This window comes from Psammomys obesus, unplaced genomic scaffold, assembly GCF_907164565.1.
Source record: "Psammomys obesus unplaced genomic scaffold, mPsaObe1.curated_primary_1811, whole genome shotgun sequence".
Lineage (NCBI taxonomy): Eukaryota > Metazoa > Chordata > Mammalia > Rodentia > Muridae > Psammomys > Psammomys obesus.
This window is the reverse complement of record NW_026586662.1, coordinates 732,781-794,104: the sequence shown is the minus strand read 5'-3', so window position 1 is coordinate 794,104 and position 61,324 is coordinate 732,781. Positions and strand designations below refer to the sequence as shown.

Here is a 61,324-nt window from a genome sequence, read left to right as displayed (position 1 = left end):
CTTCTTCTTCTTCTTCTTCTTCTTCTTCTTCTTCTTCTTCTTCTTCTTCTTCTTCTTCTTCTTCTTCTTCTCCTCCTCATATGCCCCTTCCCCAGTCCACTGATAGGGGAGGTCTTCCTCCCCTTCCATCTGACCCTAGTCTATCAGGTCTCATCAGGACTGGCTTCTTTGTCTTCCTCAGTGGACTTGTAAGGCTGCTCCCAACTCTGGTGGAGGTGATCAGAGAGCCAGGCCATGAGTTCATGTTAGAGACAGTCCCTGTTAGAAGGGGGAGATTGAAAGACCTGGAGGGAACAGCAGCTCCACAAGGAGAGCAACAGAACCAAAAAATCTGGGCACAGGGGTCTTTTTTGAGACTGATACTCCAAACAAGGACCATGCATGGAGATAACTTAGAACCCCTGCACAGTAGCAGCCCATGGCAGCTCCAAGAGCGTTCCCCACTAATAGATGTACATTCTTAATCTCTACCTACATGGGGCTTAGTATTAGGTGTTGAGGCAAAAATACATGTCCATTACCCTTGTATTCCAATTATAGGTGGGCTGGTAAACCTACATGAAAAGAACACATTAAAGTATTTAAAGAGAGTGAAGGGAGCAGAGGCTGTCTCTCACATGGACTCTGCTGCCCCCTCTTTGATCACTTCCCGCTGGTGGGGCAACCTTGCCATGCCACAGAGGAAGAGGATACAGGCAGTCCTGATGAGACTTGTTAGGCTGGAGTCAGATGGTAGGGGAGGAGGGCTGCCCCTTTTTGTGGTCTAGGGTTGGGGGATAAGGAGGAAAAGGGAGGGAGGGTGGGAGGGAGGACTGAGATGAGGGAGGGGGCTACAATTGGGATAAAAAGTGAATAAATTATAAAAAAAATTTAAAAGTTAAGACAGACAGATAGACTAATGTATTTAAAGAGAAGTACGCAGGACAAGCAGGTGAGGGTGTTTGCCCCTAAGCCGACAGCTTGAGCTCAATCCCTGAAGCCTACCTGTGGAAGGAGAAAGGTATGACCCACTCCTTCAAGACATTTTCTAACTTTCACACAAGCACACTTACACAGAAGAAGGAAATAATCATGAAAGAGGCAAGTAGGCAGAGTGCTGTTTCAACATTTTACAGAAAGAGTTTATGTCTCTTGGGGAAGTTTTGTGTCTCTTGTTGGGAGGAACGGAAGTTGGGAATAATTCACTGAGGAGATAAGTCTCTCAGTAAGTCCTTTAAACGAGAAGGCAGATGTGGAAGGACATTCACGACAGAGAGGATGGCATGGAAAGACAAGGAAGACCAGAAATGCTGATGGAAGCTACCAAGAAGACTCACTGAATTTGTTCAACAGCTTTCCAGTATTTGTAGCAGCTGCCCTCTCTGCCTCTCTCCTATCGGTTCTCTAAGAGTCTTCCAAGCAAAAACTTTAGTTTTTCCTGCCCTCTCAGTGACCTCAAGGTAAATCTGAGTAGGCAGCCAACATGCAGACATAAACAACATCACAGCTCCGTATACCAAGGTTATCAAACTTAGGAAGTCAAGTGGGCAAACGCTTAAGAGGGCTCCAATACGCGTTCGTTCATTGCGAGGCCTCCTGGTGCTTTGCATTTCTCCATGGCAGCCTCTTTAAAGAGTTCCTTTCCTGTTGCACAGTGAGAGCTTCTATTTCGTATGAAAGGCATATGGTTCAACTCATTTTGCCTTGAAACTCAATTAGGCAAATTAAAAAGAAAGGAATTTGTAAATCGCTGCAATCCGTTTCACCAAATACCTTTAAGAAAAATGTGCCGTTTTCCAAAACCCTAAATAAGCACGGTTTTTCCTTTCCTTCTAATAATGGAGAAATATCTTATTACTGTTCTGTAAATAAAGTTTATTGGAAAAATGAATTCTAAATGATGCTAGGATTTCTAGAGAAAACCACAAAACAAACTCAGAGTTAAGGCGATAATGCATCCCGCTTGTACCTTGGCACATGAGTAAGTAGTTTGCAGTGACCATCTGGGATATGTAACGTCATAATAAGGATGATGGCATCAATTCATAAAAAAGTCAAGCGACAATACATTTTTTTTCTTGCCAACTGTGATATATTGCATTCTAAAGAGAGGTTTTTTGTTTTTTTTTTTTTTCTGTCTTCAGAAACCACTTTTACAAGGCACTGAAGGCACCAATGGTGTCATTCACTGCTACCCATGTCTAAAGACATGCCAGGCAAACAACTAAGGCTTAATAAATAGTCATTGATTAAATACATACTGAAAGTGTTGACCGCTTTCTAAGGTAATAAAAAGTTCATGATACTTTAGGATCCTTTTATCAAGATACTTTGAAGGGACAATTTATTTTCTCAAGAACATTTCAGATCTGTTGGGAGGAGAGGTAATTTATCAAGTACTATTAAATTTACGTACTCTAAAAGCACTTTAAAATGTGTATCAGCTATCACTACTACTAATATTAAGGATGGTGATAGCACTAATAATAATAGTAACACTAATATAAAACATCATATTAAAAGAGTTCATCCAAATATCTTGCTCTTAACATCAAAAGCACTATCAAGAGAAGAAAAATAAACAAGACCTCTCCAAAACTAAGGTTTTTGTGCCACAAAGGACACCATTAGGAAAGCTGAAAGACAAAATACAGAATGAAAGAAAATATTTGCAGATCATATCTTATAAAGGGAATGGATCTAGTTTACATGCAAAGAAAAGTTATACCACAATAAAAAGAAAGAAAGAAAGAAAGAAAGAAAGAAAGAAAGAAAGAAAGAAAGAAAGAAAGAAAGAAAGAAAGAAAGACAACCCAATTAAGAAGTGGGCAAGAAATCTGTATGGATAGTTCTCAAAAGAAGCTACCCAAATGGCCAATAAAGCAGAAGAAAAGATGCTCAGTATCATCCTTATCATGAAAGAAATGCAAATCGAACCACAGGAAAATAGCACTGCATGCACACTGAGCAGACCATCATTAGAAAGACTGATAATAACAAGGTCAGTAAGAATATGGGTATGTCTCAGCACCACATTGCTGGCAAGCATGAGAAACAGGGCTTTTGAGGATGGCAAGAAAGTGTTTCAGTACCTCATAGCTCCACTCCCAGGTTGATACCCAAGAAAAATGACGGTGTGGTCCTCACTATAATATCTACACTGTTTACAACAGCATTATTCATGATAGTTAAAAGTAAAAATAGGTTGAATGTGTTAGCTCATACCTGCAATTTTAGCCCTTTCAAGGCAGAGGTAGAAAGGAGATTATTCCAAGTTTAAGGCTAGCCTGGTGTAAATAATGAGTTCCAGAGCCCAGCTAAGGCTGCACAGTAAAACTTTGTCTCACAAACAAACAAATAATTGAAGAAGAAGAGGAGGAAGAAGAAGAGGAGATCCCAAACAATGAATGCACTGTGGTTCATTCCATTTAATAATGATGTGGTTCATCATCAAAAATAGATGAACCTTTAAATGCTACACTAAGTGAAAGAAACCAGTCACAAAGGACCGCACACTATATGAATCCATTCCTGCGACATGGCTAGAATTAGTAGATTGACAGTTGCCTAGGCCTCGGTAGTAAGAAGGGCATGGAGGAAAGAGGGAATTATTTTTAAGGGGCAAAATGTTATAAAAATGTTCTAGAATTAATGATGGTGATAATTTTATAGTTCTATGGATGTACTAAAAGCCTTAAATTGTTTGCTTCGGTGACTTATATGATGTGTGAACTATATCTCAATAAAATTGATATACAGAAAAATGTTTTGGTATTAATAGTCTTTCTAGTGACCATAACAATAGGATTAATTGTGTAGATCCATCTAGTCTTGCACAAACTAATTCAATAGTACAGTTAATAAATTGCATGATATTATTGCATCTGAGTCTCGACATGAATTAAACCACAGAAAGACAAGTTTAAGTGTCTTCTTGAGGATTTGAATGGGCTTAGAAAGGTGTCTAGAGACTTTACAAGATTTCTATGCTTGTTCCATGTGCTGACGTATGCCATGCAAATTAAGAGAAATATGGAAAAGAAATTTCATTAATATATTTTATGTACACTATGCAGTATAAATACATTACCAAATATAGTTTCATTAAAATATGCCCTATTTGTTGTGACTGAGTAAAGGTCCATGTCATTTAAAAGCCATCTTTAATTAAACCAGTACATTAAAAATAATCCTAATCCTGCTATGTTCTTTGTAAATATATATAAAGATAGATAGATACACACACATATATCTGTGTACATAAAGCTCAAAATAAAGATACACATATATATGTATATACTCCAATGCATGTAACATTTCAATAGAACAAGCTTACTGATATTAAGCCAAGTATTAAGAAATAGATATTACATGAATTCATACTTGAAAGAAATAGTCAAAACTCCCATTCTGACTACACTTTTTACACACTAGAAAACTGGGTCAGAGTGATTTTTTTTTTTTTTTGCACAAAATCTCGATTGAGAAAACCATGATGTGCGACCAACTTCTCTAATTACCAAGACAATCATTTTTTCACTCTGACAAAAATCTCAAAAGCAACAACTTACTGCACATCTACCCACATATAAAGAAATACCAAGCTGAACATCTGTTGGAGGTTTCTGTAGTTAATTACTTACATTATCTACTTCTATCCCCTAGTGGGTTGATTTTATTCTGTCATAATTATGGACATCAACTTACTACTCAAGCATTTAACTCCATCCCCGTGTCACTTATTTGCAGAAAAGATAATGGGATTAAAATACCAACGTGGTCAGAAATTATTTAATGAAAATCTAGTTGCCAATGCAAATTGTGGGAAATCCTTTATGTAGGTGAGCCGGCAAGTATTTATGAGGAAACTCACACCAAAATAAAGCATTCTTTACAAATACCCAAAGACACCACAGTAAGGCACTCAGCAGCTATGCCATGAGTTACCAGTCACATGGAATGGTTCCTTTAATGGTCCTACACTAGACTTCAAGAGAATCTGTGATTTCACTAAGGGTCTCTTTTTGTACTGTATTCTTCTCTTAAATCTTCCCAGAAAGGACCTTTCATTTTTTCCCCCTCCTAATCAAACATCCAGTTATCTCCCCAAACTGCTGTTTATTACACAATGAAATTTCAGCTACTAGTAAGTTTAAACTTGGAGGGGGGAGCAATGATGACCTATTTGCATTTTGAATGGTTTCATTATCTCTCACAACTTCATGAACTGACATACAGAGTAAGCCCTCCCTTATATAGGCCACACTGTGCCTCCTCAGGGAGGCATGAAGGTCTCCTGACCCTCTACATTCCAGAAATCAGGGGTCAGCAACAGTGTGCCCCACTTGTGAAAAGCTGTTGACCTCTGGGAGGGGGCTTGTATGGAAGCAAGGATTAATTTTCAGAATGTGACTGGTCTTGATAACAACACCCTCATCCCATCTCCCTGTGCCCTGGAATGTTTTCCAGTCAAGAGGCCTAAAAGTAATCTGTCATCACCGGTTAGCGGCTCAAGCAGATCATTCCTACATCCTTGCCTGTCTCTCTGGACCCGAACAAAGCATGCTATTCCACCTTCTCCCCTCACATCCAAACTGTCATATGTTCAACATTTGTCAGGGCCTTCACCTTCAATGACATGGTCACCACAGTGAGACATTATATTGGACACAAGAAAAATGAACAGCAGACTCATTTCTCCCTGCCTTGTAGTGGAGAGCTACCGATTTTGTGTCTGAGGCTATGTACGAGTGTTTTATTCTTAAAAAAAAAAAAAAAATATATATATATATATATATGCAATTAAAATGATTACTCTCCAAGACCATAAAAGGGTTTTATAATGTACTTTAATATAATTTCTTAAGCACTTTTTAATAAAATACAGATAGATAATTATAATAATCAATGCATGTATGTCATTTAGTACAACAATAAAAGGTTAGTCTTTGGCGTGGCATGTTGATTATTATTTACAGCAAAACCTAAAAGACAACAGCATTTGTACAATATTGCTAAATTTTACCAAAATGATTAATAAAAATGTCTACTCACATCATGGCATCATCTCAAATTACCAACAGCAAAAGGGAAAATGCTCCACCTGATGCTTTCTCAAGATGGAAAAACCATCCTCCTTGAATTATAATAAGCACAAAGGCTGGGTTCATTCTCAAAGCCTTTTTTCCAAATCGCTGTCAAGTTAATAAGACCATGCATAAACCTTAGCTAGATCTACCTATTGCAAATATTTCCCATCCCTTTACGCTACCCTTAGATTTTAAAATTATTATTATTTGATGATATTCTTATGAAATTCATGGGGAAATCTGTCAGTATCTATAAACAGAGACAAACCCAGAATGCATTCTGTCTAAACAGAACATTCCCCTAAATATCCAACAATGACCCTGTTCAGTAAAGATGTAAACCTGGAGAGAGATTCCTTCCAGTCCAAATCAGGGATACGTTAGAGCAAGACTATGGATAAACAAAAGGAAATCATTCTTTTTGTTGTTAAACATGAAATGTAAAGAGCAGCTGGGCAGACAGAGCACTTCAGTTTTTCAGCAAAAGAAGCTGTGTCATCCTTTTTTCTGTGTATCTCACAATCTGCTATCAAAGTTCTTTCTTTTGAACTCTTAAGTCATGTGTTCATTTTAGGCACTCTTAGAAGCCAATCCTGTTTTCATTTCCTCACTTCCAAACTTAAAATGCTGTTGAGGTTAAAAGGTTTATAGCTCACTTATCATAATGAGTATCTTCCTCCTTGGTCCTCCTAGGAGGCCTTTCTAGTAATGGACTTTGGCCTTTGACTACAACCACAAGACAGATTGCTGGAGATAACCCTCTGAAATTCCTCACAGCGCTACCACCATAAAGGCAAGGCCTGTCTGTTTTGGAAAAGAGTCAGACAGGGAGATAAGGCTAGGGAGGGGGGAACATTTCAATTTGTAGGAGTTATGAGACATAAATAAGTGGCATAAATGCCTTTTCCTTACTCATAGACCAGAGGTCAGGCAGCTTAAAGATGGAAAAAGGATTCTAAATCTAAAAACCAAGCTACACAAACGTCTAAGGGGTGGTTGACATTATTCCTTTAATTTACTAAAAATAAGTAAGTAAACATTACTCATTGGGACAAAAGAATCTGAGGTGTATTCATTTTCTTGCTTGTAGTTTCTTATTACATACAATCTAATACCTATCCTAGTTAAAACTGGAATTTTAAGATGTTTACAGGACATTTTAAGGGTGTTATTGATAAGTTAAATCATTTCATTTAGTTTATAATTTCAAAATAATGTTTTTTTTGCAAGTAAGTAAGAATTTTCTGTTCAATGAAAAGTGAAAAGTCACAAAGCTCTCCTCCACCTTCCTTCAGAAAATAAACACCAGTACAAGTTATGGATTTTTATACACCCAAGGTCTGTGGTAAACCAGAATAAGTGGGAATAGCTGGACAGTGGTGGCATATACCTTTAATGCCTGCACTTAGGAGGCAGAGGCAGGCAAATATCTGTGAGTTTGAGGCCAACCTGGTAGACAGAGTGAGTTCCAGGACAGCCAAGGCTGTTACATAGAGGACCCCCTGTCTCAAAAAAAAAAAAAAAAAAAAAGAATAAGCAGGAATGCAAAAAAGCTAAGCCTTTATTGTTATGGATACCTCAGAAATACCCTAAGCTTTAAGTGGCTTCTGCACTTGAGGTTCTCACATCATGTCCAAGATTAACAGAAATCACAGTGCTATCCGCACTCGAATACAAGCCGATGAGAGAGCTCTTCTGATGAATGAAGTTACAAATCTTTGGTTACGTGTATATGAACCCCATCGCTTTGCATGTGTGCATTAGAAAAGTCTTTGGTTAGCATCATTACCAACTTTCAAGTGTGCCATTTTGCTTTTAGAGTTTTGGTTTTTTGGTTTTGTTTTTTTTTTTAACTGAATAAAAACAGTACATGTAGCCAATATTCTGTGGAACTAGATAAACAAGGCAGAAGAGAAGGGCTTCGGTATACTACACACTATGTATATACAGCTTATACACATACCATCAGATAATTACAATCTTGCCGTGAGAAAGTTAAAATCCTCAGTGAGCCTTCATTTGCTACTGTATGTACATTTTTCCATATTGCTTTTTAAACAAAAAAAAAAAAAAAAAAAAAAGGAAGATCCACTAGATTCAAACGAAGTTTAACTTAAAGGCTTCCTCACACCATATGTGCCGACACTTGAGAAGATGACAGAGTTAAGCTTCCTAGGGTCCTGGAGTCAAAGAAACTCTGCTGGCCCCCACTGCTAAGCAGGTGCACTCCTTCCACAGGAGGCAACATCTGCCGATCGGTCATGGTCCCGCTCGGCGAGGATCCCAAGAAACTTCCTTGGGAAGAGACAATTTTCTCAGGACTGGCAGCCAGTTTTGGGGATGTGGAGAAGTTATATCCATATAAGGCACAGGGACTGTGTAACCGGAAAGTGTTGTAGGAGCCCTGATGGGTCTGGTTGGCGGCAAAGGCGTTGCTGGACGGCGAGGGCATGATGTACTGGAGCTGCGGGGACATCCCTGAGATCTGCATGGATAGGCTGGTCTGCGGGCAGCTGAAGGTGTCCCCGTCGCTGCCACCCATGGACATGTTCACAGAGGGGCTGCTGCTCACACCCACATAGGAAGGAGTCCTGGGTGGGGCAAAGGTCTCGCTGCCCTGGTTGGTGAGCCTGTTGTAGGTCTCTGCCAGGGACGTGCTGTATCGGTTGAGGGCGAGGCCCGACCGGGCACAGGCGGAATAGTCGGCAGGAGCCAGAGTACACAGCTGGCTGGTGTTCGGCCCCAGATGGAAGGCAGGAGAGGAACAAGAGGAGCCGGACAGCAGGTGAGGGTGTGTGGCAGGAACCCCATTCCCGGGACCTTGGAGTAGAGTGGAAGAACTTGTGCTGCCTGTAAGAGAAGTTGGAACGTAAGGAATGACTCCTCCCGCCATCTTTTCCTTTAAATTTGGTAAATGTGCGGCATAGAAGGCTTGTTACAAAGTGGGGGATTGCGAAGGTGAAAAGGTTGCTTAGCTTTCGGTGACTTAATCTCATTGAACTCAGACTGTGTAACTTAAACAAACATGCATCTTCTCAGTGTTTTTAAGCCAAGGACTGGTAAGATGGCTGCCAGGGTGGAAATAAGCAACCAGGCCTGATTGAACCTGAGGTCAGTCCCTGGGACCCACAAGGTAGAAGAAGAAAGTGAACTCTCCAAAATTGTCCTCTGACCTATATAAATGTGCTGTCTCTCTCCCCCCCACACACATACACACAAAAGGCACATGCATGTATACACATGCTAATAGCAATAATAATTAATAACAAAATAATTAATTAAATGTGATGAAATTTTAGAGGAATATTTTTAAGCCAAATTATCTCCATACGTAACGAAGAAGTTCTGTTATACAGAAAACAGTAAGACACTATCTCATGGAATTTTTATGTTCTGTCTCATTTTGCTTTCTCATAATTTTCTTATTAGTAAAAACAAACACTACAGATGCCAAACTTACCAGAAATTTTATAAAATTAAACATCATCTCATTTTGCCTCTTGTCCTAACAGTGTAATAAGTTGCTCTTTTCTACCTGCGCTATTTCCTTTCTCTCAACAGCCTTCTCTATCTTACAGCACACTTCCTTACAGAGAAACTGTAACTGGAAAGAAAGCACACAACTGGTCCAGGGTGGCCCTCCTCACGAACAGCTGTAGCTTCTCACTGAAGCTTGTGGACATCGATGACTGTACCACTTGGGTTTCTTCTATGCTATCCCTTGTGCCTCAGAAATCTCAACCTCAACTAGAAAGCAGGTTGGCAAATCACAGGCAACAGAAGAGCGAAGTTCTAACAAATAAACAACATTATGAAACCCAGACGGCTGTTTAATCCTACGACCAATCAATAACAATGATGGAGGCCAACTCCCTTCTCTGGATTTGCTGGCAGATTGATGTTTGCAAACTTGACATAACTCAAGAGGAATGGAGAATTCCAAAGGGCTGGACAGGCTGTAAAACCTTCCTTGTTCTAACAATAGTATTTCATTCTGCTTCTTTAAATAATCTAAACGCCCAAAACAACCAACGATAATAATCTAAACCTGAGTGTGTGAAATTCTCCCTGGGAGCTGGCAGTATCCTGGTAGAGTTTGCCTCAATGGGTGCCTCAGGATTACTTCCTGAGTAGACCAGAATGAAGATGGTACCCTTCTCTACGGAGACGCAAGCCCTGGGCTTGTGAGAAATGGGCTCAAAATGGTCTAATCCAGTGTTCCTGATCTCATCACAAACCCAGTTCAGAAAACCCTATAAACAGGCAATATATGAGTGATAGGAACAGACACGGGCAACTTCTTGTGGAAGACAGCTGGTTTCAGAGACAGCACCCCATGACTCAATGAGAGAGGCAGGAGGAAGTAAGCATTATGAAATAAACAGCTAAAACAGACAAGATTTAACCTCTAACACCACAGGAAAGCCATCTTTTCCAGGCCTGTCTCCTGTCATGCAGAAAAGGAATGGGTCCCAGAGTAGTAGGATGTTGGTGATAAACTCAGCAACAGCGGCGTAAATAACAAAGCGTGCATTTCTTACACCTCAGCCTTTTCTCAGGCATCTAGCTGTATGCATGACCCAGGAGACTGAATTACCTTGCTTTGGAATTCCAGGAATATCTTCAAAGGTAAGAGTCCGTAGTGATGGTCTCCAGAATGCATATGACTCCACCAGGGCCTCCAAACCCATCCTAAATGGAAGGGTCAGGACAAATGGAGTCTTGTTAGGAATGGTTGGAGTTTTCACTAGTAATAAGCATTTGAGTGACCAGCATGGCATTGGCAATGTCCCATCCCTTCTACACTTAGTGGTATGTTAGGAGATTGCCACAGGCGAGGAGAAATGCTTTGCACAGGGATGCAGGAAGAGAGAGGAAACCTACCACCATGTCTGCCAACATTCTCAGGACCCCACAGCTAGCACATGGACCTAAGGAGCTCAGCCCACGCTGACTACCAGAGCTCTGCAGTGGTCTGGTTCACTCTCTCTCTCGTGGGAGTTTGCCTTCTGATAATGAAGGAACATCCTTATTTCAAAGTCTCTTTTCGAAAGGTCATCTCTGCCCATCACTCGTACCTCAGGAGCTAGTTCAGAGAAAGAACCACTCAATAAAAACCAACTTCAGCTCTGGGGCACAATCTCCATTACCAACAAGAGGAGGCCAGGAGGGGGCAGCACTGGCCTCCCACTCAGCTCTGTGCAGGAGGGTCGGGGCGATCTGTTCTCTCTACGGAGCTCTATACAGTCAGTAGGATTGCTGTAGGTTACTATACAGCTTCACCATCCATACTTAATGCATTGCTGGGGAAAGTGACAAACTTGGTTGCAGGCTGTCTGTATAACATCCGCGTATTTTAAAACAAAAGCAACAACCCTAAATGCAAGCACGAAATAACTTTCTACCATAAATGATTCAGTCTTCCTCCCCTCTTATATTTGGCTAAGGAATACAGTCCAGGATCTGGGGTTGAAACTTTCCCCTAATTAGTCCTTCTCAAGGCAGCCCGAGACTTCACTTCTCATCTTCAACCACTTCAACCCTTAGCAATTTGTTAAAAAGCTAACATGGTAGGGGCCAGGGCATATCTCAATGATTTAACCACTTTCCTAGTATATACAGAGCCTTGGGTTCATCCTCAGCCCTACAGAAACAGAAGACCCTTCCTCTGGGTCAAATGCTACCTGGACAATTGTTGTGACTGTTATATTTCTTACTATTTTCAACTCAGCTACGTCTCCTAGTACCCCCAAATCAAGAACTAAGAACTAAGGCTAGAGAAAACCACAACCCAGTTATATGACCTCCCCAACACAGCGAAAGCTGCTCAAAGAGCAGGAAAGATTTGTACAATTGCTGTCCGTTCTTCATCAAGGTTTTACACATCCTGTTGTCATGGGGTCACATGGGGATCCTACTCATCTCGTGAGTCTCAGGGGAGGACTCATGCGGGAAGACTTCTGTGAGACATCACCAGCTCAGATGCTGCCAAATGGAGGGAGAGCATCTCAGCCTGCTTTTCCTGGGCTATGTGGATGGGAGGAATGGAGTCTGACTTCTGACATAATCTTTGTGTCATAGAAAGACAGAGAGGACTGTTTTGGGTAAAGATACTAGCCTGGGATTGGAAGAACCAGACTGTGACAAGCCCCTCAGACTAACTGTGTGAGAGGACCTTCCTGGATTTCAGTTCCTGAGAAGTGATGATTGGGCTATGAAGCTATGAAGTCCTGTTATATCCTGCTATAATTCATCCAATTTTACCTGTTTTAAAATTATTTAATTAATTTTTCTAAATCAGACATCATACTTGTGGCCAAACTACAAGCCAAATCCCCATGACTATACCACTCAGTAATATTTTCTATATGGTGAAATATTCCTTTCTGGGCATGGGCCTGAGCTGTCTCAATGCTGGTTTACCTGTGGGTTGTATTTTATATTGGACTAATGAATGTTAGATATTGCTTTGATGATCTCCCTGTATTTAGCTCACAACAATATTGAATATTTGCTACTTTCAAGAGAAAAGTTATTTATCTTAAGGAACACCGGTACACACTTATTTAAAAAAAAAAAAAAAAAAAAAAACACCTACTTTTTATTCTCACACAGGTTAACTTTGATAAAGGTAATTTTTGGATAGTAAAAATGCCAGTGTAATTATGGATCCGTCTTATTAAAAGCAGAAGTTTGTAGAAATGCAGAAGTGTGTTTTGCTGACTTATTTGTGTTAGCCATGTAAACTGAGTTATGAAAGGTTACTGACCAGAGCAAATACATAGTCCTACGCTTAAAGTGATGGCTCGGCGAGGGCACATCCACTGGAGCATTCTCGTTGGAAGCTCTTGATATGTTGCCTGGGGCATCTACTTCACACTGCCAATTCCACAAAGGATTTCAGATATTTTGCAGGAAACAGTTATAAAATATTTATTAGTTGAATCTGGACTTTTGTTAAAAAGCCTTCATTTTCTCCAGTAATGGAGACTTTTCCCATCTAGTTAAAGGAAAGATGAAAGGCCCCTCCTGCAGGAGGGTAGCCAAGGCGATAATTTATACAAGGTGCCTTGGAACAATCTCCACATTTACCAGCGCCCTCATTTACGCTATCAAATGGCCGAGTTTATTTAGTAAAATGGTTATGTTTTTCCTGAAGTATTTAAGGGAAGAAATTTTTGTACCTTCCTGAGTAAAAATTTTTATAGGGTCAAACCTAAGGCCTAACTGCGGAATGGGGCTATTCTCAGCACATAAATTCACTCTCACATAGCAAATGCCTGCAGGAGGGCTCCCAGCGGCTGAAGCTACTGATTCCTGTAAAACTTGCTGCAGAGCTGTAAGTGGCCGGGGAAGGGCACTTTCTAATCAAACAGAATTGTTTTTATAAAACCTAAGCAATCACGCCTATGTTTATCTGTGTCCTGATCAACTTGTTTATTTCACGTATAAGAAAAATAAGAATAAAATGTTTGTCTTAAAAAGCAGTAAAAATGCACACAGCGGAACAGGGATAATAAAGGAAGATTGCGAAGTTTTTTCATAGACTTTCCTTTCTATTAATACGTGAAAAAATATTATGTCGCTCTGTGCACTCAAAGCTCTATACCTTCCATGAAGCCGTACATATAACATGGGTTCTTTTTGTTAAAAGGAAAATGATATACAAATTTGAAATGTTTAAAATTGAAATAATTTTTTTCACAATGTTAAGGTTTGATTTTTTTCATGAGAAAAGATAGAAACTCTATTTCACCAACCAGAAAGTTCTAAACCCGTGGTTCTCAATCTTCCTAATGAAGCGACCCTTTAACACAGTTCCACAGGCTGTGGTGGTCGCAACTGTAAAATGATTTCTGTTGCAACTTCAAAATTGTAATTTTGCCACTGTTTGAAGAGTAATGTAAATATCTGATATGTGACCCCTGTGAAAGGGTCATTTGACCCCCACGGGGTATCGACCCACAGGTTGAGAACCAGTGGTCCACGCAGACACAACACTGTCAAGACTGTCTCTAATAGGATAGTCACTTGGAGCTAATGAAAATTTTGCATTTTAACAAAATTCAGTGTTAAAATATAAGTCGTTATTTCTGTGCATTTATTTAAAACACACAGGTTTTATTAGGTTTTATTCAAAAGAAATAACACAAAGTACCATATTTGGAAAGCCTAAATATTTCCAAACAGTGAAACCCATGTTGGACCTAGCCTGTGGCCTCCTAACTGAACAATAGGCTCCGTGGTTTATTTTCACCCATGACACTGATTTATCTTAAATAACACAATTTAAATAACCAAATATTTTCATTATACTGGAATATCTAGAATTCTTCTTCAAAGTTTATCCTATGAACCTGTCATCTGGCTTCTTATTAAAGGTTCGCTTGTTGCTACTTTCTGTCCAAAATATATTTTAAGACTATTCATAAGTCATGGCCTTGCAAATGAACTTCTCTCCAGTGTCAGTGGCAATGATATCTTTCCCAGGCTAATCAGCAACCTGGACATGGCTTCTGGCATTTACTAGCAAAGCTTCACTGAGGCCCGCCTATGGGTCTAATGAGTTTTAATGCATTGTTTTTCTGCTGAGGAAAAAAATTAACTGAAGCCGATGCAAGACTCTAAAATGGTGTTCAGATATAACCTAAATCACGGGGTTCAACCAAGTATTTGCCAAGAGGAAAAAGTCACCTCGCAAGTTCCCTTCTGCCACAGGGAGACTAATTTTATCATTAGTCTATCATTTTAGGACTAATTAACCATATTTTTTTTTAATTCGGTTGTCAAAAACATTCCTGCAAAGCAAGATAACCAGGAGCATAACAAAACAATTGCCAGGCACAACTTTTCACCACAAAACATACCTACAAAGACATAAAGCAATTTCAATGGTGGAAATAAATTTGTTAATACCTGCAAACCTTCCCATAGAGGGAAGCACTTCAGAAGAAGCTCTCCTATTGGTCAGCCTTGTTGATCCTCCCACACTAATTGAGAGGTCACTATCTTCACTGCATCTTAATTGCCTTTTAGTGCTATAACTGTGTTGTTTAGGTGATGCCACTGTAGATGAGGCTGACACCTACTCTCTTTAGCAGCTGAGCACATTTTGAGACCTATCTGTTACCTATCTTGACACATAATCAGCTGGAAAACAATAGAAATCCAGACTATCATCCAATTGCCTTTCTTTCTAAAATTTCAAGTGAAATTGTTCCTTGATAATTGAGGATGTTCATTTCATGTAGACAAACCCAGTTCATACCAGTTTCAAAATGTTTCAGATTAACTTGGGAAGTGAATTAATAAAGAAGTTCAAATGCCTCTTATTGTAAGATGTTTCTAGGAGCACGCATATCAAAACCTCACCTAAAAAGAGCACTTAGAGATTATCACCTTCTATTTGCAAGCAATTATTTTAGAAAATGTAACACTGAACTATACTGGAATAGAAACATTATCAATAAATTTAGAAATCTGCAGCAAACAGACTGAATGATCTAGTCCTTGAAAAAAGTAATAGAGTGGAATGAATTAATTATTGTAGCTATTCTACCTGGTGCAAACACCGTAAAACACAACACAGAAAAAAATAAACAAGTGTGCAGCTGTCAGTAGATCCAAGACAAATTTGGAAACTGAAGAGCTGCGCTTCTTGGCAACATAAAATGGTATCATATTCCAGTTGGAAATCTGAATTAACAAGAGATTCTACCATACTCTCCAGAGAGAATCAATAGACAGAGTGTCATCACTAAGGGCATTCTAAGCCAAAAATGGAGGCAGAAAGGACAATTTCTTGGAATATGAAAGCCCATGAGCCATACAGACAGTTTTCTCCTCGGCACCTTCAGAAATAACAGGTAATCTCTATGCCAGCAGCATGCATCTTCACCCCAGGTTCACGCATAAATGTACATCTTAGGGCAGGTCAAATGACTACACTCTATACCTAAGTTGACTCCAAGACACAATAATTTGACCATCTTAAATTCTTCTCAGAAGCGATTCCAATGTTAGCTTGTTAAGCTAACCTTAAAGCTTAAAGGAGAATGGGGGAAAAACACATTGAAACTTCAAATATATTTGCTAGAACAAGGAGATTCCATTAGGAATTACCTGTTTCTCCCAGAGTCTCGGAAACCTTTGGCAAAGGGATTCCTGTCTATTTTAAGGCGAGTAATCTGCAGAGTAGGAAAAGAAATCACGTCAAATCTTATGTAAGCATTGAAGAACGTTACTTAAAAACTAAAAGAACTGTAGAACTACAAACAACCCAAAAACTAACAGACAGAGGGTTCTGTTGTGCTCCTCTCCCATGTGTTTTTACTATCCTGACAGCAGAAGTTAAAAGAAGATTTCAGAAGTCATTTAGAACAACTGCTGTGAAAGAGATAAGTCTTCACTCTGTTTCCATCGAAGAACATGGAGAAAGGTTTATTTTGTTTTGAGTATTACTGAAGAGGGAACCTGAATGGCCCCCTGCTGCTCTGTCCTATTTGAGAATCCTCTCAAGCTGCTCAGCTTATTCCAGCTGGGGGTGGAGGCTCATCCAGCAGCCTGAGCTTGTTTCCCTTCTTCAGAACTGGGAGTCCCCACACTTCCTGACCTAACCACCGCAGCATTTTCTTTGTCTCTCCCTTAACTTTTGCTTTATTCTTTCATCTATGCAGTACTAACTGGTCACAAAACTATAATAAACATCTGACCAGAGGTAGCTACGACCTAAAGGTTTCTAACAGAACAAAATCACATTCAAGTATCAGAAATAAATGCTAATTTAAAAAGACTTGATTTCAAGTAGTTTCAAGTCATTGACTCAAAACTGGCTTCTTGTCCACTCAGATCTCAAAGTTTAGGAGAAAGGAACTAACATCTTCACCATCTCCACGAATTTTGACTCATGCCATCCTAACCTTGACAGTTTAAATAACACTCTTCTGTTTTTTATTGGATCTGTCCTTTGCGCAGAGAAATTCAGAGCCTACTCCTTGTATTTTGTTTTCTAAATTTCTCAGATTAATGAAATCTGTGAAGCTAATGAACATGTTTGTGACTGTATTAGCCTGTTAAGGACTGGATGGGCCAGACAGCATTATGGAAAAGGAAGGCCTCTTTGAAATCTCCCTCTTTGACCTGTGCATGCTCTCAGCCCAGTCAGTCCTGCAATACAAAAGATACATGAGTTCCATAAGATGTTGTCTTGGTATGTGGCAAAAACTACATCATAAAGGATGTTGCAAAAGTTTGCTGATTAATTTATCATATACGCCATGAATTTATCATATACGCCACTGAACAGAATTTTTCACTACAGACTATATTAAAACTCAACTCTCGGTTCATTTATATAGTTTTTAAAATTAGCATTAAATAATTTAAGTATTTCAGATGCTAGCTTTGAGTACAGATTTATAAATTTTGAACATGGATTTACATATTAGTTTTGAGTATAGATTTATGTGTTAGCACCTTTCTAAACAAAAACATAACTAATTTTTATGTCTTTATTATCATCGTCATTTTAATACTAATATTATCAGACTTATGCACCATAGGTTGTGTATGCCAAACATAGTTTTGTGCAAACTCCCCACTTGATTATCATAGCAACTTATATGCAGTTTTATGTTTTTTTTAAAGCAAGACTTTAAAAGTTACATTCAATGGCTCAGGAATCCAGATTACAGAAATCACATTGGTATTAACAAGAAGAGTTCTTATAAATTTCTTAAATTCTTAAAAATGACAGTTCTGAAAAATTAAAAACTAAATGTGGTAGTGTTATCCATTTCCATTATAATTTGTGGACTCCTGACTGGTTTGTCGGTATTTGCTAAGCAGTGCCCGGCACCACAGTGTGCCAAAAGTTCATTGCCTTGCCGTCCAGGTAGCACAGAGCACAAGAGGAGGTCAGCAGGCACAGATAGATCAGGAGAAAAGATGGACTGAGGTTTGCTAAAACATACAAAAAAGCCTCTGCCATTTTTCTCCTCATGCACTAATTTTTCCTAAGGAGAAGAAACATTTTCTGTCCCTAATTATTTTAATCATATTAAGTGTCTCTAGACCTTCATAAGGTTACTATCACCTTTCTTCCTAAAAGCCTATATATATATCAGAGTGACATGGGAACATGAAAGTCTGGGACCACTTTGGCTGGAAAACAGAAGTGTTGAGCATGAGTGTTGAATCTCTCCTAAAGAGGAGCAAACAGGAGGGACCCACAGTTCCTATGAGCCACGACACAGCAGACTAAAGAGCGATGTTGCCACTGGAGATGTGTGCAAAAGCTAAGCAACCTCACACAGTGTGTGCCTGGCCAATGAACAAAAGTAAAAATTAGCGACTGTGACACAGACCACATCAGCTGCCAGTACAGAGCCAGATCTTACAAAACTGGCTGAATTTGCCTCCAATTCGATTCTCCCTTTCTGTTGATTTCTCTGGCATTATTTTTTTTTGGGGGGGGGGTTTAAATTAAAATAGAATCACATCATTTCCTCTCTCCCTTTTTTCCTTCCAGCCCCCCTTCACAAGTTGATAACTTTTTTCTTTCAATATTGTTACATGTGCAGGTATAAAATGTATGAGCGTATGTATGTGTGTGTGCCCTTCTGAGTCCATTTTTTTGTTGTTGTTGTTTGTGAGCATATGGTTTCAGAACTGATCATTCTGTATTAGAAAATGAGAAAGAGGGCTTGACACTCACTCTCTTGACTCATGTAAAACAACCTTCAAGAAACACAACCATTTATTTGCCCATATGGTTTTTGACTTCTGAAGCTACATAAAGCAGTATAGAAGTATCACTTCAGAATTGCTGATCTCTCAGACTATAAGGCATAACTCTACCATGCATAACAGTGTGAATCACAGTTAAAAGAAAAAAATAAAGCCCTTTAAAGTGGATACAAAAGGAATGTACAGGATAAATCCTTCTGAAATATCTCTTAGAATTAATGGGCTGTAGTTTTAAAACCAAACCTCATGTTCTAAGAGCCAACTAGCTTTTCATGCTTTACATGACTATTTTCTAGGCAACCTACATGCTTTCTTATTTTAATTATGACAATATGATTCAATATCTCAGGATGGAAAGTAAAACTACACTGCCAGTTGCAAGATAGGCGTTCAGCTGACGTCATCACTACAGGAGCCCTGCTTGGGAATCTGTGGACTGGGAGTTGTCAGGGTGTGCACACACCCATACGGCAGGTGTCAGGTATAGCAAAAGTTTTAGGGTGCATTCTGGCATTTGAATACAATGGTAAGGAAAGCTGACTTTCTCTTCACACCAGAGGAGTCTAGCAAAAGGGCCATTGAAAACAATACCTGCTGATTCTGATAGGCAGTGACAGTCGTGAAAACGGTTTCTGGGAAGGAGAATGCCTTCACTCCCTCTCCTGAAGGAACAGGCTTGATAGGGGACAGATCGTCCCCACAGTCCTTACGAATGACGTGCACGCGCGGTTGGTATTTGTGCATAGAATGAAGAATAATCTAGATCAAGGGAAGAAAGCCACATTAAACAGGAATCACCTTGCAATTTGACAGCCTGAACAAATAGGTGATGTGGAAAATAAACTCTTGCAGAGTTACATTTCTGAAGATGAAGGAAGTTAATTTAACAAAATACAGCAAAGCTGCATGGAAGAAATGGGATGCCAACCGTAACACTTACATGAAAATACAAAGCACTTTAATTAAACCCTCCATACAGCCACACGAAGTCAAGATCAAATCACTATTGCTTAAAATACAATAATACATTCATAAAGATTTTGTCTATAATGAGCTGAATAAAACCAGGGTCAACACCGACTACGCTAAAACTGAGATTGAAATCACCATTTACATTGCAGCAAATCCATCCCCTAAAAGATACACACGAGATTTTGAACTCCAAGGGGTGTTTTCTTTGGTCGGTAATTGTGTACACCCACCAAGAACACCTTGTTGTCTCCTCTATTTGTTCTGCACGATCTCTGGTTTATCAGATTATCAGTCACTAATGCTGTTTAGACAAATTTCAGTCATGTAATCAAATGCTTGTTTTTAATCTCAAAATGATAACAGTCTACCTAATTGTCTATATATATTTTTTGGCTTATTAAAACAGAGTACAGTGGGCTCATACAGAGATATGAACAGTGATCACCTCTGATGATGAGAACACAGGTAGGTAGGGGTGTGTGTTTGTGTGTGTGTGTGTGTGTATGTGTATTCGCATGCACACACACATATTTGACTTTTTATGTGGTAATATTTTTATGAACAGCAGGGGTTTTTTGGTTTTTTTTTTTTTTTTTTTTTACTGGTTTCTTGGATTCTGTATTCATAAGTGACTTTACCTAAAGAGTGTGTATCTTTTCTAAACTCTAACCCTTAAATTCAAGGTTTTGGTTATTATGAATCTAGAAGGAAAATACCTAAGTGGAAGTCATGGGAAGCATGGTGCTTGATGTGCTTCCTGCAGACTCAGACAGTTTAAGAAGCCAACCAGAGCCTTTGGTCAGCTCAAACACAAACAGCCCTGTACTCAGAGAATGTGTCTGCTGTCCTAAGACCACGCCTTTACTCTTGGGACAGCCAACACTCCAGTCAGGGGGCCTGTTTTTGTTTTGTTTTGTTTTGTTTTTTTCCCCTGAGGTTTTCTTTGTGTCAATGAAAGAAACACTTGGGAAGTAGATCTAAAGATCTTGTCAACCAGATGTGCCTCTGAGGGAGACGGCATGAATACAAGAAAATGCAAAAGGGGCAGCCAGCAGTCCTCATCATCACCTGGGGGAACACAGACAGCAATCAGCTGCTTCTTTCTAGAACTAAGAAAAGGACAGAATGTGAATGAACTGTAGGTGTCTTTGACCAGAAAACTTTTAAATAAACACAATTACAAAGTACAGCAGTAAACCATGTGCTGCCTGTACCAAAGATATGTACTATTTTTTAAACAGTTTTTGTTGGCTTTGAGTAGATGTGTAAACTCCCAACATGTGAAAGGTATGCCTTGCTGTAAATCAGGATAAAAGAACACAGAAATGAAATTTTATTTGAAGAGTCTAACCATTAGCATAGTTGTGTGTGTGTGTGTGTGTGTGTGTGTGTGTGTGTGTGTGTGTGTATTTCAAGACAAGGTTTTTCTCTGTGTGGCTCTGGCTGGCCTGGAACTCACTCTGTAGACCAGAGATCTGCCTGCTTTTGCCTCCCATGTGCTGGGATTTAAGGCCTGTGCCACCACTGCCAAGCCAATAACCATTTTCAGTGGCTGAGGAATGTCTTTTGCTCATTCCCTTATTGCTAGATTATGTCCGCTAGTTCTAGTTTTAAAAGATGAAATCTAAGCTTCTATCTATCCTTGGTGAAGTTTATATCCTTGCAGAGCTTTTGTTGTTGTTGGTTGGTTGGTTGATTTTATTTTCTGAGCTATTCTGGGGGAGAAGAGCAGCTGAGGTAGAAGCTGAGCTTTATTCTCTATAGGAACATGCTTGTTTAAGATTTAGGGTTCTGCATGACATTTCTAAACCTCGGTGGATTTTTTTTTTTAATGGTAGGTTCTACAAAACTTAGAGACATTTGAGTCCTCAGAGCTCCCTAGGCCCAGGGCTGGTTTCCCTTCTTGTCTACATGCCTTCCTTATGAATTTACACTAAGAGGACAGGCACAGTCCCTGGGCCAGGCCCAGTACAGGAAACACAAGAATGTTTTTGAGCCTGAGGATGCAGTTAATTAAGCCCCAGCCTGTTTCTGTTTCCACCTGCAAACCTGCCCTAGTCTTTTCCCCATGATTTATTATTGCAATAGCACACTCTTTCAATGTTAACGTAGAATAGAAAATGGTCACTTTTATTGTAATAACTTTAATGTCAACTCAACTTTTCTCTCCTTTATTTAACTAACTTTCTCTTTAGAAAACTGTCCTGCAATAGGTATCTTCCAGCATTGAAAGCTTGAAGAAAAACTCTTCCTCTTCTCCAGGCTAAGAATCAAAATGTCTGGAACTGGAGAGACGGCTTGATGGTTAAGGGCATTGGTTGCTCTTCCAGAGGACCGGCCTTCAATTCCCAGCACACACATGGAGGCTCACAACTGTCTATAACTCCAGTTTTAGGGGATCTGACACCTTCACACAGATGTACATGTAGGCAAAATACCAATGCACATGAAGTAAATACATTTAAGTTTTTAAAAATAATCAAAATGTCAACAGCACACAAATGGTGGCATCTATAAATTCCAAGAGAAAATTACCATCTCTTTAAAAGTGATTTCCAGATAGAAAAAAAAAAAAAAAAAGACAAGAAATTCCACATAAATAAGCAAAGAAGTGCACAGCCAATTTCAGAGTATTGCAATGAAGTACTTGGAGTGAAGGTAGCAAAAATTTCTTTTCTGTTTACAGTCCTGTTTTATGAAGACTCTGTTCTCTCAAGGACATTTCTCCATTCAGGTTTATTGATATTAAGCTTATTTGTTTGTATGCTTACCATATTTTAAAAAGTGAATTTGGGTGGAATGTACTAGAACAGGGTGCAAAAAAAAAAAAGACTAATAAATGCCTATGTTTGTCCAGTATGTGTTTGATAAAATAACGCATTTTAAATGTCTATAGAAACATAGCGTATCTCTGGAATTTTGAGAGAATGCTAAGCAAGGTCAGTTCTTCTTTACAATAGCATCGTTACTTGCTTCTTAGTGAACTATGAACTCTAGAGCTGGCAAGATGGCTCAGCAAGGAGGGTGCTCGCTGCCAAGTCTGACCACCCGAGAGCCACAGGGGGGAAAGAGAGAGTTGACTTTTGCTAAGTGGACTCGGAAATCTAGACGTGTGCAATGGCATTCAGGGGCCCACAACCTCCCATGCCCACTAAACAAATAAACATAAGAAACTGTCCCATTTGTAATACTAGTATGCCCACAACATTTCCCCTACTTAGTAGGGCATGTGGCACCACTGGCCTTTTTTTAAAAAAAAAGAGAGACTGTAATTATAACTCAAAATAATCACGCCTTATATGTACTTTCTATACTCTCTGTTCTGTTTAGACAGGATCTGGGCAGGGGACTAACCATAATATTAGTAACGGCATACAGACCTATGTCCACAAACACAGAGTTCTCTTATTTGTAGTCTTATACATGCTATTTTACTTTAAAGACTAGACTGGAGGGATTGAGGATGTGGCTCAGCAGTAAAGCACTTCCCCTGGGCTTAAGCTCTAACACTGCTAATTAATTAATTAGTTAATTAATTAATTAGAAGATAGATTTGCATCAAAAGAAGCACACATATTTAGCTGAAAAGCTGAGCGTGTTTGAAATCTAGCAGATGGGGCTTCTAGTTTTACAACTTGATAGTAGAACTTGTCGATAACTGAAAACTTATTCTAAGGGACAAACTCTCAAGACTGTATTAGGTCAAGCAAAGGACTTAAAAGGACCAAATAGCAATGCCCGCCCCACGGCTGCTTTCTGCATGCGTTGTAACATTACCCTCACTTTAAATAGTGTTGAAACTTTATCAGTCGGTCACAGGCAAAGTAGGATTTGTTTCCCCTTGTGTGATACTGTGCTTCAGGTCCTCCTTAATTACACACTTTCAAGTTTGCCAGCTTCCTTGGGACTCTAATTCCAATACAATGAGGAAACAAGTCCTGGGTGAGTGGAACGGAGTTGTCAGGGATCATAGCTGTGGCGTCCTTCTCAGCCACTTCAACTTCCTTCCTCATGCAAGAGCTCAGCTGCCTCTCCTGCGCCATCTTGCTTCCCCATCTGATTTTTCAAGGAGGAGAAGTAGGAGTGCAGGCATATGTGTCACAAAATTGTCAGGAGTGGAGCCGCACAAGCCCACAAGCCCCTGACTATGGCTACCTGACAGGGCCCATTTCCAAAGCGTCCCCGGTGTTAAGGGTATGAAGCTTCTGCAGTTCAAGGTGTGCCATCAAGTGTCTTCTCTCTTTCAGAGAGATGCTCATGGAAATACTTTGCCGCAGAGGGCAGATTCCAGGAAAACAAGGAAACTTGGACGGGGTGAGAAACCGTTACCCAAGCACATGACCTCCTGCACGGGGGCAGCTCAGCAACCAGCCTTGGTTTGTACCAGAGCTAGCATAAGGCTGCCTAGAATCCCCAAGGATCAAACAGGACCTTCAAAGTTATCACAGCATTCAGGGATTAGTTGTGGCTCCGAGGGACACTGCTACTCTAAATCTTTCTTAGTTTTCTTTTCTGAACCGAGTCTAGTATTTGGGAAGCTAGTATTTGAGAAGTCACTTTGGGGAAAACGGATCATCTCGTGTGGTCACAAGTCTAGTCACAACCCACAGGACTTGGATTCCTGTGATCCCCTCATACAAAGTTGGTAAGGCTCCCGGGCCACAGAGCTTTCACAGCACAAAGCCGTGTGTGTGAACATCTTCAGCACAGTAAAATGCTGGAAGGGGGCTGATCGAAACATAGGAAAGGAATTTAGGAGATTAAACTCTGGTGTGTACAGTTTAATTAGTCAGAGGTGACAACGACTTCTTTTAGAATTGGTGGAATGCTGGAAAGCAAAAGGCCCTGAGGATCTCTGCTGAAGCCCCACCATGACAGCACTGCCTTCTTCGAGTCACAAAGTTCAAGCATATTCCCAGTTCCAAGTCTGGGCCCATCACATAGAGTGCACACAGCAGAGAATTTCCAGTACACCCAGACCTCTGGGAACAGACAGGGCAGCAATGTGCAGTCTCCCTTCTCACCCCATGGAGGCAAGAAACTCACAGAGCCAGTCTCTGCCCTCAGTGCCCTTGATCACATTTAGCAGTCTTAAAGAAGACGTTTTTCTAAATGAGTAATGTGAAAAAGCACGTCTTCCTGCCCTCTCCTCGTCAGTCAACTGGACACAAGCACTGCCACTAGAAAAGCCGTGCCCTCTCGATTTCACACAGTTCCCTCCTGCTCCCCACGCAAACCCTTTATATCCCCTGATTAAACAGTAACCCGTCACAACCTTACAAGAACATTTTCACCACTAGACAGAACTCTTCCTTAATTTTTTTTTTTGTGCTTTACTGCATTTATAAATTTTTCCAGTGGTGAGATTCTTTATTTAGTTCCACGTAGATTATCTTCAAGTTGGATCTTTTATGTTTTAAGCAAATATTGTGTGATTGTTAATTTTATCTGTTAACTTGGCTAGGACACAATAGCCACATTTTTGGCCAAATAGCAACAAAAAAATATTGCTGTGAAAGTATGGCTCAGAGATAAATACTTAATTAATAGACTCTGTGAAAGCAGACTAGTCTCTGTAGCAGTGAGTAGCAATCATCCAATCAGTTGAAGGTCCTAACAGAAAACAATGTAATGTCCCGGGAAGAAGAGAAAATTCTGATAACAAATTTCTTCAAATTCAAGTCATAATGTCAACTCCTCCTTGGTCTCCAAAAGATGGAGCTGACCAACTCCTCCCACAATCATATGAACCAGTATTCATAATTATTCTGTCTCTCTTTCCTGTCTCTACTCCTCTGTCTCTCTTTCCTCTCCCCTACTTGTTTTTTCTTCTCTGACTCCACTCTCTCTCACATACACATATATAACTATTTTCTCTATATGTATGTATTATACATAACATATATATATATATATATATATATTATATTTTCTGGGGAATGTTCTTTTAGATAAAAGCTGTTAAAATTAAAAATCTAAAATCATAGATTATTAAACCTACATATAAAATTTGTTATGGTACATACTATATATAAAGCCAGTAATTGGAACTAAAAGAATTAGAACTGTAAAGATTATTATAGGGATATGAATTCTATACCAGTATATGGCTTATGGCACAATTATCTGTTTAAAAATGTATTCTTAAACTGTAGAATTCAGAAAGTGCTGTACTTTAGGTTTTGAAAGAAAGCAACACCAAATGGCATTTAGTCTAAATTTCCTACTTAAAGGCAAAACCAAACCAAACCAAACAAAAACAAAAAAACCTAGGAGCTCCTCAAATGGATGTGCCAACAATTCAGTCAGACAGAGAAAACATATCTTTTCAGCACTGCAATCAAGTGAACAATAGTTGTTACAATTTGATTGCAAAACTGTAAAAATAAGGAGAAGGAAATGAAGTCATTTACACATCTACTAAAATACGTGAAGACACAAAATATCGTCTTTCTCTGATTCGGTTTTAAATCAGAAAGGTGACTACAGAAGCCCTATCGGGTGAAATCTTATTAGCTGTGCTTTAAAATGTAGACCCAGAATTTGCCAAGGCAGGGTAATATCCTGAGGTTCTCATCAGGGTGGAGTGATTAAGATCCTGTCTAATCACTAAACACCTGCACATCTCAGCACAAGCACTTTATTAAGGTAGAGCCTGTAGTTTTATTTTGAGTGGCTTGTTTACAAATGACTGTGTATCTTCTTTGGGAAATAAGGAAGCTGATATTTCCTTCCTCTACAATGTATTCTTCGAATGACAATTTCAAGTCTTCTTAATCAAAACTGTAACAACAGACACCTAACGGAATTAGAATCTGGTACTGTTAACTGAACAGAAATCAGCATTGCCCAGAGTTAATGAGTTATTGAAATTATAATGTAGAGCCCTGCCTAAAGTCAGCAAACTGTTAACAATGACTGTCTTTTTGGAATGGCTAGACTTGACCCACATATCGGGTTTCAGCAGTTTTAAGAGTAGAGGGAATTATAACATGCTTCGACACATTAGATGCCATTACAAAACAATTGGGAACCTGCAGATGGAAAACACAATTAGAGTAAGCCTGGGTCATTACTGCAGTGAGCCTCAGCTGGGAAAAGAACTGGATGCACGGAAGAGGACACAATAAATCATCCCTGTTACCAAACTTCCAAGTTCAAGTCTAATGATTAGCACCTCATGGGATTTCACATAAATGTTTTGGTTAAAGAAATAAAAGTCTCTGTCTTGGGTCCTTTCATTCCAATACAAAACCAGTGTCTGGCTTAAACTTTTTTGTTTCATGGGACACGTCAGCTACAGGCATGATCTCTGCTACAAATACAGCCCTGATTTGGCGCATACTGTTCACATACTGAGCAAACAGAAAAGAGTGACGCAGACCGCAGACCTAGCAGTTTCTAGGCAGGCACTGGGCTCTGCCTGGTGGCCCGTGCCAGAGAGGCTGTCACTTACATGGCCTTGGTCGTCCAGTTCATTGTTGGTAAGCTTCAGCTTGTCGAAGCTGATCACTTGTCTCATCCAAGTCTCCCCAGAGGCAGGTGAGTCCGGATGAATATACACTCGGGGTGGCACCGGGGAATCAGCATTACCTGCCACCATCCATTTAGAGCTGTGATACACATACCTACAAGGCAAAGGCGAGACTCACAATATGGACGGCCCATTTCTTGGGATTACTAGCTTAGACCAAGGGTACACCCTCTTCTAAAACTCCAAAATGAACTCATTTCTCCACCCACTCAAAAGAAACCTTTAAATAGACTTTCGAGCTTGTCCTGTGAGGCCTTGTGTAACTCAGAGTTAACGTCATATTGATGGCTTAGTGAAAATATACAGGCTGTCTCCTCCCCCAAAACGCCAAGGGTTGTGATGCTAATGCATTACACTAACAACAGGCATAATTTATATTCTGATATTTTTCATCTGAGTATTTAATCGATACAAACACACTATGAAGTTGTCAATCTCACCTCTCAGTAAACCTCAAAAATAATTCAGTGTCTTATTCTAAAGGTTTCTACTTCCTGAAAGATCACCTCTCTTTTCAGGCTCAGTACAGCCTGGTGGAATAAAAAAACAAGGGAAGTGAAAGAAAACTGCCACTTTTTTTTTTGGGAGAAAAAGCTTATCTTTTTAACATTTAGGATTGTTTCTCCCAATTCTTTAACATTGTAAGTAGAGGGTAAAATAATTCAGGCTAACTTAAGTTTTTGAGGAATCAAAAAATGTAGGCTATCATTAACCTTCCATGCTTTTCTTTATTGACTGTTGTAAGGAAATCACTTCAAACCGTTGGCAAATACTAATTTCCAACTACCGATACTCAGCATACAAAGCATATTTGTATAGCGCAGCCAATTAACGATACTTTCACAGTTAAGAGACACAATAGCCTGGTCTTCATTTTTTTTTAAATTACACGAGTAATTACACTCAGTGAGAAAAACATTTAAATAATTAAATTTCCAGGAATAAACAAAAATCTCAAAACTTAGCTGCGTATTCAGATTACTCTCTGTCAGTGTGAATGTAAACACTAGCAAACAGCATGTTGATGAAAAGAGGTTATGTAGTTAGAAGAATTGTCTCTTGCTCATGTGTTAAGATTCTGCACACAATTTATAGTGACAGTGTTCAGGTAGTGTCCGAAATACCTGTGCAGTAAACACACATCTTTTTAAAGCAGCACAAAACATTTTCATAAATCAATCTTTGGTGAACTTTGGCTCAGCTCTGGTTACACATTTCAGTGAGCTCAGTTTTGACCTCAGGATCCCTTGTAGATTTTAATTCCTTTCCTTGAAGCAACGTATTTAAGCAGAGCATTTAAATTAATTTTTAAAACTTTCCTTTAATTGGCATGCTATGCTTTAATAAATAAATTCCTATGAGCTTTTGTGACTATTAATTTTTCATGATGTTTTTAACTTGGACCGAATACCATTCCTTGACAGAAAAATAAGTCAAAAATAATTTCTGATACTGATGAAAAAGTTGAGAAATAGAATGGAAACTTCAGAGATTCATGAAAAAGAAAACTGTACTTCAGATAAGACTTGGGTTACTACCAAAATAAATAAAAATATTCTATCAAAACCTTGAAAAATTATGTGTATTAAATAGTTCAAAATCCAACAGGCTGTAAGAAAATAAATTGTATGTATGTATAAACATTCCCCATAAAGAATTCTAAATACCAAAGCTAAACATTTCTTAGAAAGCAATATAAGAAAGCAAATTTGTGTGTTTACAGTTTGATCTATTATTACATATATAAATTTTCATTGCTTTTGTGAGAGTATATATAAATCATGTAAAAGAAAAAAATCTAAAGTATATGGAGAAAAACTGGAGGAGAAACAGGATAGAAACTTGAAAAAGAAAAGAGTAAGAAATTCATTAAGATTTACACTATCTTCCTCAATACAAAACTCAAATTAGAATACGGGCTTTAAGTCATGTATATTTTTTGAATAAACTTAATGTCTTCTGCTGTATGCTAGTTAGTAGGTAAAGGTAGCAAAACTCCTAATGACTTAAGTAATTAGAGTACATAATACAACTTAAATAGAAAATACAACTAAAATTATTATATTTAGCATTTTTAATATATCATAAGCTCATGTACAAATTGAAATACTGATATTATTGACAATCAAAAACTTGTTTTACCAAAACAAGCACCCAATTTTTTTAAAAGTGGTAGAAACCAAATGATTTCAATTAGACATATCTTAAATGACAAAGAAAATTTTCAGAGATCCCTCTTCTGATCTCCCAAGCTCTCAAACTTCCTTTTAAACAGATTAGCATTTTAAACTCCAGGTTAACAAAAGGCGTTGTCATTGAAAATCACTTATTCTATTTGTTGCATAAATAAAAGCAAAGACAGTTTGAAAATAAAGAACATATATCTTTTCAGAGTTTACTTGGTGCCTAGGCAAAAGTATTCTGTTTCAAAGTCCAAATATTAGAAAAATAGAAATTTTTAAAGAATGTGTCCATTACCAACCTAAAAAAAACAAGCCAGGGATAGCAATTCATTATAAGTTTAGAGATGATTTAATGACACAATGAATTATGAGATTTTTTTTCTTTTTCTAACTTGTAAGCATCTTTTTCAAATGAAAGTCTAAAACATACATGATTTTTTAATATGCCAAGAAAAATTAACGTTAAGATAAAAAATAGGAAAAATATAGCATTACCTGTAACATGTAACTGCAAACTTTGCATTAAAAATTTTCCTCAAAATTCTAACTGAAAAGTTAACATTGACGATACATTTCACATGACAGTGCCAGGCTATCCCCTGCTCAAAGTCTGGATGACTGAAGACATCTCTTTATCTACCAAAAGCTAACCAAACGCTGAGTTTCCACATTTGCTAGGGGACAAGACACCAACTGAGCTGGTATAACCCATGGGTGTTAGAGCATGAATCTGCAAGTTCTACAGACTTTGGGAAACAGATCGTAGTGGCCTGGGTGAGCCTGGCACTAGCTGGCAGAGTCCTGGTGTTGCAATCACTCTGATACTGGCTGTCGTCCTACCTGTATCTTTTGTTGTCCACTGGCACAATATCCATGGCAATGTAATACTGCTGGTGCGGATCTAATCCGGAGATCTTCACTCTCATTGCTGGAAACATGCGCCTGTTTGTAATGGAAGGGAGGAAGAAGAAATAGGGCTTGAGTTTTGCTTTGCTCGTGATTAAGGAAAAAGACAGAATAAAGCCAAGAAAAGTCTGCAATCTCCATTTTTAATATAAACAAATTAATAGCATTCACTTTGCTAACATAGCTTTGGGTGTCAGAACATAGGATATATCCAAACTGTAGCTTTGAAAATGTGACTTGTTGCACTGTGCCCACATTTTCCGTGTTTACAGAAACATCAGTATAACCTAAATGTGAAAGGATATTTTTTTTTTACACAAAAGAAACTGCTCTTGAAACAAAATCAGCAAGCGTATTTACCTTACTACAAATAATGAAATACATCAAATGATGGAAACTTCAAATTGCTGAAAGTGATAAAATATATTATAATGTGAAATTTTAAAGGAGGTTATAAAAAACCCACAAGGAGCCAATGTGCCATGCTATAACCAAACAATATGTTCTTTATTGAGACAGGACTTCCTGTCTGCAGCCTGGTAAGGTAAAGTGCAAAAAGGCGCTCCAAATTTGAAAGGTATAGTAAAACTTCTTTATTGGAAGCAGAAACTAAACACAACGTATATTTATGAATTTCCTTCCCCCACCGAAACAAAAAAAAAAGTTTTCTTTTCTAACCACAATTATGGCTAATTAAAGCAAACGAAAATTCCATTTTCTCTTGACTTCCCAGATATGTGTATAGAAGGAGATGCTGAAGTCAAGTCGCATAATCCCTTTAAGGAGAGCACTGAAGCAGAGCACACAGCAAAACAACATAAGTTTCTCCCTTAAAAAAAGAAATAATAATAATAAAAAAACAACTTTCTTCTAATGATTTATGTCTAGGACCTTCCAAATAATCTCATTTTTGTTAATTTAACCTTATAGCACAAATTTATTTACCAATTTTTCTACGACAGTGCCATTAAAGACCCACTGCCAGGAAAAGTCCATAAGAATTAACTAAGCAGTTTAATATGCTGCCTGCTTTAGTGATCTTTCAGTGCACCTGTAAGATAAAGAGCAAAAGTCTTGAACTACATCCTTTATAAGACAACTGTTGCTTTGTGTTGTTGAAGACCGCATTTGGACGATTAATAAAAACTCCCCGAGAATGCAGAAGGTACCATATGGATTCAATAAAATATGTTTTTGTAATTTCTAATAAGTTTGGATACTTTTATGCTACCCAGGTTTTTACCATGTGTACTCCCTGAAAGAGTTGTGTGTGCTCTTTAAAGGACCCTTAAAAGGATCATATTATTCTTAGATTTCATTACACTAAATGAGCTGAAAACTTGAAAGTGCAAATTTCTCTCACCGGCCTCAAATTAAAATGATGTGGCCAACGAATCCATTTATTTGACTAAGGAACGATGCACAAATTACATAGTTAAAAAAAAAAAAAAAACTTCTTTCCAAACGGTTTTTGTACTCAGTGAATGTAAGGTAGTGGGGTGGATTTCGTGTGTGTGTGTGTGTGTGTGTGTGTGTGTGTGTGTGTGTGTGTGGTTTAAAAACCAGGGTAATGATTCTTATAGCAGTACATGATTAAGTATGATAGTAGTGATTTTTCATAGTAGCCTTATATCAGAGTTGCACAGTACACCACGGGCTTATGGTGCCAGGACCGACCTGGAAGTTTTGAATTTTAGAAAACTACATCAGAGCGTGCTAAAAACAAAATACAATTAAAATTAAAAATAATTAAGGCGGGAGGGATCGATGTATTACCTCGCTCAGGACTGATTAACTACAGCCTAAATAGGTGCATAGACCGAAATACACAAGACCTTCTCCCTGTAACTCTCGCGCTCTCCCTTACTCAAAGCTACAGCTAAGGCTGTATGTAGCATCCCTATTGACAACGATCTGTCTGACTTTTAACGCGACTGGGCCCGTGCCGCGCTCTTCATCGACGGCGCTTTCGGAAAGAAAGCGGTGAAGGTTTATAGAGGGAGCTACTACCGTCCCGGACCCGGTTGGGTGGGTTACAGCTGAAGCGGGAATGGGGTAGGGTGAGGCCAGGGTCCAAGGAGCACTCGGCGAGCGACGGCTTACCTGCCGGCTTTGGTGATGATCATCTCCGTGCCTATTTCGTGAAAGCGCTTCCAGAGCTCCGCTCCTTGCAGATCCACCCTCGGGGCCTGCGGCGCGGGCAGCGGGGTCCCGGGGCCGGCCAGGCCAGGGACCGGAGACCCCTTCGGGGATCCTCGAGGGGACGCCATCGGGGAGGCGCCCTGGGGGAAGCCGTCCTCACAGCTGCCTGGACAGCAGAGGGGAGAGACGGGGAGTCCGTGAGGGAGAGAGCCGGCCTTGGGGGACCACGGCAGGGCCGGGCCCTGGGACGCTCGGGGCTGCCTTGAGGCCTTGTGGGGTCCCACTGCGTCCCCATCTCCGAAAGCCAGAGCCGCGTTGTCCCTTCGCGCCCGGCCCGTGGCTGGTCCCCCGGCTCGCGCTCCGGAGTCCGAGCGCAAAGTCCCCGGGGGCGCTGATCCCGTCCCAGCCGCCGGGGTCTGCTCAGGTCATCCTTTCCTTCCCTCCGCCCCAGGCAGCCGGCTCGTCCCTCTCCGGGCCTGGCATCTCCTGGAAACCCTTCAAGACCCCGCTCCTGCCAGCCTTTCCCCTTCCGCCGGCTCTCCAGGCCGCGCGCGGGACGCGGCAGCTGCAAGAGGCCAGAGAGTCCGCCCTCGGGCGGCGCGGGGCCCAGGCGGAGAAGCGCGGGGCATCCCGGGGAAAAGAAGGGCGAGCGAGCCCGCCGCAGCCTCCCCGGGGAGCGTCTCCGGCCTCGGGGGCGCCCGAGGAGAAAAGCAGCAGCACCCCGGGGCTGCGAGCATCCCCATCCTCCCCATCCATCCTCCCTCAGACCCCCATCCCCCCCCACCCCCCGGGGAGGACGGGGAGAAGGGCCGACTCACCCGCCGCCCCGCGGGAGGCGCAGCTCCGCTCCGCGTCCGCGCAGTTTCCGGACGCCGCCCCGGCTGACGGCGGGGGAGCCGGGGGAGCCGGGGGAGCCGCGTCCTCGTCCGCCTCGGAGCTGCCCCGCTCGGCCGCGCTGCAGCCGGCGTCGTCCGCCGCCCCGGGCGCCTCTCCGGCGGCCAGCTTCCTGCGCTTCCTCTGGAGCTGCTGCTGCTTCTCGGCGCCGATGAGCGCCTCCACGGAGAAGGCGTGCGCCCGGAGGCTCAGCATGCTGCACGGCGAGCCCCTCCGCTTCTCCGCCATCCCCGCCGCCGCCCCGCGCCCGCCCGCCCCTCTCTCATATACCCGCGGCTGGGGCGCACGCACGCGCTCGCCCTCCCGGCCCCCCACGCCTCCCGAGATCTGCCCCCTTCCCCGCTGCGGGCAAAAGCAAATTTGCCGTTTCCTCTCTTCTCTCTCTCTCTCTCCCCCTCCCCCTCTCCCCCCCCCCCCCCCCCCCCCCCCCCCCCCCCGCCCCTCTCTGGATTGGGATCCGAGGGAGCAGGAGCGCGGGCCGCCAAGTTTCCTTCCCTGCCTGGAGCCCAAGGATGCACTTCTCTGCTCCCAACCCCTCCACCTCGTCCTCCTGCTGCTGCAAGATCTGCCTCGACTGATGGGCCGGAGAGGACTAACGCGGGTACAAAAAAAAAAAAAAAAAAGAAAAAAAGAAAAAACACTCCGCGGACACAAATTAGGGATTGTAATTGAAATTTGTTGCCTTGATCTGTCAGCACTTCCAGGCAGGAGAGCGGTGGGAAGAACTTGCTCATTAGTGTCAATAAAGCCGAGGGGAGGGGCGGAGCCTAGCGAGCTGTCCATCACCAGGGCGGCGCACCAATCGGAAGGCTCGGAGTCCGCGCAGCCCGCGCCCACTTCCTTACAAGGCCGGGAAACCTGGGTCGGGAAAGCGCCGCCAGCTGGTGCGTCTGTGCCAGCCTCTTTCGCTGACACCCACCACCCCGGTCCAGACCCCGGCTCCCAGGCTTTTCTCATCTGGACCAGGAGAGGCTGAGCCTCCGGGTTTAACCGAGAAAAGAGCACCACCGTTAGCATTTACCCACGGCCTCTCAGGGAACCTTAAATCTCCTGTTCCACATCCCCATCGCTGGGGCTACCAAGTACAACATTTGGAGTGGGCAGGAGCTCAAGAGCAACACGTCTGTCCTTTCTCATCTCAATAATCCTGGGTTTCCTAAGGCTCATCTCCGCGGAGCATAACCATGGGCTTAACCCTGCTCCGTAGGTTTTTCTTAGGTGAGATGAGTTTAAGCATATTTGATTTTTTTTAAATTATATTAGCGTTCAGTCCTTTGTATAAATTAGCCAAGAAAAACCGCCCCCTTTTATTTCGTAGTAATTATTTTAAAACGTAGGTTGTGGATTTTAATTCCGTATGTTTTTAATGATATGAGCTGGACTATAAAATGCCTTTTAACTTGACAAAGTAAAACGTGACACACGTGTAGGTTTTTGTTGTTGTAAATATCTGTAAGTTAAAGTAGCTTCATATTTATTTTGGGTTTTTAAGAATCGACGCGTTCCTTTAAAATAAATTCTAGATAGCAGAACCTTAAAATTGAACGATCACAAACAGGTAAATGCCATTCTGTCGTTTAAACTCCACATTTTCTTAGTATTAACAGGCTATGATTTTGATGTGAACTTAAAAAAATCTTTTGTAGCATAAAATTCACTATGTACACAAATCTTTCGTATAAAATATTCTGCAAACGATTAGTTTGTTTCATTTTGCTTTTCCTCCCTTGCTCGGTGTTCCTTTGAATACTGCAAACCTCGACTTTCTCTGACTTTAACCTTCAGGAGAGGGGCTTCTTAGAGCAGAGTCAGCGCTGGAACCATTGTTATTATTATTACTATTATTATTATCATAGATGGAGGAACCCGCAGTTCCTTCAGGGCTTTACTGCTGGGAAGAGATGGAACCTAGAGGCGCGTTGCTTGCCCTGGGAAAGCCGGGCAACAGGATTTAGTAATATCCTTGTTGAGGATGCAGATTTTAAAGGCCTAGAAAAACGCGTTCAATTGGAAGGCATTGTTTTATTTTGGGGAGATGGGAGTCTGCGTCCTTGGTTTGGAGCTGTCCGGATGCCCAGCAGCAGCGTGCAGAACGATACTGCGTCCTAAAGAAGCAAGTTCAAACCCCGTTTGTGATGAAAGCGGGGAGCCCACAGAGCTCGGAGAGCCGGTGCTGGAGTGGAATTAAGATGTCAATGGAATTTACACCGGCAGCCCCCGGCCGAGAGTAAAGCTCCCGCGGCGCGACTGTAGCCACGTTCAGTGGCCCGGTAGGCTAGAGCCCCAGCCCCAGGCCCTGGCCCTCACAGACAGCTCTCCAAACCAGATTGCACCCTAGGAGACTGATGAATTCTGTGGTCCAGGGGTGGAGTCACTAAAGGTTTCTGGCCTACTCGACTCGGCGGCGGGAGGAGGCGGAGCGGCTAGTTCCGAGAAACCGCCGGGAATCCCAGACCGGAAGCCTGGAAACTTTGTCGCTCTGATCTTGTTCCTTTAGATGCCGAACAGTTCAAACTGGTTTGGGGTATTTAAACAGGCCTGCAAGGGTACCCTGAGGATCACAGGGCCCCAAGCCCTTCTGTGTCTCTCTGCCTCTTCTTCAGCCTTTACCCCTGGCAGATGGAGGCGCAGAACACCACATTTGGACTTGGGTTCATATAACTAGTACACAGGGAAGCCACAACATTGCAAACTAACAACAAGAATCAAAGTAGCGCCTCTGCGTACAAGAGTGCGCGGAGCTCTCGGGGAAGAACGAGGGCGCTAGCTCCCTTAGTCCTGGTCCAGGATGGCTTTGAGGATCACAGCTAAAGGACAGTACTTGCGTCCCCGACTGCTGGAATCAGGCTCCAGCTCCAGGGCCGAGGACCAGCTGGTTCCCCACTGGTTTACAGACTGTAGATAGAGTGTGACCTGTGTTCCCCGGAAGCCGTCAGAAAACCCCATCCCGGGCTGGAGAGGGAAACAGTACCCTAGTGGGCTGAGAAGTCAAGGAAAGGGGTTTCAGGGAAGTATCCCAAGGCCTTTGCCCAATGAGCCCCGCAAGTGTGTGTGCTCAGACAGGGTCAAATCCTGCTGTTCGGGCCAACTCCTGCTGTTCCAATCAAGAGAGTGAAGAAAATGCACAGCCGCTCGGCTTGACGCACAGGGGAACCCGGGATCTCCTTCGCAAGGCCCGGTCTTTGCGCTTCCCTGCTTGTGACCTCCCACAGACGCATGGGTGTGCGCCTGAGCACGCGTAAACGTGGGAGAGGTCTAGGTACCTGGGAGTGTGTGCTTTCACCTCGCGGTGAGAAAATGTCTCTTCCCATTGTATCACCTACATTAAAGAAGGATCAGAACCGAAACAGTGTGCAGTCGGGCCTCTCCCAGCACCAGACTATTTTAAATAAAAACCCCTCCGAGGATGGAATCAGCCTGAGAGGAGCTAAAGGGGAGGCAGAGAATCCTGGATGTCCAGAATTTTTTTTTTTTTTTGGAGGGGGGCAATGATGTATGCCGGAATTAGGGTCCCAGGACAGCCACAGTGTGTGTGTGTGTGTGTGTGTGTGTGTGTGTGTGTGTGTGTGTGTGTGAAGGAGAGTGTAGACTTTAAAAAAAGGTTGTCTGCTCTCTGCTTTTCCTGGTGCACTTCTGAAACATTCCTCCTAAAAGAAAAATAAATGAAGAAAAACATTTTCTCTGTCTGCGTCTGCTTCCACTATGTGTTTTAGCCTGGGTCTCTCTTTCTTTCTCTCCCTCCCTCTCTCCCTCCCTCCCTCCCTTCCTCCCTCTCTCTCAGTGTGTGTGTGTGTTACTTGCTGTTTCATTTTACCTGACTGATAAGACAACAATTTTTATAAACAATTGACGGTTTTCTAAAAGAAGCAGGCCGACCTGCTCAGACTTTATCCTGTACTAAGCAGCCTTTTGTTTCTTTTATACCTCACAACCACAGTAAAATAGTCTAACCTTTACATTTGCTTTCTTGGACTAGAAACGGGATATACTGCTTGAGGGACTTTTGCCCTCATCCCCGGGTCCTTTCTCTACATTAAAAAATATTTTAATATTAACTGAAAGATTAACTGAGTGAGAAACACAGAAACGGCGGGGGGGGGGGTGGAACATAAACACAGAGAGCCTTGGGTATTTGGTTGTTACTTTGTAACTGGGTTGCAGAAGGAGATGCTGACGCCTAATTCAGGACTGTGGACATCAACACCGCTCACAGTTTACCAGGCTACAGAGTACTCCACTTCTTGCTCTTGGCCTTCCTTCATTCTGGGGACGGGCATCATTGCTTCTCCCCCTAATCTAGATTAACGGAAAACAAGTCATAATTCGCACAAGTTTACCAAGGCTTTGCGTGTAAAGCGGGTGGTGGACTGTATTGCAAGTCGGTGCTTTAGGAGACACCCTCCTAGCATGCAGCTGCAAGCCCAAAGGGAGCAGAAAGATCTAAAGCTGGGATTCTTTTCAGATGGCTTCTGTTAACTGACTCTGGGCCCACACCAACATCCCAGAGCTCAAAGAGAGGTGGTTTCAGGGCCAAATGAAGAGTAGGTAGGGTGAGTGCAAACTCACATTCCTCCACTCCTCCTTCACTCCCCCAACCCAGGGGATAAGGAACCTACCATGTCCTGAAGAAAACTCAGAGGCTCTGGTAAAAAAAAAAACAAAAAACAAAAAAACAAAAAACTTCCCATCACATCTCATTCAGACCACTTGTAGATACCTCTGCTCTGTCTCAATCAGCAGTTTTGAAAATACACTGACCCTTGTGAAATCCACGGACTGTATTGTCTAATACTGATCTAAAATAAGATGCCTTGATGGAGGCCATGCAAGTAGCACTGGAGGATGAGGTGGCTGGGGTTTGCTGATACCAGTATAGCAACAATTAGGACCGAAGACAAAGAAGAAACCTGAAAAACAATATATATTCTCTGGTTACTAGGCAGTAGTCTGTGCTATAAAGTCTCAGTTTCGTTATTTTTTTTTTAAGTAACTTCATATTCTTTGAATTGGTCCCATTTCTCCCTGTAAGCAAAGGTTCCCAGTTTAACAAATGGGTTAAAAATGGAACTAAGCATTAGGCCTCATTTAAGAATTGACATTTGCTGCTTTGGTTTGGTTTTGTTGGGGATGAGAGGGTGGGCCATTCAGGCTGGCCTCCACACCTGATCCCAAGGGATCCTCCTGACATATGGCCTCACAATGGGGCACAGGCTCCATCCACCACTGCAAGCTTCCTATAAAAATTTGGCTTCCTATAAAAATTATGATGACCTCTATTGAGACCTGTTTTGGTACCTTACACTGTTAGCTGCCCACTATTCTTAAACAATAGAATTTTCGTGCACATCCTTGTAATCTATTGAAAGCATTGGCAACGGCAACAACAACAACAAAATGTGAATGGAATTTATTCATATTTTGTACTGTCAAAGAGACATTCACTTTTATATGAAGTGACAAGACTTTTGACAGGTTAGTTTAAAGCTAGTAATACAGTTGTGTAAAAAGCAAGCAGCACTGGGAACGAATCCTGTTCTTCAGCACATGATAGAAACTGGAGAAAAAACAATGACTCGTCTACAGAATCGTTTGCTTTGTCTTTGCTCTGAATTACACAAAGTCTTCTATGATTTAAGAGGTGTGCGTAAGCAGTTAAGTAGTCAAAAATGGAAACGGTTGTATTCTCTCCCTTTTTGTTATAAAAATTTGGAAATATCTCAAGTAAAACATACTGAGATAATATGTATTCAACTTGGATTGCCTCTTTTCAGAGAGCGTTTTAAAAGCTGCTTTTAGATATGAGCGTGGGGATGTGCGGGTGGGCGCAGGTGCCCGAGGACAGAGGCGTCGGCTCTCCTGGAGATGAAGTTGGAGGCTGCTGTGAACTTCCTGTTATCCAGGCCGGGAAATGCTGAGCCCAGCGCCCAAGCTGGATTTTCAGGTGGAGGCAATGAGCTTCCAGCAAAAGGCTAAAGAATGGCGAGGTAACAAGAGGAACTCTAGAAAGATGCTTAGGCAGCGAATGTGAACACCCGGGCTTCTAAACTCTGTCACATTCTGAATCTGGTCCCATTAATAAAGGAGGCAGAAACACTCACCTCGGGCAATGCTTATAGTAACCAGCATTTCTAGGAAGACAAAGTTTTTTTATTTTTATTTTTTATGTTCACCTTTAGTCTTCGGTGCGGTTCCTTCTCAAATTACACAAAATGTACTTTAAGGAGCACTCACTACCTGCTACAGATGTCCAGGAAAGCTGAATTATGGAAGTCGGAAACATATGGCCGTTGCCTATTGCACAAGGAAGGTACATATGAAAGTTATAAATTTCTTTTCTAAGTCAGCATTGTAAACGCATTTTATAGGGTTCACGGTATGTATTACATCTGTAGATTTAATTCCTGAAATATATGTTTTTTAAAATATTTGTGGTTTGAAAATCTAAGAGAAAGAGCTCTTCTTCATGATTCATTAGAGGTAAAGGAGGGAAATGTCTAACAAATAAAAATACATACGTGCATGGAAAGAGAAACATTTTTATTCCCAGCTGGTTATCCTGAATAGGACTTCAGGTCATCCTCTGGCAAAAGATCACTCACAACACAGGAAAAAAAAGCACCACATAGATGAAGCCAATTTGTGTTTGTTTCGTGTGTTTGTGTGTGTGTGTGTGTGTGTGTGTGTGTGAATGTGTGTGTATGTTTCTGTTCTAAAGCAGATAAATGAATTTGAGCAAAACTAACTTGGAACTGATATATATATATTTTAAAATCAGATTAAGAACTTGGCCTTGCAAATGTCAAAACTGCACCAAATTCAATTTGTTTGTGAGGGAAACAAAACCCAACATCTTGCCAAACCCTTTGCCTACCAAAATGTGTTTTAATCTTAATTACTTTATTTCATCATTTTGAAATATGTTTTGATTGCAATAATAATTTAAATTGCACATTCAATATTATCAGGGGATGCTAAGTACCATCTACTACCAGCGGATCTTCTAGTGCATTTTCAAAGCTACTTTGAAGTGATCTTTTGTGTGTTTTTTTTCTCCTTACCAGAAGTCTCCATGTTATCTTTTAAATTAAAATTTAGTTATGTAGATTTTTTTAAAAAAGAGTCGTGGATTTCTTATTCCAGTTTATTTGAAGATATTTCGTAAACAAGTTAGGAAAATGGCTTTAGTTTTAAAATGAGTTCAAACAGACGTTTACTTGTTTAAACGTCTTTAAAGTGGAGCAGATGCTCACAGGTGTAACTGCTGTGGGTTAGCGTCAAGAAAACCAAGCTTGTATTTAGAGAAACTGTCCAGGCTGGTCTCCATGTTCAGGCTGGAGCGCCAGTGACATTTTCTTGGGGGCGGTTGGGTCCGGAAGACATAATGCAGAATAATAACAGATGCTTCCTTCCTGGGAAGTTTTATTATGATTGTGTTTTGCATTCTCCTTTGTGATCAGCTGTTGAGTAGCTGCGTGGATTGGTTTTTCTGTTCCTTTCCAGAACCTGTTTTTGCGGAGGCTTTTGCTCGCTCTTTGCTGTGTGGCCGTGCTGTGTAGTGGTAAGAAATCGAAGCCATTTACTATTCCGGACTTCCAGATAGATGTGGAGAAGAATCCCTGAGGTGTGGATAAAGCCATTAGATTCCGTTCCCAAGATTCAGTGCGAGTTGGGAACAAGAGAACGGAAAGAGGACTTTCTCCTTATCAAAATTTAAGTCGCTTCCCTGAGATGAGAACCTGCCCAGTCTAACCCCAGGCCACTCCCTGTCTCTTTGTTTCCCAGTCAAGAAACGGACGTCATTTTAGGTCCGGAGTAAGCTTAATTGGGTGCTTTGTTTGTTTGCTTTAAATATATACATATATGTATATGTACATGTATATGTTTATATGGCTTAGTATTGGTACAAAACGGACGAAAAGCTTTTTGGTTTGTTTTTGTTTTGTTTGTTTGTTTTTGTTTTTGTTTTAAGTCAAATTTCCTGGGCTATCCTAAAACTCTGGAGAACGACGCCACTGGCAAACATTTAGGAATTCACATTCCCGATGAGGTTCCACACCTGAAATGAAAATCCAGCCTGACCTTTCTGAAGGCTGAGTTGCTTAGATCAATATCTGCATTTTCTTCCATTCCAGTGGTTTCCTTCCTGGTCTGGGAGCTTCATCGCCATCTCCCCCCCCCTACCCCCCCCCCCCCCCCCCCATTGCTGAAGACAATTTGATTTACAGTTTGACTGAGAGCTGCATTTCTGTTTAGAAGGTGAAACGTCCAAGTCAGTTAGGCAAATTATTCCCCGACGGTTCCAAGATTGCGCCGGAGTCCCAGAGTCAGTTATTTTTATGTCTGACTGTATTTCAAATGTGCGGGGTGATCAATAAAACCCGCCCCAAACTTCAAACTATCTCAGCCCGATGAGGAACAATGACAAAAAATTAACCTAGCCAAAGCTTCGGGGCTCTCGCGAGCCGCTGGATCGTAAATTAGAGTCCGCGCGCTGCGCGCCTACTTGCGCCGCCGCACCTCTGCGGAAGCCAGACTCGCGCGCCAGCGACCAGCGCTGCTCGGAAGCCTCGGCCCAAACAGGGGTCGGTGGAAGGGCGGTGGTGCGCTTGGGGTGGGGGGGGGGGGGGGGAGGAAGAAACTCCTGGCCACGCCTTAGGGGGCCTCAATTAATTCACCAGCAACAGTCCTCCCAGGTGGTGAGTGCAGAACCAAAAGAGACCAGAAAGGGAGCGGTGGAGAGGGGAGTGTTGAAGGAACGCAAGCCTGAACTCTCCAAGGATCCCTCGGCTAGCCGTGTCCCTTGAAAGGGGTGTCAGCCTCTGCTCTTTACCAGGAAGCCCTTTTAGGGTAATCAAGGCAGGCCTTCTGGGGAGCTGAACTCCGTGCGGGCTTTCCCTGCGCAGGCTTGCTAGCGTCTCCACTCCGTAAGGCAGTAAGGCACGCGTCCCATCCCCGGAGCCAGGCACCTTCTTAGCCCGCAGCCCCGCACCCAGCGCTGGCAACCGGCCTCTGGGGGGGGGGGAGGGGGGAGGTTTGCCTGGCTAGGCCGGAGGGTGGTCCCGATCCTGGCTTTGGCCCGAGCATCTGTTGGGGAGCCTGAGCGCGGCAGCCAGCTCGGTTCCCGGTGGCCTCAGTGTGCCGCGGGTGTGGGTCACTGTGCCGTGCAGAAGCGGCCCTCTGGGTGCCCGGCGTACGATGGGCACAGGGGCATAGGTTTCGTCCTTCTCAGCGTCTGTCACTAGCGCGCAACTGTCCTCTGAGACTCAAAGGCAGCCCCAGGGTACACATTGGTGCCGGTGGCACCCAAGAACCTCCAGCCCTCAGGCAAGGGAGCTCTGCTAACAGCGCGCATCAAAACCCTCAGAAAAGTCTGGATCCCGGGAAGCCGCGTCCCTTCGCCTCGCGGCCACCTTACCCTAAGCGGTGATGCTAACCCAGTAGAGAGAGCCGCCCGCTGCTGTGGGCGCCTCGGCGAATCCTCCTTAGGCTAAGCTCAGTGGCCGCGGGAAAGCGGGAGAAGAAACGCAGTGCGGGAAAAGGGGGCAGTTGTGCCATTTGCGCATTCCCTGAAAAGAAAGAAAGAAATAGGTTCAGAATACTGAGTGCAAACTTAAAATCCTAAGGGGAGGAGTGTTCCAGTGGTCGGACTGAGCCACGCGGCCGCCATCGGTGTGCGGGCAGCTCTCCTGGGCACCACGTTCACCAGGTCATCCGTGGAGGTCAGTGGCTGAGGCCAGAGGGCTTGGGCCTCGCGAGGCAGCTCTGGATCTGCCCAGGGAGCTTGTGTCTAAGTCGATGGCGAGAGACCTGCCGCCTCTCCCGGCTGGCACAAAAAAACAGCCAGGCCTGTGGTCCTGACCCAAGGCAAAGAACCAAGAACCCTCATGGGCGGCAAGACGGGACGGTGCCCTCCTGAGCTCCGCGTGCTTCGCGGTTTGGGCAAGCGTTTATAGCAAGACTCAAAGGCGTCCTAGATTTAACCTCTGCATACAGCCTGGATAATAATGCCAGCTTGGTTGGCCCGCTGGGCGGTGATGGGACAATATAAACTGGTGGGGTAAAGGAAGAGGTGGCCTAGAGTCAGTCAACTATTTCTATGGAGGTCTGTTTCCAGCCTTCCCTGGCCTGGAGCAGCGGTGAAAATTGAGGCCTCTCCAGAGTGTGTCCTCTACCTTCCCTATATGCTACCAGCGGGTGGGCCTGGTGTGAAACCAGGGTCCGGGCCCAGGGCGCCCTCTGGGGACCGTTGGCTGTGCAGTCCTGAACCTGACTCCTGGTGTCTTCCCAGGCACTTTCTGCAGACCTGGGCTCTCTGCCTGAGTCCGGTACCGCGAGGCACAGAGTGGACCCTTTCACTTTGCAGACTGCTGTGGCCTTGGGTCACCTCGGAAATCTAAGCCCTGCTAAAAGGGAAGCTTTGCAGGTGGCTCTTTTGCCAGGATGGAAAAGGCCTCCCGTCCTCAGGAGAACCAGCCCAGACAGAGTAGGAGGCCCTGGCCTCTGACAGGACCTCATTGAAAGAAATTCAAAAATCTCCCGTTCTTTACAAAACAATAAAGCTGTGTTGAAACGGGGTCCTCCACACGGACAGAGGAAGACGGTGAGAAGATAAAAAGGCAACCCAAGGGGAACCTGGACAACTGTTAACGTGTTCCTTACACTGGCGTGAGCCCGACAAAAACCCTAGTCTGAGGGATACTTGCCTGGGAAGTGAAGCTCCCATAACACACCCTGGCCTGTGGGCTTGGCCCAAGACAAGGAATCCAGAACCTTCCTAGAGGAGGGTTCACCACCCAATTCATTTCCTATTTCCCCACCGGAAAGAGCCTTTTGACCACCATCATTTCCATTTGCAATCCCCAGTGACCTTTTTGGCTTTTCTCAATAGTGAGGATCTCCGTCTCCCCCACCCCTTTACTTCCTGTTCCACAGCCACGTTCACAACTTTATTGCTAGGTCAAGGGTGACAAACTGCCCCGATCTTGAATGATAACATACTAAAATAAAAGTGTAAAGGAACCTGCCTAGAGGGTGGTGACTGCACTGGTTAGGGGCTTCCGGTTGCACAGTTATTTCTGATGCTTTATATATATATTTTTTAAAGAATAAAACATTCCGGGACAGTTACAGTTGCATTAGTGTATATGTTGTGGAAATAAGCTTGCGTTTTAGAGGGCTTTATTAGAAACAGCTGCGACGCGAATGCTTCAAACCCAGAATCTCCTTATGCTCTGTATCTACTTTTCGTTCTAACTTCCCTGTGTGCATCCACGTAATGCTCCCCGTGTGTAATACAAGACACTTGTTTAATAAAGCGAACGATTGTCTGTGTCAGGGAGATTGGTCCTCACTCCCTCTTCCAGCCCATGTGCAGAGCAGATCAAAGACCTGAACTACCTCTGTCTTTCTAAAGACAGCCAGATGGTGTCTTGATTTTTCTTCAGAGATTTTTTTTTTTTTTAAGCAACAGAATTCAAAGCACTAAAGAATCTGTGTGGTACAACAGATGAAAACGCATCCCAGGTAAATTATTTTTTTTTTAATGTCACGCATGCTTTACTTTAGTCTACTAAGGTTTGGGGAGGCTTTGTGAGAAAGCTGACAACAAGCACGTAAATGCTATGTAAAAAACTTAAGGCTGAATAAAATTGAAATCAGAATCCAGAGCCAAGATGAGAAGAAAACAAGAGCTCTGATGTGCACGTGGGACAACAGACAGTTCACTAAAGGAGAGCTTTCAATTTGCCTCTGAGCTTTCTATAGGCAAGGGTAAGGAGTAAAGCGTGATCCTCATCACACAAGCCAAAAGCAAATCGTTTCTTTATAGTAATGAATATATTCCCTAGGCTGACAGAGACAATGAAGCCAAAAGCAGGAGCAGCTAATTCCCTGATGGCTGCTCCATTAGGGAATCACCTGCTCCTGTCTCACCAAACACTTCCTGGGCTGTGGTTTTACTTTGCTGCACATAAATCAAAGACGCCATTCTATAGGGATGCAGTTTATCTAGAGACCTTAAGAGTCAATCTTGAATTCAGTGCTGGCTTCTTTTCTCAGGGTTCAAACAGAATGCAGGCTGCACACCCTGGTAGAGTGCCTAATCTTTCTCTCTCTCCTTTCCTCTCTCTCCCTCTCCCTCCCTCCTTCCCTCCTTTCTCCCAATTCCTTCTCCTTCCTTCCCTTCTTTCTAACTCTCTTTACAATATGGAGACATTTGGTTTATAGAAACGATATCCAACAGACTGACAACTAAGAAATGCTTCTTCCACAGGGTCTTCCTTGTAGCCCAGGATGGCCTCAAACTCAGTCTAGATTCCCCCCATCTACTCACTCACAAGTGGTTATTAGACAAATAATATAGGATAAACATGCTAAAATCTATAGTCCTAAAGAAGCTAAGCAACAAGGAGGACCCTAGGGAAGATGCTCAATCCCCATGCTGGGACTATAAGATTGAACCATCATCCCTTGCCTAAGAAGCTCCAAAAGCGTATGCCTGCCCCTGCTCTTTTAATTGTCCTTTGTGTCCCTCAACTACTACTTTTCAGTTTTCTTTCTGGCAGCTTCAAAGTCTTAGGATATTTCTATGTGCCGCAAAAATAAAAATAAAAAAATTACTAGATTTGGCCTCTACGTCCTGTCAGTACAGAGGCTGCAGGTCAGCCTGGCCTCTGGAGGGCAGCCTGTGGGGTGGTCTGGATTTCAGCCCCGCATGTAGCGTGGATGACTCCATGAATGAGTTTCAATAGTGGCTAGATACATCTGAGTGCTCTGCAAGGGCACTGTGTCACTGTAATGACATTGCAGGTCATTACAAAAACCGTCAGTATTCTCCCAATGATGAAGACTTGGAGCCTGGGTAAGGAGTAGGTAAGGTTTCCTTTCCCCTGCTCTCTCTCACCTGTCTCCTCACCTTGAAATGCTGAGCTGAGAAGCAGGGTGAGTTTTATGAAGATGAGTTTTGTGTCCTGGATCTACCCACGAAGACTCACTGGGAAGGTACTCTCCTCAAGTATCTTTCCTCCTCTCCCTCCCGCCTTCTCCCCTTTCCCCCTTTTCTTCCTTCTCTCCTCCCTTCCATCTGTTCAATCGTACACTGGAGGCTCATCCTTCTCCTGTTGAAGCTTGCAGGTTATGACTGGGTTACATATTCACCCAGAGCATGTCAGTCTATTTCCCAAGGTTTTAACTGAGCCTTCATCTTAAAGAAACATGTGTGCTTGTTCTTCTTCAGCTAGGTTGTAAACTCCTTGAGGTCAGAAGCCTCCTGACGTGTGTGCATTGATCTTCGGAATATAGAACAGCAGATGATTTGTTTCCACTTCAGGCAGCTCCGGGTGGAGGAGCATGGTAGGATGGGCAAGCAGGCAAGGGCTTGGAATGAGCAAATGGGGCACAAAGGCGTGCTGGCTTCCTCACTGGCTCCATGACCTGAAGACATAATCGAACGAGGTCACCTCAGTGGTACCAGGAAGCACCAACATTTTGTGATACTAAATTCACTTTCCAGCTGAGAGTAGTCAGGCTTTCTTCTGAATGAACCTCATGGCATGTTTTTAATTTGACACTTAAAGTCTACTATTTTTTTCTCATAATATCTTACAACCCCCTTTTTATGAGACAGGGTTTCATGTAGCTCAGGATGGCCTCAAACTCACTATGTAGCTTAAGCTGGCTTGTACTCCTGATCTGCAGTCAATACCTTCCAAGTGCTGAGATTCTGACATGTGCCACCATGCCTAGCTTGTCCAATTCCCCCACACTATAGTATCTTTTGTGTGAGTGATGGTTAGAGATAAGCGAAGCCTGAGACAATGTTCATACCAATGCTCATCAAAAGCTGGCCCATGTTTTGCACCATTGTACTCAATACTTTGATTTCATTCATTCATTCAATATTTACTATAATATTTTTATTTTCTTTGAGAATTTCATGTGCAATGTATTTAGATCATATTCATCCCCTAAACTTCACTAACTCCTCCAAAATCAACCCCCCCCAGTTCTCCACCTCCTCTCAATTCTTATTTTCTTCTCCTTTTTATTTTAATAATCCACTGAGTCCAATTTGTGCTGCTCATACACTCTTGGATATGTACCATTCTTTCAAGCATGATCAACCCACTAGGAACCACACACCCTTCTAGGAGTCACACCCTTAAAAAAACTTGCCCCTCCCTAATCAATGTACCCTCCTTGGTAAATATTTTCAGTGAAATAAAATGTGGTCTTTTGAAACAATGCCAGCCACTTTGATATAAAAGAGGGACAGGCTAGCCGTTTACCACTGTCTGGCAAGGCTGCAGTCTTGGTCAAATCTTGCTGTCAAGTGTGGGTTGAATCATTTAGGGCAGATATCAGTTCCATTTCTTAGTTTAGACACAGGTGTGGCTGGAAGGGGGCAGGCCCATTGTGGCAGAGAGCAGAGGCACCACGGAGAACAGTTTCCAGTCCTGAGGCTAGGGAACAGGTCCTGACCTGTGCCTTTCTGGCCTCAGGTGTGCTGTGCAGGCAGTGGTGAGTCTACCAGAAAAAAAAATGCCTGACAAGGGGGCATTCAAAAAGGCCTGCCTGTTCTTGTGACTTTTTTTCCCCCTAAGTCCCAGCTCTTCCAGGGAAAGGGAAGGAAAATGGTACTCTATGACCCTGTGTGTCTCTGGATTCCTCTGTTCTAACAGAATACAGAGAAAGACTACAGCCAGAACCAGAGACTACTCTCTACAGAAATCCCAGAGGGAGAAGAACACAGTGAATTTTCACAGGCACACAAAAGCCTACCCTGCTTTCTGCTATAGCTGCAGTTGTGCCTCGGTGGCTAGCACTCACATTAAGGGAGCTTTTCCTGCTATGGCCATCCCAGATCCTCAGCGTGGGCTAGCTGGCTCAGAGTTCACATGTTTCTTCCACTGAAGACTGACACTGCTGAAACTTTTGCTACCAAGTTACTTCCGTCACTGAGACTGTCTTTGCAAAACTACTCATTTGAGGACCTAGGGTCCAGCTTTCTTGCCTCTTCCTCCCTGCTGTGGATCTCTTGGTGTTCCCAGCCCTACCCTCACACAGCAATGAAAGTTTGTTTCAGTGTGTGTGGTGGCTTGACTGAGAAATACTCCACGTCCGCAGAGGTGTTTGAACACCTGGTCCCAGGTTGATGGTGCTCTTGGAAGGTCACAGAACCTTTAGGAGCTGCAGCCTTGCTGGAGGAAGTGCGTCCCTGGAGGTGGGCTTTGAGAGTTTGTGGCCTGGCCTCGCTTCCTGTTCTCCACCTCCACTAGGATTATTATGGAGATGGCAAATGTGATCATCCTTCTTCCAGTCTGGGCAACTGACTGCCATGCTGTCCTCACCATTATGCACTCTCCTGGACCTGTAAGCTGAAACAAACTCTCTCTTTCTTAAGTTGTTTTTGGCAATGGTATTTAGTTACAACAGACAATTAACTAACATATGGGTTAAGGCACGGTGGTGGCCATCCCTCAGTAAGTACTCTCTCATTCACTGGCTGATATTTCCTTGTAGCTCTAAGAACTCTAGATGAATCCCATGTTATAGAGATTGGTCTGTGTCCTTGCTCAGGTCCCTGAGGTTTCTTGAGCTCACCTGGATGCGTATTCATTTCTGTTTTTATGGTACATTTACCATGTAAACTTTAGCCTTGCTGATTTGAGAAAAGTCGGCCTTCTAAAAGTTATTCATGAGTCATGCAACTAAATGCTAAGGTGTATCCAACAGGTTCTGAATAGTAGCAGAGTAACAACACAATACTGTTAGGTTAGGGCCTTTGGGGGATATCTTTGCTCGACTTGGTGATCTAGAGGTTAACTTTTTGTACCTGTTCCATCTAGAACTTGACCTCTAAATTCTCTGTTAAAAACCAAGTGGATATGGGAAAAATCACATTATTTCTCCATTACCTCTGTGCAGAATAGAATTCCTGTGACTCCTGTTCAATTTCTACTGAAGAGAAGTGAACGCCAAAGTCCACATGCCTGCTGGAGAACCAGGAGAAATGCATGTATTTTTTTTTCTGTACAGAAAAATAAATGTAAAAGAATGTGATAACTGTTTACCTTGTCTTTGTTGTAAGCTTAGAAGGGAAACTTTAAAGCCAGTATGCCCACAGGACAAAGAGAGCTGAATCTCCTGTTTAACTGGGGCTGGGGGAAGAAGTAACTATAAATAGTGTTCAAATAGTTTGCTCCTATGAGGCGATTTCAAGGACAAAGTTCTCTTGGAGGTCAGGCAAATTATACTCCATGGAATTGAAACAAACTGCCTGGAAGAAGATGAGGATGTGAGATACCAAATGATGCTCACTTGTTCTGGAAACAGTCTCGTTATTTCAAAGCCCCAAACTCTCTATTACAGATTCCCACAGTCTTTTTTACTATGAGCGTGTTACCAATGATGTAGAGCTTGGGTAGGTTTAGCCAACGTGCCTAGCGATATTTCCAAATCCAGGAATTAATCATCTCTGGTCTGTCACTCTTAGTCTTAATACATGTCATCAGCACTTTCCTCCTTCATCTTGGTTAACATTTTATTTGTATCTTTAATGATTTAACAGATGTAAAACTTTGTATTGGTTTGACAAGAGCTGACATTGCTTGAATGTCTCTGCCTAGGTCTGGTTCATTTACGAGGGAGAGAACAGACCACTGATGTCATTTTCATGTGCTTTGGTAGGAATTTCAGGGTCCCTGCTCCCCAATGGAAGGAGTTTTACACGTGTAAAGTGGTTGCAGTCTTCTTGTTAAGGTTTTTCCAACACACTCTAGAGTTTTACCTTTTTGCTGAAGAGTGTATTGTGAATAGCATTCAGCACAGGTTCAACAGAGCACAGTCAGAATTTCCAGATGATAAGTACAGCAGAAAACACAAGGGGATGTCTCCTACTTCTAAGGTGGACAATGGGCATTGTAAACTGCCTGTGATGAGGCAAAGAGACTAGAAAGAGCTCTGTGTTACCTCTTCTTAGTAATAATAAATTACATTTATTATTTAACTAGCCTGATATTATTTTCATTCTTGAACTTATGTGTAGATCTAAGACATTGGGCCAGAACCTCAGAACGATGGGACAAGTTGGTATGATTGGCTGATGTTTGCTGCCTGTAGTCAGAGCACTCAAAAGAGGCCCCCCCATACCAACCAAAGTATAAATTAAATGGGGGGGGGTCTTGTGAGTGCCAGAAGACACATAATGTAAACTGTATGGAACATGAAGAAGACCTGGACTGTGCCTTTAAGACTTTATAGTCGAATGAGCTGCATGGAAAAAAATTTTAAAAGGCTATTTAACTATATGAGTAGAGCAGAGAAGTCATGGCTAGAAGCAAACTCATTACCTAAAGGAAATGTTGGTGAAACTATTCAGCCAATATTCTTTTAGGCAAAAATGTCCAACAGCAACCATGCAGGAGTCAGGGCCAAGTGAAAGAGTTCAAGTTGAGAGGTGGCTTCTGGGGCCCATTCTTTTGCTCACTGCTTCTATTCTATGACTTCTTGCAGGAAGTTCTTTAACTTTCACGAGCCTCAATTTCTTTAATCGGAGAAAAGGGTGAGGAGAGAGAATAAAGCGGGCCCTGAAAATGCATTAACTAATGGTGAGCACTGAGAGAAATTGTACATTTAAAAGTGCTTTAAGGTCTACGTCGTCTCCATGCATGGTCCTTGGTTGGGTGCATCAGTCTCTGCAGGACCCGCTGGACTCAGATTTTTTAGCTTTGTTGGTCTCTTTGTGGGGCTCCTGTCCCCTCCATGTCCTTCTATTCCCCCCCCCTTCTTCCATAAGACTCCCTGAGCTCTGCCCAAAGTTTGACTGTGAGTCTAGGCATCTGCTTCCATCTCCTGTTGGGTGGAGACTTTCAGGGGACCCTCTGCAATAGGCCCCCCTGCAGGTGTAGCCAATTGGCAGCTCAGTCCCCATGTGCGTTTCCAAGTATGGAGAACAGGGGCTGCCTCTATCATGAACTCAGTTTCCTGATATTTGGTCATTTGCCCCTGACAATGTGGCCTTGCCAGGCCACAGAAGAAGAGGATCCAGGCAATCCTGATGAGACTTGATAAGCTAGGGTAAGATAGCAGAGAAGGAGAACTCTCTCTTTCAGTGGATGAAAGGAAGGGGATGGGGGGAAGAGGAAGAGAGGGTGGGACTGGGAAGAGTTGAGGGAGGAGGCTTCAATTGAGATATATAATGAATAAATTGTAAAAAATAAAAAATGAAAAACCAATTCAAGAGAAACAACTGCACACTGAAACAGGAAAAAAAAGTAAATTGAGATGGTCAAGCGCTAAATGAAAGTCAAGGCAGAGAGGCATTGTTCTTGCCCTCTGTTGTCTCACTGTCTTCTCTCTATTCCTTCCCCGCCCTTCCCTACACTCACATACCCAATGTTCGGCTGTGAGTCTCAGCATCTGTTTCTATCTGCTGATGGGTGGAGCCTCTCAGAGGACAGCTCCTACCTTGTTCCCTCTCTTCAGCCACTTCCACTGTCTATGTCTATTTCCCATTCTGAGTGAGATTCAAGCATCCTTCCCTGGGTCCTCTTTGTTACTTACTTTCTTTGGGACTGTGAACTGTAGTATGTTTACCCTGTACCATATGGCTAAAATCTGCTTATAAGTGAGTCATACCATGTTTGTCTTTCTGGGTCTGTGTTCCCTCATTCAGGATGATCTTTTCTAGTTCCACTGTTTACCTGAAAAACTCATGATTTCCTTGTTTTTAATAACTGAGTAGTATTCCATTGTGTAAATGTACCATAATTTCTTTAATCATTCTCCAGTTGAGGTATGTTTGGTTGTTTCCAGATTCTGGCTATTATGAATAAAGCTGCTATGAACATAGTTGAGAAGCTATCCTTGTTGTATGGTGGAGCATCTTTTGGGTATATGCGCAGGAGTGGTATAGCTGGATCTTGAAGTAGAGCTATTCCCAATTTTCTGAGAAAATGGCAGTTTGATTTCTAAAGGGCTTTTGCAAGTTTACACTCCCACCGACAATGGAGGAGGGTTCCACTTTCTCCACATCCTCACCAGCATGTTCTGTCACTTGAGATTTTGATCTTAGCCATTCTGATGGGTATAAGATAGAATCTCAGAATCATTTTGATTTGCATTTCCATGATGACTAAGGTTGTTAAGCATTTCTTTAAGTGGTTCTCAGCCTTTAGAGATTCCTCCTTAAGGACATGGGGAGGGGCATGCATGCAGATAGGAGGGGGGAGGGTAGGGCTGGGAGGGGAGGAGGGAGGGGCTTATGGGGGATACAAAATGAATAAAGTGTAATTAAAAAAAGAAAAAAAAAGAAAGAATATATTTGAAGAAGCAAAAAAAAAAAAAGAACTCTCAGCTTAGCTTTGTACCCCATTTTCTAAATTGGATTATTTATTTGTTGGTATTTAATTTCTTGAATTCTTTATGTATTTTGGATATTAGCCCTTTGTCAGATGTAGGATTAGTTAATATCTTTTCCCAATCTGTAGACTTCCATTTCATTTTACTCAGTGTCCCTTACCTTACAGAAGCTTTTCAGTTTCATGAGATCCTATTTATTGATTGTTGCTCTTAGAGCCTGAGCTGTTGGTTTCTGTTCAGGAAGTTGTCTCTTGTGCCCCCTCCTATCAACCCTCCCCAGCATATCAAGTCACACCAGGACTGAGTATATCCTCATCCTGTGAGGCCAAGCCAGGCATATCTGCCAGGGAGAACTGACCCAAAAGCAGGTGTCACTTTTTTTATACTATCATATCATCTGAGAATAGGGCAACCTTGACTTCTTTCTAATTTGTATCCCCTTGATCTCCTTTAGTTGTCTTATTGCTCTGGCTAGAACGTCAAGTACTATACTGAAGAGATACAGTGAGAGTGGGAAGCCTTTAATTTGATGTTGGCTATTAGCTTGCTGTATATGGTCCTTCCTGTGTTTAAGTATGCACTTTGTGTCCCTGATCTCTCCAAGACTTTTAGCACGTCTAAGGCTTTTTCAGCATCGTATGCGATGATCATGTGGGTTTTTTTCTTTCAGTTTGCTTATATGGTGTGTTACACTGATGGATTTTTGTATATTGAACCATCCCTAGATCTCTGGGATAAGGCCTACTTGATCATGGTGTATGATGTTTTGATGTGTTCTTGGATTCAATTTGTGAGTATTTTATTGAGTACTTTTGTATCAATGTTCATAAGAGAAAATTACTTGAAATTCTCTTTCTTTGTTGAGTCTTTGTGGCATTTAGGTATCAGAGTGACTGTGGCCTCATAGAATGAGTTTGGTAATGCTCCTTCTGTCAAAAATATGGACTGAGGAAATGGCTTACCAAGTAAAGTGCTTGCTGTGAAAGCATGAGGACCTGAGTTTATAGCCCTAGCATCCATGTAATCACCAGGCATAGTGTGTCTACAACCCCAGCACTAAGAGGAGAGACATGTGAAATCCCAGCATCTCACTGGCTGGCAGAAATAGTGAGTTCCAGGTTCATTGAGAGACCCCACCTCAAAACATAAAATGAAGACATAGTCAAGGAAAACAAGCCAACATCAGCCTCTAGCTGGCGTCCTGATGTTCTGGCTTGGGTGAGTTCATCAGTATGGACACATACACACACACACATACACACACACACACATACACACACACACATACACACATACATACACACAGACACACACACACACACACACACACACACACACACCCATCATAAAAAGCAACCCCATCCCAGGGCTTGACTGTGCCTGCTTCTTTGTATCAAACACAGGCTGAGTTAACAACAAAGTAACTCATTTATTGAGCCTTCTGGGAAGAAGGGAAGAATTTGGAAACCAATGAGGTACATGCATGATGTTCGAGGCTGTGGTAACTTAGAAATTTTAGGAATTCTCTTTCAGTAGATGTGCTGGTTAGTTGTTTTTAATTTTTGTTTGTTTGTTTGTTTGTTTGTTTGTTTATTGTCAACTTTACACAAACTCCAGCCAAGAGGGCATCTCACTTGAGAAAGTATCTCAAGTATCTCATATTGGCCTGTAGAGACCTCACTGAGGCATTCTGCTGATTGATGATAGATATGGAAGGTCCCAGCCCTGCTACCTCTGGCCTGGAGTCCTGGGAGTATAAAAAGCAGACCAAGTCAACCATGAAGACCAGCCTATATGCATCCCTTCTCTATGAGCTCTGCTTTGGCTTCTGCCTTGAGCCCCTACCTTGACCTTCCTTCTTGATAGAATACAAGCTGTAAAATGAAATAAGCCCTTTCCATCTCTGGTTTCTTTTGGTCTGTGTTTCATCACGGCAACAGAAACACAACTAGGACAGAAGGTGTTAAGAGGAGAATCGGTGAAGACACCCCAGAAGTGGTAATTAGATAAAAATATATCCCACAAAATAACAAAAAACAGCTTCAAAAGGGAGACACTGAAATCATGAAGTGTTAGTCTCCATAAAGGCAAATTGCATGGAGACACAGGCCAATGACTTCAGAATGAAGTTTCTTTTTTTCTTTTTTTTTTTTAAGATGTATTTATTTATCATGTATACAGTGTATATACTCATGTAAGCCAGAAGAGGGCGCCAGATCTAATTATAGATGGTTGTGAGCCGCCATGTTATTGCTAGGGATTGAACTCCTTACCTTTGGAAGAGCTGCCATGCCCTTAAATTCTGAGCCATCTCTCCAGCGCCCAGAATTGAGGTTTTAACAATGATAACTAGAGGGAGAAGTGTGGAGATTTCCAAACTTTAGAATCATACGTTAACCACATCTACTGGTCCTCATTCTGATCCAGAAGGTAGGAGATATTTAAAATGTAACAACTTGCCAAGTCATTCTATTCTTGCTGTACCAGGCTTGAAGAACTACTGCTGCAGATCCTCAAAGCTAGAAAACAACAGGACTGTTTAGGGACAAAAGGTAGAGTCCTAAAGAAAGAGTAGCTAGAAGGAAAAAGACATGCCCCCTCTGCTCACCACTACCACCTTCCTTTACTGACCCATGGTATGAGCAATGTGAGCAACAGAATACAGGAGGTGTTTTGGAATTTTTTATAATTTTTATTTTTATTTTTTACATTAATTACAGTTTATTCACTTTGTATACCAACTATAGCCCCCTCCCAATCCCCTTCTAATCCCATCCTGCCTCTCTCATCTTCTCCCATGCCCCTCTCCAAGTCCACTGATAGGGGATGTCCTTCTCCCCTTCCATCTGACCCTAGCCTATCAGGTCTCATCAAGACTGTCTGCATTATCTTCCTCTGTGGCCTAGTAAGGCTGCTCCACCCTCAGGGGGAGGTGATCAAAGGACCAGACACTGAGTTCATGTCAGAGACAGTCTCTGTTCCCCTTACTAGGGTACCCCCTTGAATACTGAGCTGCAATGGGCTACATCTGTGCAGGGTTTCTAGGTTATCTCCATGAATGGTCCTTGGTTGGAGTACCAGTCTCAGAAAAGACCCCTGTGCCCAGATTTCTTAATTCTGTTGCTCTCCTTGTGGAGCTCCTTTCCCCTCCAAGTCTTTCTAGCTGTCCATTCTTTCATAAGATTCTTTGCATTCTGCCCAAAGATTGGCTATGAGTCTCAGCATCTGCTTTGATACCCTGCTGTGTAGAGTCTTTCAGAGGCCCTCTATGGTAGGCTTCTGTCCTGTTCCCTGTTTTCTCCCTCTTCTGATGTCTTTCCCATTTGCCTTTCTGAATGAGGGTTGGTCATATTACCCAGGGTCCTCCTTCTTGCTTAGCTTTTTTAGGTATTCAGATTTTAGTATGATTTTCCTATACTATGTGTCTAATATCTACTTATAAGTGAGTATATACCATGTGTGTCTTTCTGCTTCTGGAACACCTCACTCAGGATGATCTTTTCTAGTTCCCACCATTTGCCTGTAAATTTTATGATTTCCTTGTTTTTAATTGCTGAGGAGTATTCCATTGTGTAAATGCACCACATTTTCTGTATTCATTCCTTAGTTGAGGGCATTTGACAAAATCCAACACCGATTCATGTTTAAAGTCTTCAGAATTAAGTTTCTTTCTTAAGGATACAAGGCACATACCTAAACATAGTAAAGACAATATACAGCAAACCTATAGCCAACATCAAACTAAACAGAGAAACTTAAATCAATCCCACTGAAATCAGGCACAAGGCAAGGCTGTCCACTCTCTCCATATCTCTTCAACATAGTACTTGAAGTCCTAGCTAGAGCAATAAGACAAGTAAAGAAGATCAAGGGGATACAAATCGGAAAGGACCAAGTCAAAGTTTTGGAAATTTTTAAGCTGAGCATTTTTGCCAAGACATATAACCTCTTTGATTTTTTTTCCTTTAATAGAGATAATATTAAAACACACCTCTACACAGTGTTATTATGAGAAAATGAAGCAATATGGTAGAAATGGGATAAGATTCATATCAGAGGTTGGTGCTCAAATAAATAATAGCTGAATTTGAGCACATGCCATATTTATATAAGGGCAAAACAGCCTCGGCAAATTGATTTATTTAGTGATAGCAATAATAATTGTTTTCTAAATTCCTGAAGCCCTCCAAAAATATTTCTATGATTGTCACTCCAGTGCTGTTTACAGACTACAAATTTAGCCAATAAAAAAGGCTTGCCTCTTTTTTTTTTTTTTTTTTTTGAGAAAATGCAATTAATGCCATATTACACAACAATTGCCTTTCTTCTGCTTTTAGTATGTGCCATTTAGGACAGTTCTGACTCCTGAAGTATTTTCCTCTGGTCATTTTAAAAATAAACATTTTAATTAATCTTTTAACATGTATTTCATTAGTGTGATGAATGAATATAAATCATCACAGCATGAGGAAGCACTATGAAAAGCTGCCCATAATAAAATGTGTAAATGCCTCCTAAGAACTTAATAGGAAGCCAAAATAGCACTGTCAATATTCCCAAATAAACATAAAAATTCTATGAGGACTCAGATTGTTTAAAAAATTAAAGTCCATAAGAGAGGTAAGCCCAATGGGATTTTGAGTAATGAAACATAAATGATTGTACAAATGCTCCAACCTAGTGATTAATAAAAGGCAGTTCCTGATGAGGCCAAACAGTTAATGGCAACATACTTAAGGCTATAAAGGCTGACAATGAAGGTGTATACTACATAAAACATGTGTTTCATATGTTTAATTTTTTCTTTTTTAATATTTCTTTTTAATTAATTATTTTTTATTTATTAGTTTAATCACTTTGTATCCCAGCTGTAGCCCTCTCCCTCATCTCCTCCCACTCACATCCACCCTCCCTCTTCTTCTCCGATGCCTCTTCCCCAGTCCACTGATAGGAGAGGACCTCCTCCCCTTCCATCTGACCCTAGCTTATCAGGTCTCATCAGGACTGGCTGCATTGTCTTCCTCTGTGGCCTGGTAAGACTGCTCTCTTCTCAGGGGAAGGTGATCAAAGAGCCAGCCACTGAGTTCATGTCAGAGACAGTCCCTGTTCCCCTTACTAGGAAACCCACTTGGAGACTGAGCTGCCGTGATATGTTTAATTTTTAATTGACACTTAATGTGAAAGAGGTATGATTAGTTCTTTCTCTTCCCACCTTCTCCTCCTCATCACCATCACTTATACATTTTCCATCTTCCCTCCTCAGAAAACAGCTGAATTATAATGTACTTAGTGCTGCCTCTAGTGTTTTCATTTTTACAAATATTCATATGCTACCACCAGCTAGCTTACATGTCAATGGCAACTGTTCAGCACAGCTAAAAATAAACATTTCTAGAATGTTCATCTCCCTAGAGCCTATCATCCTTCCTAAATGTCATGTAGCCACATATCTTGTCCTGGGAACTGAAGGACACATGTTTTTCCATTTACTCACTCATTGTCAACCTCTTGACATCTGGACTCAGTTTCCCATTTCTGCTTCCAGGCTCATGACTTACTGGAGTTTTCACAGCTAAAGCACACTTGCAAAGAGACACTTTTCAAAGCTTTAACACTTGTGAGTAGATTTCTTTTACTATTACATTTGATTGGAGACTTGACTGCTATAGAATTCCTTCCAAATTTATTCTAGCCTTTTAAAGCCATTATATACATTATCTGTTTAGACCTGAACTGACGTCTTAATGCTTTGTTTGGTTTTAGTTCTTATATTTTACTTCAGCAGATCTCCATATTCTCTTTTTGATGTTTCTTGGAGAGTCTCAAATCATCCTCCATCTCTTCCATTTAACTTTCATTTCTGCTATAATATTTTCCTTGTTGATATATCTTTTTCTGAATGTTCCTTAAAAGTCCTTTTCGTTTGCTTTGCCAATTGAGTCTCTCTCTCATCTCATTGAAGAGTAACATATTTCATATCTCAAAGTTATATCTGGTAACATTGTATAAGATATTGCTAAAATTAATTGTATGTTATATGATTGACATAGTTTCAAGTGGAATATTTAATGCTACAATCAGCAATGTCTTATAATTTACTGTCTTCTTTGCAACAATTATTAGAATTTAAGAATATTTTTGTCTTTCTACATTATTCCCACCAACATGCTCATTTTACTACTTTGTTCTGTATTTTTCATAATAGAGAGCTTTCTTGAGTGCCTAGCAATAGCTGATGGCCCCAGCATTCCAACATTATCCAAGATCCAAAGAAGCTATGGCTTCCCATACAGTTGTATGGAAGAGGCAGGTAATGTATCTAAGAGCGTTAGACAGCTAACACTCTGGGTTTATCTTTCTTGGGGCAAGACAGAAAGTAGCTGACAGAGTAAATACATGCCTATTTGTTTCCCATGCCCTTCCCAATGACAATGTGTTGGAGGATACAGTGAATCCCTGTTTCATCTCTGGAGACAAATTACATTACTAATTTTCCAGACTGCATTTTGTGGTGAATTGTCAGTACATTTTACTTCATGTTCGTCTGTGCCTCAGTTTCTAGTTTCACTGGACTCGTTTTCTTTCTTTCTTTCTTTCTTTCTTTCTTTCTTTCTTTCTTTCTTTCTTCCTTCCTTCCTTCCTTCCTTCCTTCCTTCCTTCCTTCTTTCTTTCTTTCTTTCTTTTCACTTTTATCCCAGCTGTAGCCCCCTCCCAATCCCACCCTTCCTCCTTCTCCCATTCTCCCTGCCCAAGTCCAGGCTCATTTTGATTGCATCCTCCCTCTGTGTGACAACAGGTTAGGTTTGCTTCAGGATATGTTTTCCAGAGGTAAGATCCTCATATGCTGAGAATTATTTAAGGTATTCGGTGTTCATAAGACTCACCTGAAGAATTCTATAAAGCACAGATTCTGATCCAGATCTCTTGGGCTGGGACCCAAGGCTGTTTCCAACAAGGTTGCATGTGGTGTGATACACTTGCTCATCGATTGCATCTTGTTACAAAGCTGCAGAGAACACAGATAAGGCGCATCTCAATTATGAAGACACCCACCATGCTTAATTTTCCTAGGTACAAATGGGATATAACATTAGAATATTGCCTTCAGTGTGATAATTATCAGAACTGTTGTTTAGAATTTCTGCTCTTTACATAATTGGAAGCCTCACAAAAACAATACAGACTCATACATCTTTTAACCTGTGTTGCACTCTGAGTCAAAGCTGTTTTATGGCAGCTGAAAGCAAACTTACAGTTCCCGAAACTGCAGGATTCATTGGGGCCAAAATGCAGATGTTGAATCTGATCATTATAGCTCAACTCTAAAGAAAGCAAATATGCAGCCTCAATAATTCTGCCTAAATAAGGATTCTAGTAGTAGGAGAGCTGGAAGCCTAAAAACTGGCTATATCTAGTAACGTATCTATAAGACACTGATAAAAGAGAAGGTGTAGGATATATGATCACCTGAGTGATCACCTGAGAACCATTCATCCCCAATTTTTCCATCATCAGAAACAAGTGGTTTTTGTTTTGTTTTGTTTTTTATCATTTACCTGAGACCAGAGATTTCTCCTACACATTGAGTCTTTCCTTGCCAATTTTCATCACTTCTAGACAAAAACCCTGTGTCATGCCGGTACACAGATTGAACAGGGAAATTCAAAGCTCTCTCAGAAAAAAAAAAAAAAAAGAAAAAAAAGAAACATTACCTTTCTAGAACAAGGACACATTGCTAAGTAGCAGTTTCCTCTAAAACCTTCCATCCTGCAGGGATGCTTCTTAAGCCAGAGATAATTCAAAACAGCTTCAGGAAGTCCCTGAAACTGACCAGAATCACTAGAAGAAGCAATAAAGACTGCTGAGAATCGCTTTCAGACAAGCCAAGCTGCAAAGGAGACTCTGGCAAAGCAAAACTGCAAAGAAAACCATGATATCAGACCAGCTGGCGGGAAGACGCAGAAACAAGCCAAGCTCCCTGAAAGAGGTTTGGACCAGTTGAGGTACCTGGAAAGGACACTCTCTGGTGTGTTAAACTGCTTGCCAGCTGTGCACTGTGCTCCAGGTTGTGAGCTGTCACCCTTATGGGGTGAGCTTTGGTGACGCATCTGTCTTTCATTAATTTCTGCTCCTGTAAGTAACCCCTTACCCATATTTCTGCACACAACCGCAATAGAATTTATTGTTTCACCAGGTTGGACTTGGATGGAATCTGTTCTTTGGTCTGTCCTGGGCTCCCAATCTGAAATGAGTAGGTGTGTGTGTGTGTGTGTGTGTGTGTGTGTGTGTGTGTGTGTTGAAGCTCCCCAGGAAAAGTCTTGTCACATAACACATATATAAATAAAAGCAGGAATGTATGTGGGGTGGAGCCTTGAGGAATTGAGGTACAGCATGTGAGTGGGATAAGAGAAATTCGTAGGATCATACAAAAAATTCAGTGTTCTGGAAGCATGTCTATAGCTGATCTTAATGTGATGAAATGGAGCCTGGAAACTTGCCCATGGCCATGAGATAGCAGA

The 61,324-nt window shown here is 41.9% G+C and overlaps 1 protein-coding gene across 1 annotated transcript; it reads right to left on the bottom strand.

The window, feature by feature from the left end:
- Window positions 1-8,193: 8,193 nt before the first annotated feature.
- Tbx18 (T-box transcription factor 18) lies at window positions 8,194-33,674 on the bottom strand. Its single transcript, XM_055602520.1, has 8 exons — window positions 33,371-33,674; window positions 32,514-32,718; window positions 30,345-30,446; window positions 27,244-27,415; window positions 19,407-19,574; window positions 16,191-16,255; window positions 10,666-10,760; window positions 8,194-8,918 (listed from the first exon to the last, which is right to left on the bottom strand). Exons 1-8 carry the CDS (start codon window positions 33,672-33,674, stop codon window positions 8,194-8,196), a joined length of 1,836 nt encoding a protein of 611 aa, XP_055458495.1.
- Between the last annotated feature and the right edge of the window lie 27,650 nt (window positions 33,675-61,324).

Coding starts and splice junctions, on each gene's coding strand:
- Tbx18 (XM_055602520.1), bottom strand. CDS start 33,674: ATGGCGGAGAAGCGGAGGGGCTCGCCGTGCAGCATGCTGAGCCTCCGG. Junction 30,447..32,513: donor ATCATCACCAAAGCCGGCAG/GTAAGCCGTCGC, acceptor CATTACAAACAG/GCGCATGTTTCCAGCAATGA. Junction 8,919..10,665: donor TCCTGGAATTCCAAAGCAAG/GTAATTCAGTCT, acceptor CTTCTCTTACAG/GCAGCACAAGTTCTTCCACT.